A 71293-nucleotide genomic window follows, 5' to 3' on the forward strand; every position below is an offset into this window, starting at 1 on the left:
ACTCCCCCCCCCGACACAGACACACACACACACACACACACACAAACATGCACACACAAAAATTAAAGCTATTTGTTCCTTATAGCCCAAATAATTCCTTGTAATTATTTACTGCTCTCCACTGCCACCTACCTTTCTCACACACACACACACACACACAATTAGAAAAGCCAAAGCGTATTTTGTGTATTGTTTGTTAACCTAAATTCCTTGTATTATACTGCCTCCTCATGTATGATAATTAGGTGTCGATCAGAATTAAAATCTGAACAACTCTGTACTACAACACTTCAAACTAACCTTTATCAGATAATACTATAGTAGCCTACTATATGACCACATATTATGACAATATATGATAATTCTCAGCGCTTATTTTAACTTGCATGGAGCACCAGAGGGATGGGCTTTACAACCTAGAGATGTCAGATTGTTTCTGGTAAGTTGTCAATCACTGAGAAGTATGTTACATTGATTTATTATTATTATTATTTTTTTATTCAACAATAACAACATACACAACATAACATATTTAAAATACATAACAAAACCTGCAACATACTAAAAGGAAACGCCATAAAACTGGACAAAAAAAAAACATAATAAAAAAAAAAATAATAGGGTAAAATCAATTAATAATGGTAATGCAAATAATAATAAGACCCACTACATTGCTTTATTGATTGACTCTATGTTTAAATACTTCCCCCTGTCACTTCTGTGTGGTTGTCTAAATATTCTGGTGCTCAATACCCTGTTTGGAAAATGACTGACTGAATTGACTGACTGATTGATTGATTGATTGATTGATTGATTGACTGATTCATTCAGTCATTCAGTCATGCCTACAGTATATGTGTATACTATGTCACATCAAAACTTTATTTAGTCCAGTTTTCAAGTTTTTATTTCATTTTAAGGTTTTCATAATACCGTGTGTGTGTGTGTGTGGGTGTGTGTGCGTGTGAGTGTGGGTGTGTGGGTGTGTGTGTGTGGGGGGGGGGGGGGTGCGGGGGGTGGAGGTGTGTGTTTGTTGGCTGTGATTATATGCTAATTTTAGTTAGACATGAGCTTTAACCCCAAGGTGAAATCCAGGAAGACTCTCTTTCTGAGTAATGAGTCCCTCTGGATAACCACATTTGCACTTGGAGCGGAGAAATGAAAACAGGACTGAAACAAGACAGTGAACGTTAGACTGTGGGGGCAAAGAAAACCCACATTAGATAATTAGATATTTCTTCCAAGAGCACTCAGGAAGGATGAACTAGAAAAACTCTTGGGCACAGTGCTCAATACCTGTACGATGCACTTATTAACACTGACAGATTAATTCAAGAAAATGTGTTTCTGTTGGGGAGAAGTGTCAATCTAGCGGTTACCAGACTAATTTTTATTAATGCCTCAGATTAACAAAACATGCAAAGGAACTCCCAGACACTGTCTCTTGTTAGCAATTAAAAAAAAATATTGATATATTATAGATAAACATACGTATTGTAGACACAAATTATGTGAAGATTACAGTCCTTCACCATGAATTGGATTCTGTGACAATAACACAAATTGTACATGTCGTTTTCAACTGTTCGTCACGTGAAAACTAGCTAATGGTTAATTTTAGGCAAGTAAAACAACTTTGCTTAAGGTCAGGGTTAGATTTATGCAACTACAACTATTTGTTTAAGGTTAGGAAAAGGCTTTGGTTCAGTCAGAGAGACTTACGTCAAAGGAGTTCGGACCATTATAGCACTAATGGTTATACAGTTGTATTTGGCGGAAAAAGCTCTGCTCTTGAGGATGCTCCCCAATGAATCCAAGCAGCATGCCAGAGATTCTACAGGGAGCACAATAAACCCCCAAAGGCATGGTAGACATTTCATTAATAATATGAAACCAACATAAAACCAGATATAATTCAGAGGTACTTTGCACAAGAATCCTGGGAACAGATCATAACAGGAGGAGGTCGGGGTGGTGGAAGGAATTTGCAGATCCACTTGGGTCAGCAGCAGCAGTGGCATGAATGAACGGCAGTGTGAGCTGGCAGATTATACAGGCCGCCTCATTGACTTGTTTGAATGTGATTGGTGATGAGATTCAGCTCGGATTGGACAACTGACAGCCAATCAGCTGATAGCATGCACAACTTCAGTGTTCTGCCTGAACTAACGCGATGCTCCATTTAGCCAAAAATGTAAATCTTCTTGGTATGAAATGTTTACATCCATCCACATCCTTACACCGCGCCAGTTCAATGTCAGACTACATCCTGTTTCTAGTCGTGTCTCCTTCATGCAATCCTTTCATGGTGGAAAATCTATTTCTCTCACTTTTCGTGCAAGGACCACATATTCATTTTAAGACATTGCGCTCATTTCACAGGAGGTCAAGCTGACTAGCCACTACTTAATTAATAAGGCTAGCTTCTTCCAGATACATTGCAATTTAGAACAATGGGGTGATATTTTTACAAGACAGTGAATTAGCTGACCAGATACTATGGTTAGCTAGCTCAGTGGTTCTCAACCTTTTTCACATCAAGCACCCTAATTTAGTCCACATTAGGGCCACGGACCCCCATTTGATGAGATTTTGTCTCTCGGACCCAAATCTGAGAATATTTTTATTGTTAGATATGATTTTGTCCAGAATTCCATGACTATCTGTATTGTAGGTAAAGAGATAACAGAGAAACTATGATCAAAGGAGTCATTCTTCTACATTCTCTAACTTCTTATAAATTAAATAATGCTGAAGTTTAACAATTCTTCAGGTTGCTGGGGACCCCCTGGAACCCTCTCAAGGACCCCTGGTGGTCCCTGGACCCCACGTTGAGAACCACTGAGCTAGCTAACAAGATGACATTATCTAAACACAAAAAGTGTAGCCCATCAGTGGCAAAAAAGATCAGTTCCCAGTCAAAAAACAGCACAGAAATTAACCAAGTCTTTTCAATTATCTGAGAAGGCCAGCTGTACGTTTAGAAATACAGTCAGCTGTTCCTCCTCATGTACAATCAATCAATCAATCAATCAATCAATCAATCAATTACTCACAGCCACTGTTGCCCAAAAGCTAAGGCAAATACCTCCAATATGGCTGCCAGAGTGTGTTAGCCTATGTCACCTGAAAGCCCTTGATCGACATATTTCTTTTCAAGGCAGAATATCAATACTCTTTCATTTTATTTGAAAATAAATACATGCAATATCTCAGTATCTCAGTGTGAGTTGTGAGGTGTGAGTTGAGTCTGAAATATTGCAGTGTGAAGCCTGCAATATCTCAGAATTATTAATGTGAGTTCAGCTGAAGGCTATCAAGGTTCCCCAGGTGAGCTGCTGAAAACAGAACTGATAGCGGACTGTTACTGATCTGAATCAAAGTTACAATCCATACCACAGTGCATTTCTTTTCAGGTGTTATGTAAGGGACAAGGAAGAGTGTCTTTATTTCCTACATGCCTGAGGCACGGCTCGCACCTTCGCTGTGGGAAATTTAGCATAGAAAGGAGGAGGAGAGATAAACAGCAGAGGGACTAAAGTTTAGCGAAGAGGGTTTGTGAAAGCAAGGTTGCCAGATTAAATCCCCCAAAACCAGCTGGGAAAATCAGGGTGAGGGTGGTGATTGAAGAATACTCTCTTGCTCTTGAGGAGCCATAGAGCAAGGCAGCTGACCATGCTCTGCAAACCTTCCCTGGATAGATAAAGGTTAAAACAACAAGCAAATTGGAAAATATCATATGAAATCCCTAGAATATAGACACACTGTTTGTTAGGCTTTTTAACATTTTTATTCAAACAAAATGAAAGACGGCCGGTATGACTTGCATGAGAATGCTGGTCAGGTCTTGAGCTGAGGAACCAACCCCCCCAGGGAGAGAGAGCCCTTTCATTTGACCTGGATTAAATATTGATTCCTTGCGATAATAGAGGATAGAGCACAGATTTCTATGTCACGGCGGAGTGAGGGGGGTCAATCCTTTGTTAATGAACTTTAGGAGGGGAATTTATTTATCCTTTCTTTCCTGGCATCGAGACGGGTCGTAAAACGTCCATTTAGAAATGAAATGTTAATCAATTTTGATCCATCTGTTATTTTTTTCTCTTTCTTTCTCTCTCTCCCTCTTTCGCTCTCACCACTCTCACCATCATTAGTGGGGTTGTGAAAGCATGCGTAGGCTGCAGTTGCACTAAAAGTTAACCTTCAAAGCTAATTAAGAGTCAAGCAAGCACACGACAAGGAGCAAGCTCGCCCCTTGACTGATGTGGGAGTATCCAAGTTCTTTACAAAAAAAAAGCAATAAAGTATCAAATGAACCAATCATAATCAGCCACATTTATTCTGCATCCAGGCAGCTTGTCCAACTGAATATGACAGGATTTAAATGGCCGGACAATAAAGGGATTAATATCCATTTATGAATAAACTACAAGGAAATTAGGCTTTGATGAATTAGGTATATGCAAGTCAGGTGTTTTGGATGCTTTTCTGCTTGTTCACCAGCTGCCTTTGTTTTTGTTTTCTGGGTCTTTGTCACAGCATTGTATATTGTGAAGTGGCAGTTTAGAGAAACAGGCTTGTAACTGGAATGTTGCTGGATCAAATCCTCAGACCGGCTGAGAAAATCCAGCTGAGAGGATCCCTTTTAGCAATTCATCTGACATCAAGTTCCCCAGGTGTGAATGTTTGTAACTGTATGAATGGAAAGCAGAGTGATGCTTTGTGAAGTGATTACAAAAAAAGGTGCAGGATTACACTGACATCTGGTGGAAAACTCGTGTGCTTGCTGATTTTGGAATTGGCCCATGACACAGTACTGTATATCAATGTGCAAAGGCATTCAAGCCAAATTATCCCAAGCCAGGCTGCAGTAGATGCCTGTATGTACTAGTTAACAACAGTCTCAGTGGTTATGGTATTTCAAGAACTCCAATGCAAGGTTGCACCAATTGCTCATCTGCGTGGGTTAGCAGTGCCAGACTCTTCAAAGGAATGATATCGGATCAGAGAGAAATTGAGGCGACTGGTACTCTTCATTGTCACTTCTATGGTATTACCTCTCCATTATTCATACATCGCGCTCTCTTATTTGGTTCATCTCGGAGGTGACATTGTTCTGAGACTTGAACTCGTGTAAAACTTCTAATAGCCGACTCTGCGGCCGACCTTCAGTGGCTGTGATTGAAGCGGTGCTGTGTGGGCGTGTGACATGAAGCTGAAGGCCACGCAACACTGTGATGAGGTGGAAGGCCGATCTGAGTCTAATTGGTGGTCTTCCAGGTTGATTAAAGTCCGCGGACCTGAAACTCTGACTCAAAGAAGAAAGAAAACACACCAAGTATTGAGTTGAAGTTTCATTATATCTCATGGCATGTTTATGGTTTTGTACAAGGACATGAATAGGATGATATTAAATTATCCTACTTGACCATGCTATACTGTAATATCATACTACTTAATTTTTTCCTTCAAACAGATCTACTGTATATAATCTATAAACTTTGAGCAGTAATATCAACATTGAACTGTAGTGAAACAAAACAGATACTATCTCACATTAAAGGAAAAATCCACCCTTGGATACTCTTACTCTGTCAGATATGATCAATTTGTGATGTTCAGTGCACTCCAGGAGTTATTTTGTGATGAAGTGTAACTTTCTTTTTTGTTGTACCCACTTTCCCTCAACCTGCCTCGTCTACTTCTACTTCAGCTAGGGAATCTCTACGTTTCCCAGAATTCCTTTTGACAACCCCCACAGAAGGAGCGTGAATTTGTTGCATTCAGCATTGCATCATGGTCTATTGAGGTTACTCTCGGTGGAGAATGTTGATTTTTGATTCTGAGGGGTTGACACCAAAACACTCACCACTGATGTTTTAGATATCTGCTATCAAACTCCATTGTAGCTGTGCTGGAAATATCTAATATGACGTCGTATACATGAATATATGCCATCACATCGTCTACGTATGGTCGGTAATCTGTGTAAACAAGAAAAATACTGTATACTACCAAACAACAAAATGTTCCCAGAAATACAAGGCTGCACAGTTTTTTTGTTTTTTTTAACAATGTTAAAGTGTTTTAGGGTGGATTTTTCCTTTAAGCGACAAATCAGATGTAATTGCATATCTTTAACATGACATCATCCTTTCTCACAGACTGAAAACAATGTTAGGTGTCATATTTAATGTGTGCACTAACAGCTGTCAGAGCGTTGAAACAAAGGATACAGTATGCACAGTCACCGAGTCACAGCTGTGACAATGGAAGTGTCATTTTTCAGTCAGAAACACAGCTGCTGTACATGAACCACTGCCAACAAGCCTCTTACATATATTCTATTGTCCACATGAATCACAGTAAAGAGTCACGTCTTTCACTAGTTGGTCGCTGGATCAATGTATGAAAGACAATGGCGCCTCAGTCATCCTTCATTCATCTTCTTCTCACCGTCTTCATTACACCGTAAAACCCTTCTCCATCTTCTGTAACAGGGAGGATTACTTCCTCTCTTGTTGTTATCTTGGGGTTTCCTCTAACGGACCAGCCTCTTGAAACGCTCTGAACATCTACTCTCCTTCTACGTTGTGGTTCCTCGATCTGTGAGGAGATCGGCAATCTCCGACCATCCTCTCACAGTATATCATTTTACTGTCGTCGTGAATGAACGCCGACTGTTCACTGTTGCCAGGCCGTGTCTTGCTGCGCCGCGTTGCGTCTGTGGATCTCGTTGAGGACGACGTCGACGTTGGAACCACCGTCCGAGATGCCGCTGTCCCCAAACACAGAACCTGCACGGTGAGAAATTTAACAGATTATAGAAATTGCAGAAATTATCTCCGCGTCGAATATGTCAAGACTTGAAAATTTGCCACTCATGAATGTACCGCTGCTATTGGTGCCCTCGCTTATGACGGAGGAGCTTCGAGAGGCGGGGTTGAGTGCTGAGCTGGTTGCCGTGGTGACGGACAGCTTCTTCGGGTTCTGGGTCGCCGTCCGACTCCATTCTGCAGAGCAGTGCGTATGTCCAAGAGTATGTGAGTGTATAAATTGGAAAATACATCATTGACCAGATTAATCAATGGCTTTGCTCATATACATCAACTTGCTGATTTCTGTTCTCTGATTGACCTAATCTGTCCAATCATAATATCAGCGTGCGTGTAAGGAGAGAGTGCCCACCTGAGTTTTCAGCCAATCGCAGACGCCCACAGCAGAGGTAAGTTCTCCACTGCCTGCGGACGTTCTCCTTCACAGCACAGTGGAACACAAAGATGAAGAAACCTGGAGAAGGGAGACAAAGAGAAAACAATATAAAGGAAAGAAGTTGATATTAGTAGTTAATTTGCTTGCTGTCTTCATGCAGTATGTGGATTGGGTTTCGGCCAATATGCTGCCGATATCCAGTATTTTGTGCTGATATTCTGTATGTATAATTTGACCATTTTCATCTCCAACAGGATCCAGGTACAAGGTTTCAGTGTCTCCCAGAACTTTGTACTTTACAGGGTGGAAAAGCCTCTGAAACAGCCTTTAAAACAATGGTTCCCAAGCAGTCCCCAGCCTTTGGGACTGTACTGCTGGTTTTCTGTCCTACCAGCTAATTACATTCACTTGGCATCCCAGGTCTACAGTAAATCAATTCCTATTAGACGGTTAGAGTGAAAACCAGCAGTACCTGGGGTCCTGGGGACCGAAATTTAGAACCACTGATTAAAACCATGGGACACTAAAACTCTCAGTTGAAACCCATGCTAATGAAATTCTTTGGTTGGTTATGGTTGGTTAGCAGCTCCTTGTGGCAGAGTGAGACAGGTTTCATTTCAGATTTCATAGATTGACCAACAAGCTGGTTTAGTAAAATTATATCCTCACATCCATCATATTGGCAGGGGATGACATTGACACGCTGTTATCTGATTTCTAATAAAAGGCCAATATTGGCCTGATATACAGTATATTGGCCTAACACTCATAAGTATCAGTGTAAATGTATATATTTATACATGAGTATGTGAATAAACATACTGTATATATGAGAATTTCTATTTTCATTTGGGAAAAAAATACCTGAAGTTCATTATACAATCATATTAAAATGTAGAGGATTCTGACTGTAAAAGTGTTGCTATTTTGTAAACCAAGGACTTGAGTCGCTTAACATATATTTAAAAAGTATAATAAATTCTTCCTATTTTATGCTATCACAGTGAAGGAATCACATTTTCCAAAAGGCGGATATCTCATTTTGGAAAGAAACTCTTCACACACGCACTGTACACACGTCTGACCTTGCAGAGAGTTGAATATGGAGAAGAGGTAAATGAAGGGCAGGTAGAGCGGTCCCCAGGCGAACAGAGCGAAGCCCCAGGTGAGGCCCAGCAGGATGACGAGGCCAGCGATGCTGCGCAGGTCGGTCATCAGGCCCCTCTGTGGGGACTGGTTCTGCGGGTTCTGCCTCTTAATCCGGGCCAGCTGGACCAGGACCACGATGAAGACCAGCAGGGTCAGCGCAAAGATCAGGATGAAGTAGGCCACCACCCCGACGTAGAAGGCTATGTCATTACGCAGCCAGCAGCTGCAGGGTGACAGACATAGACACAGAGGCAGATACTGTCGTTTAATAATAATAAGGGTTTGAATAATACCAGTATTTTTGTATTTAAGCAGATATTTTGTGCTGATATTCAATAGCTTTAAATGTTCCATGTTCATGCCAAAAAATTACATAGTATTTTGTGTTTCCCCCCCAGAATTTTATTCTTAGAAGGGTGGAAAAGCCTCTGAAGCAGCACTTAGACCATCATGAGACTAAAACTCTCCATTGAAAACCAGACTGAAGAAATCATTTTAGGGTTGGCAGCTCTTTAAGGCAGAGTCACTCACCACACCTATTCAATCGTAGTGAAATGTAAATGTAATGTGCAAAGAAAATAAAATTTCATTGCAGCTTTTACAGAAATGTTCATGTAGCCTTGGAACCTCCGTATAGGCAGTGGACTACATGACTGGCCGATATCCGACATTTAATAAAAGATCAATATTGGCCCAATATATCACCAAACCAATATATCGGTCTAACCCTAATAATAACACTACTACATCCATTTTTAGGATGGGTGGCCCCAGTGGCCCCACTAACCCTGACTGTGGATCTGTGAACTGATCTTAGATATGTACAGATCTGGATAACAAACATTCAGCTATAAGGGAAAGGCTATCACACTACACTACAAGCTCCATTACAGCCTGCTTAGCGGAAGAGAAATAGCACAATGCAGTAAAAAAAACACAAAAAAAAAACAGCATTTACATACAAAGGTTATGATTGTAGAGCGCTGTAACTTACAAGTCATCTGAAGTGCCGTTTGTGTTCTTCCCATATGTTACCAGACCGTAGTTGTTTTTGTCCACTGATATTACAACAATCACCACGATGAGAGGAAGACCTGCAAACACCAGGATGTTCACCAGTGGAAGCATCACAGAAGAAAAAAAAGAGGTCTTTGAATATCAGTTTTAAAGATGTATCCATTTACAGCATGTAGATAGAAACTGAAGTTTTGGCCGTAGCAGTTCATTTAAGTCAGCGGTTCTTTTACAGAAATATACACAGCGTTCTGAAAAAAAAATCTTCAAGTAACATGAAAACTAACATTTTGGAGCTCAGTGTTAAGGCAAAACTGCAAAAACTTGTGAAGTTATTTTATCTTGTATCCAGACTTATCAAGCTTATTTTATGATTTTTGAAAATGAGTGAAATCATCTTACTGCACTGGCAGATAATTTTACCGGTTTCAACAAATTTGACTTTTTCTTCAGGATAATGCTACTTGTTTCAGGACATTTACTTGGTAAAAGTGAAATTCACTTAGAGAAAGTTTGTTGCTTCAAGATTTTCTTCATTGTTTTGTGATGATTTCTTGAAAGAATCATGTATCAAGTGAAATTCATTGAAACCAGCAAGATTGCTGCCAGTGCAGTGAGATAATTTGACTGAAACTATCCTGAAATAAGCTTGATAGGTCTGGAAACAAGATAAAATCACTGGACCGCTTTCCATTTTTTGCAGTGAAGGTACTCACCCCAGCCCAGCAGTGAGAACTTGAGCATGTATCGACTGAGGTAGGGGGTGAACACCCGCACGATGCTCAGGTACATGTGGAGCGCCTCGAGCCCCGCCCAGGTGAACGATGTCAACAGGAAGTAGTGCAGGAAGAAGGCGGTGCTAATGCACAGCCCGGTGGATGGGTAGAGCGCCAACCAGCCGTCCAGCAGGAACAGCAGGTTGAGGAGGAAGAGGGACAGGCAAAGCTGCACCAGGATCTTAGAGGGAATGTCCCGAAGCAATTTTCTGAAAAGAAAGAGTTTGTGAAATAACGGCTTGGTATATTATGTATTCATTTAATTGTTGAAGAGCTGCCAATCCAGCCTAAAAGAATGTCATTATTATGGGTTTCAGTGGAGAGTTTTGGTGTCCTGTGGTCTAAATGCTATGGGACTTCAGTTTAAAAATATCAGTCTCGGTATCGGCCCTCAAAAACCCATATCGGTTGAACCCTAGTGGAAATCATGAGGGGCTTATACATGATCACAATACTTGGGCTGTGATACATATACAATTATATCAAATTCAAGACCAAACATTCGCTTAAAGGTGCTACGTCTACCATTTTTAAACGCACACAAATTGAAGCGTCTTGGTATAATTATCATAAACAAATTAGACCATGGTCCAGACGATTGGGAGCCTCTATCTATCTATAAGACCACATTTCCCATAAACCCTGTTGTAAAGAAGATAGTTGGTATGAACCGCAGCCCTCTTCCTGTTTTATGCTGTGAAGCAATCTTCCTTTGTGCCATAAAGCAATCTGGCAGATTTCCCACAAAATCCGACTCGGTGGCACACAATGTAAAATGCAATGTAGAGCCAGTAGTAGGCTGCCAATCTTCTTGGCAGTAGTCGTGTTTGTTCCCCGTAGTCATACTTATGTCTCAACATTAAGGTGGTAATGATTTATTGATGTTTAAAATGCTACACATGGCACCTTTAAGGACCAATCTGTTGAGCGGAGGAGGTAGTTAAGAGCTTGGGTTAGCTGTTTCTTGAATAAAGCTTAAGGCAGCTTCTACTTAAGGAAGCTTGACTTGCTTTGATAATGAAAAAAGAGGGTGTTTGATCTTGCATTCAGCATAATATTCAAGGTAAATGTATCCACTTTAAAGGCTCCTCACTCCTTAGCATACATAAGGATTCTACATACAGTATGTCAGCTGCATATGGAGCTTTCTAAACTAACAGAAACACTAAGATAGATAGATAGATAGATAGATAGATAGATAGATAGATAGATAGATAGATAGATACTTACTGGAAGCAAATGTATGTGAATAAGGTGACGGCGAGAAAAATAGCAGAGATTCCACAGCCAATGTAGGTGATGAAGTTGAGGATGAGAGTGTGCTGAGGGTCGGTTCCTTCCCCTCTGGACACATCCTGGATTAATAGAAGGCAGGACACACACCCACACACACACACACACACACACACACGTACATTGTAAATACAAATAATGAATACATATTGTGAGTCCAATATGGTTTAGTTTAGTAGGCTTTAATCAGCTTTATCGTTTCTTGCTTAGACAAACTGCAGCTGTCTGTATTCCTGCCTCTAAATCTCCTCTCCCTTCTCCAATTTGCACAAAATGGGATTCTTACTGGAACAAAAAGACAAGATCATATCACCACAGTTTTAGCATCTTTACATTGGTTACCAGGACTGCTTTGGCAATGATGAAGTCAGCAGTGCATGACCCTCTTTATTCCAGCTTCTTTTGTTCCTTTTATTTTGTAACACTGTGTAGCTTTAAGAAAAGCACTGTGCAAATATAGATATTATTATGTTTATGTAATTTTTTTTATGAAAATATGGAGAAGTTGCACACTCCAGTATGATCCCATGATGTTGTTTTACACTATTCCTTTACCAACTGTCTTCAGCTTCTCCATGGTCAGGTTATGGTCATGGTCACACAACCTCTCTCTCACACACACACACACACACACGCACTGACCAGCAGTATTGCAAAGGAGGTGAGGTGGTTGCAGCTGCAGCTTGTATTTTCCTGTGTGGTGTTGAGAAGAAAGCAGCCAGCAGAGTTCCAGCCTCCTCCGCCACCTGAGCGTTAGAAACATGACAAACAGGAACATCAATACCTGCAGAGTTTGGCACTCATCCAGCTCAACTAGGCGTGTACGCACCATTCAGACTGAAGTCCCAAAACGCACAGGAGGCCACATAGTTTGCCTGTGGACAGCGGAGAAAGAGGAAGTGCAGGTGAGAAGAGGAAGTGTCACAGAGGAACTTTGCTACCACAGGGAGCTTTCAGGAAAAACTTTGCATGAATTTTCATGACTGAATCCAAGGTGTGCTATTCAGATTAAAATGATCATTTTCAGGTAAGCTTTTATTTTGAAAACTTGCTGCTATATGTCACAAATTTCACAAGTATTAGGGGAACCAATAAAAAATGCCCTTAACAATATTATTATTGTGGTTTTATTATGGCTTTACAATGGTATTATAGCTTTACAATGTAAGGCATCTATATATTTTTTAATACTGTATACTGACTGAAATGTTAACTTTTAAGTAGGCTAGTACACATAGGGTTTTTCTCAGTGTGTTCTTTTGTGTTCTGTTTTTCTTATCAGACAATCCCCTTTTCTGACACCACATCTCCCTATTTCTAGCCTGGTTATATGTTTAGTCATTATTTGTGCACAGCTATTTCCCAAATGGACCTCCATGATGGCTAGGAGAATTGAGATGCAACTGCAAAGGCTCTATAAAAGATGAGAGAAAAGAAGAACAATGGCTAACTAGCTGCCTGGTTATCACATAGTAACCAATAAAGCATGGCAGCTGGAATGTGTTTTTCACTAATAAGATTGCTGGCTACCCCTTGTGTAATTTGTATTGAGGAATATGCCATACATCTGTTGTGAGAAGTTGATATGATAAGCGTTCCTGACTTTTACATGTGCGCACACTCACAGGTAGAGGGTTGATGTTCTGGATGGTAAACTGAATGTTCTCCCTCAGGTTGCTAATTGACAGGTTCGCCACACTGGAGCCCAGGACTGGACTGACGATGGTTTGGTTATCTAACGCTGTGTCCTGCAAGAGTTTGAGCACACTCACTGATGTAAATAATACTTTATATGCATTAAATAAACCATTTTTTTAGTCAGGGTGAAGGGACATGCCTGTATGCCCCTCACTATATTTATGCTTGACTGTAAATGAAAGAAAATAAAAAAAAAAAAAGACAGATCAATGAGCATTCAACACCAGTACATCATTCTATATTGAGTGAAAAACCTGAAGGTGATGATAAATGTACATGCAGATGACGCTGAGCATCGTACCTGGAAGAGGGAGGTGGTGGTGTAGAAGGTGAACTGCACCCTGCTGGCCTGACGCTGCTCCTCAGGACTCAGGCCCTCAGTGAGAGAGGAGGGCAGGAACACAGAACCCAGAGAGGTCTGTGAGCTCCTGGACCGGGACCGGGACCGAGACCTGCCCAGGACATTCAGCTGGGACACACACACGCGACTGCTTAACGAGAGAACTTTTTGCACACATAAGGTAGCCATTCATGTTTACACAGCCCAGTGTTGATAATACAAATGACAGATGGATCAAAAACTAAAATGTTTCAAGTGAGAATTCACCATTTTCAAGGTTAGCTAACAGTTAAGTTAGCTAGTAAGTAATTGGCCTACAGCTTTTAGTTAAAGGTTAGGGTTAGGTTTAGCCAGATAAAATGCAGCTGAGGTTAGGCAACTAAAACAATTTGGTTAAGGTTCGGTTAAGGTTTTGGTCTTGGTTAAACAAGAAAAAATTTCGCTAAAAATTAAAACTTCACTCAGTATAAAACATATAAAACATAATATAAAACCATTCAATGTCAAACTCGCTGCTGCCTGTTTCTAGTCATGTCTCCTCCCAGTAATCCTTCCATGGTGTTGAAATGAATTTTGCGCACTTTCTGTGCACAGAGCATGTTATTTGAATTTTGGGACCAGGTCTGTTAGTCAGTGGTTGTTGAGTTCAGATTTTGATTTAATTTGGTTTCCATTGTCCAATCCAGCTGTTCCTTTGTCATCTTTATCATCTATCATTTCAGCCGTGCAGTTTGTATTTTGTTTATTTCCTTTTCTCTTTTTTGTGTATTGTATCTACACATAAACTAAATCTGGATCTGGGCTACCTGAAGGTCAGCAGTGTTGAAGATGTTGATGGAGGCTGCTGGGAAGTTGGTCCCATCCACTGTCCTGACTGCCAGAAGCAGTGAATTAGACGTCAGGACCTCGGTCTCATCCGCGACAACCAGCTTAAAGCCCAGGTCATCCACCGCTCGAATCAGCCTGTCAGCAGGAGGGAAGACAAAGACGTTACGGGAAAATCAAATGTATTTTGTTGGGTGTGTGTGTGTGTGTGTGTGTGTGTATGTGCTGTACCTATTAGCAGATGCAGTGAGAGCCAATGCATCACCCTCCATCAGATTGCTGATTACATTGATGGCCGTCTGTCCCACTGACTGAGAGACAGTAGGACCCTCTAGCAGCTTCTCCAACCTCCCCACCACCTGCTCCACCTAGAATATCCATAAAAATATAAATTAAGTTTCCTTCCAAAATGAGATATCTACCAGTCAAATGCGACAACTCTGTTAACACAATGGTTAATAGCATTACATTAAACAAATACTTTTTTTTAATGGACAGTACATAATCCATGTCCTTGGATGACAAAATGATACTACTTTTGCTGACAGCATTATTCAGATTTTAGAGAAAGTTAATGATGAACTTTCATGTTTTTTTTTTTTGCAAAATTGATGGTTAAGTTGAAAAATTGGAAGAATTGTCTTAGAATATGTTAAATGAAAAACTCAAGGGTTTGATTCCAACAACCTATATATCTAAGTTGATAAATAATTGTTACTTTCAACCTTTTGTAAATATAAGATTGATTTGATTTCATTCTGAAGTGTAGTTATTTTGACAGCAAAACAGGTCATAACTTCAATTAGCTTTCCAAAATGCTGTGCAAAATGCTTCAGTGAGCTTTCCCTCACTCTTCAAGAGCATAATTAAATAGATCAATAGCTTCACCTGGGAGGCGTTGAGCTGAGAAGCATCCTGCGTTTGATCCAGTAGTTCTGCTGCTGCTTCCTCCTCTTCCTCCTGGCTATTTTTGGTTGTCTCTTGGGCCACTGGGGAAGTATTATCAGTATTATATAATAGAAATTAAATAAGTGTATGCTGTACATGCTGTAGGAAGACGGGGTGAACTTGTTGGCAAGGATTACAGCAAGCCATCATGTCATCAGTGAGTCAGTTTTTCACGGAGGCTAGGCACATTATCAATAAAAAGGCAATAACCAAGGTTAAAGCTGCACTAGATCTAAATCGCAAATTGGGGCTGCGACAGAGAAGAGCATCCCATCCCCCATAATTAAGATGACGTATATTTGCTCTATGTGCCCACATGAAATTCTGGTGTTGAGTACAGTCTCTGGCGGGAAATCTTCTCACCATCTTAACCGCTACCAACCACTAAGAAGAAGAATAAATTTAGGTCCGAGGAGTGGGCAGTTAACTGCACTCACATCACGTTTCATGATTTCTTGATTATGAAGTAGACTTCAAACTTTCAAAACTTCAAACTTTTGGGCCACCAAAAGTGAAAAGTTACCTTGTGCAGCTTTAACCAAATAACTAAGAAAACTCTTGGATTCTCAACCATACATACCGGTTGTTGTTATTGTTGTGGTTTTGGTGGTGGGTGTGTCGGTTTGGAATGGTGCAGTTTCTCCAGCAGGCAAGAAAACCTCAGTAGTGGTGCTGTTGGTCTGACTGGTCTGGCCTGGAAGTGGACCAGGTGTGGTTGTAGTGTGTCTAGCTGTGGCGGTCATGGTTGAAGCTGCAGCTGTAGGCTCTAGAGAAGTGTTAGCTGGCACTGCTGTTGTTAAATTGAAGCCAGGTCCTTTGGTTGTTTGGTTGAAATCAGGGTTTACATTGGTAGCAGCTGAGTAGAGGAGGTCAGTTTCTGTAGTTGTGTTGCTGGAGACAGGAGTGACACTGTTTGCAGGGGTAGCTGTGGTTGAGTTGGTGTCATTTCGGGTAGTTGGTGTTGTGACGTGGTATGGCACGCTCACTGTGGTGTAATTTGTTGTCTGGTTGTTCCCTCGTATGTCACGTGGGGCTACTGTGGTTATATTAACAGTTGTGTTGCCTACAGTAGAAGTTGCATTGCCCAGAGTTGAGTTATCAGGTGATGTTGTGGCATTATATTGTGTTTCATTGCCTGGCGTAGCAGTAACAGTTGTGTTCTGTTTTCTTTGCCCAGTGGTTGCCGTGGTTACGTTGTCTGGCGTTGTGTTGTTTAGAGATAAGGTAGTTATGTGCAGTGTGGTGTTAGGTGGCGGAGTTGTAATGTTCAGGAGAGTTCGGTTACTGGCAGCAATGGTTACATTGTCTGACGTGTTGTTTAGAGATAATGTAGTTGTGTTCAGTGTTGTGTTAGGTGGAGGAGTTGTAATGTTCAGGAGAGTTCGGTTTTTGGCAGCAGTTACATTGTCTGCTGTTGTGTTGTTTAGAGATAATGTAGTTGCATTCAGTGTTGTGTTGGCTGGAGGAGTTGTAATGTTCAGGAGAGTTCGATTATTGGCAGCAGTGGTTATATTGTCTGACATGTTGTTTAGAGATAATGTAGTTGCGTTCAATGTTGTGTTAGGTGGAGGAGTTGTAATGTTCAGGAGAGTTCGATTATTGGCAGCAGTGGTTACATTGCCTGCTGTTGTGTTGTTTAGAGATAATGTAGTTATGTGCAGTGTGGTGTTAGGTGGCGGAGTTGTAATGTTCAGGAGAGTTTGGTTATTGGCAGCAGTGGTTATATTGCCTGCTGTTGTGTTGTTTAGAGATAATGTAGTTGTGTTCAGTGTTGTGTTGGCTGGAGGAGTTGTAATGTTCAGGAGAGTTCGGTTATTGGCAGCAGTGGTTATATTGCCTGCTGTTGTGTAGCTGGGAGATGTTGTAGTTGTGTTTATTGTTGCATTACTTGCTGTAACTGTGCGGTTCTGCAGTGTTCCATTGTTGGTGGCTGTGGTTTCATTGTACACAGTTGTGTAATTGGGAGTCAGTGTGGTTGTGTTTAGCGTTGAGTCACTTGGAGTAACCGTGGTGTTCTGTGATGTTCGGTTGTCGGCAGGAGGGAGGGAAGGAGTTGTTGTGTTGAACAGTGTTAAGTTGACAGGGTTTATCGTTGTAAATGGTGTTGTGTTATTAGTTGTATTGTGAAGTGCTGCACTATGGGTGGGTGTCGACAATGTTGGGATACCAGAGGCAGTTGTGTTGTGTGCCGTTGTACTGTCAGAGACAGTCACATTGGGGCGAAGTGTCGTTTTGCCCGTGAAATCTGTTGTGTTGTCTGTTGTTGGCACACTGGGAGAAACCGTTGAGACGAATGATGTTGTGTTATCAGATCTAGATGTTGTTTTCTGCGGTGTTGTAGCACTTGTGGTAGTTGTATTATAAACTGCTCCACTGTCAGCGGCTAATGTTGTGCTATGTTGTGTTGCATTCGGCTGTTCTGTATATACTGGCCATGCTGTAGTGTTGGGATGTGTTGAGTTCGATTCCCAGTTACTGTTAAGAGTGTCTGTGGTATTCAGTTGTGTTGTACTGGGTTGAATGGCCGTTGTGTTGTGCTGGGTTGTGTTCGTTCTTGCTGAGTTTGTTGTGTTTAATGGAACTGCTGTTGTGTATGCCTCTGCGGTGATATTGGGCAAAGTGGTATTCAGCCAGAAAGTAGGAAACAGTGTTGTATTTACAGTATTATTTGTCCTTGGTGATATTGTAGGTAATGTTGCGTTAAATGTGACATTGTAGTGAGTGGTATTTTGAGTCGTAGCTGTCGTATTGAAATACAATGTTGTAAGCAGTGGAGTTGCTGTAGTCGATACGTTTTGTGTGCTTGCTTGCAGGACAGGTGGTGCTGTTGAGGTTTGTGTACTATTGAGTTGAGCCGTTGCGTTAGGCTGAGCAACTGTTCCTTCCGATGCATTTTTCGGTTTAGTTGCTGCATTATTTTCAGCTGTTGTGTTATTCTGTTGAGTTGTGCTGGCTGGAGACGGAGGCGTGGTCTCAGACACTGTAGTGGTGTTGTTATTGGACAGAGGGGAGGGCTGCAGTGTGCTGGGATTGGTTGGGAGAGGCTCAGGCGGGTCCTGACAGCTGTCAGTCAGCAGCACAGCAAACGTCTCGTTGCCGTCACTAGGGAAAGAACAGAGAAATTGCAAAATATTGTAGGCTATTGTTCATATTATTTAGTATAAACAAAAACAGTACCTAGTGAACACCCAGAGCCTGTCCATATCACATCTAGATATCTAACTAAAGCTCCAAAATTAGATATCCACCATTTAAAAAAACCCCAAAAAAACAGAACGTGACTCAGATAAAATAGCCAATAGCAAAACATTTGGCAAGTTATGGTAACTTAAGTTCTTGGTTGATAAAATGATACCACTGTAACATACTGGATTATGTATATTTTACAGATATATATTGTTTAATTCATTAATACAGGGAACAGAAGAAGTAATTTTTTCTCCTACCCAGGTACAATCAGTGTGTGCTCCACACCACTAACCAGTTTTAACTCTAGAGATAAAAGTCTAACAAGCTATAGTAGTTTTGTTAATTTGTTTATTGGGAGTCCAATATGGTTTCTGAATTAAACCTGAATTACCTTAAAGGTAAAATCCACCCTTGAATACTCTTGCAGTGTTAGTTATCATCAATCTGTGATGCTCAATGTATTCTGGTCCATTGAGGCTGCCTCTTCTACAATGGATTTCTCTGTATGATTATTGGACTTTGGTGCAAAATAGTGAGTCTAGAAAGAAGCTGTTACTCTGATTTGTGAAGGACTGACACTAAAACCTGACGTTTACCGTTTATGCTTTAGATTGCTGAAAAATGTTCTGCTATCAAACTCCATTGTGGCTGCACTGGAAATATCTCGATGTGACACCATGGCATCTAAGTTTGGCCAGTTATCTGTGGGAATAAGAAAGAATACACCACCAAACAACAAAATGGGCCCAGAAATGCAAGGTATATCGCAAGTAGCTATTTTTAAAATTTTATAGGGTGGATTTAGATTTTAACAAGATATGTGTATTATGGATATTAATGGAGTCAGAAGTGCAAGTCGTCTTTTTATTATCCGCAATTGATTATATTTATTGGTTATTGGTTATGTTTTATTTTACAACACTTTGTAACTTGAAGGGGGCGTATTTTTTTCTGTTTTCCTACAATTTCAACAACATTATGTTTTCTGAAGTGAAAATCATTTATAAATATTTGTAGTAATTACCTCTCTAGTGCCCCTCTAACACCTTAATAGCTAGAGGCTGTTTTCTAGCAACCAGAAAGAGACAGTGCTCTGATTGGCTGACGGTACTAGAGGGCCCGCCCCTCCCCAAAAAAGTAAGATGATTGGACGTCTCCAGTAAGGTCAGCTTTATACGACACTACTCGACCAAGTGTTTTACTATTCTTACCACTTTAGTTTGTGATCAGGCTGGCAGATCTCAGAGTGTAACAGGTTACTGGCCACCCAGGTCAGGTTAGACGCCAACAGATCATTGGCAGGCAAACCAGGAGGACCACACACCACTGAGGACAGACAGCACAGTCAATGATAAACAGTATAAAGATCATATCTGTGTAAACATCACAGATATTACATAATAAGGAAAAAAGACAATAGCATCAGTCATAAACTCAAACACGCCAGACTAACCCATGCGAGTGAGTGGCTCATCGTTTGTGATGCCACTACTGTTGTCTATGTGTCGTTGTAGAAAGTTAGCAAGGGAGCAAACATCCACAGGTCCAGACATCTCCAGTATCACCATGCAGCTGTACAACCTGCAGGCCAGAGGCAGAGTAAAGGGCAGGGGTGAAGAAGATTAAAGGGAATATTCGCTTTCATATACTCCACACTGTTAGATATCATCAATCTGTGATGTTCGATGCATCCCACAGGAGTTACTTTGTGATAAAGTGTGTGTGGTAATTCACTTTTTTGGTGAACCCACTTTCCCTCAACCTGCTTCATCTCCTTCTACTTAAGTTAGTGATTTCCTTTCCTTTTCTCCCAGAAAGCCTTTCAACAACTCCAAGAGAAAGAGTGTGAACTTTTTTTGGTTATCCGTGTAGGTGAAGAGAGTGATAGCGATAGTGATAGCGTAGTAAGAGCAAGAGAGCGAGTTTTTCCAGTTGAGAAAAAGTAGAGAGTCGCGCCTCTTACTTAAAACGCTACATGTCGTGTGGCTGCATTGCATTCTGGTCTATTGAGGACACTGTCAGTTGAGAAATTGGTCTCCTCTTCTACGATGGATTTCTCCCTGTATGATTGTTGAGTTTTGATGCAAAATGGTGAGTCTAGAAAGAAGCCCTCGCTCTTTGATTCGGAGGGACTGACTGTTCATGTTTTAGATCGCTGCTATCAAACTCCAGTATAGCTGCATTGGAAAAATATCTCAATGTGACGTCACATTGTTTACACCAGTGGTTCTCAACGTGGGGTCCGGGGACCACCAGGGGTCCTTGAGGTAGTTCCAGGGGGTCTCCGCAGGAAATGTATGAATTGTTAAACTCATTTACAAGAAGCACAATTAGAGAATGTAGAACAAATATAGACTATTTTGATCATAGTTTCACTGTTATCTCTTTACCTACAATACAGATTGTCATGGGATTCTGGACAAAATCATATCTAACAATAAAAATCTTCTCAGATTTGGGTCCGAGAGACAAAATCTCATCAATCTGGGGGTCCATGGCCCTAATGTGGACTAAGTTAGGGGTCCTTGATATGGAAAAGGTTGAGAATCACTGGTCTACACCACCTACCAACAAAATGGACCCAGAAATGCAAGGTACATCACCAATAGTTGTTTTTTTTAACAGTGTTAAAGTGTTTTAGGGTGGTTTTTTCCTTTAAGCACATACTCAGACAGCAAAAATGTGTTTACCTCTGTTTGGTCCCATGACATTCCAGATGAGCGCCCTGGAGAGAGAAAATTTATTATGAAGGATGATTGACAGCTCTTGCCTGAGTTTTGAATTGTTCCATATCGGTCTAAATAAAATGGCATCAAGCAGTTCATCATAGGTTGGTGTGAGTTAACTTTTTACAAGGTACTGGGTTGGTACCAAACTGTGACCTGCAGTATGCATTACCTGGTAGCGCCTTGAAACCTCGACATAGTTTGTGCACAATGATCTGGAAAAAAATAATCAATAGCTGAAAATTATTACATGGCCTATCCAAAACACCTTCTTGTTTATTCTTTAGTAAGACTGTTCAATAACTCAATACAATAATTCTCATCACATCATCTCGTTTCAATCAATCAGAAGGAAGTCTACTTTCTTTTACACTCTTTGCAGGTGAAACACAGAAGCGAAGACTCCCACCACCAACATGAAACTCAGTAAAGTTTAGGTAGTTTGGCTTTGAGTCTCTCAGCTGCTCATTGGTTGTTTATTGTGAGTGTGGAGCTGATTAAACACACAGCACAGTGGTGACATCTACAGTTTCGACTGGAAACTGTAGTGAATCAGCATAGCAGAAGTAATGACAACAACTAGCAAACCCACAATATTTTTTAACAGTTGTATGTGTTGTGAGAGATTCAGTGTGGATGTAGACTTACTCTGACATGGTGTCACAAGCAGGGGCTACGCCAAGTTTGGACAGCTGTGAAATAGAGTCAGAAAGTCATTAATATCAATTATGTATAGCATAAATACATCAATAAGTATATTTACACCAAACTGTGCTGTACATACCATGTTTTCTATGAAGTTCACATCAACAGTAGGACTGCTGATATTGATGCTTAGGGCAAAAAACTGACCTGAAGAGGAAAAACAACAAAATGAGAGAGAGGAAGGTATGTTATAGTTTAAAGTGCACACTCACTCAATGTGCACATTTACCAGCTGTGTGGGAAATATGCACATATATCCACAAATGATTTATGATTGAGATTATAGGACAAACATTCAGAGAGTCAGACAAACAAAATGCTGTTTTCTTACGTGTATCTCTACAGAAAGCGGTGCAGTCACAAAAGCGAGGCTTCTCCCCTGAGGCACAGACAGATATGGTTACAGCAGCAGAGACTAAATTGAATCCTGGTGGATATTTGGGTGTCTGTGAACAGGATGTGTGTGTGTGGGTGTGTGTGTGTGTGTGTGTGTTCGGTACTCACAGCTGCAGGATTCTCTCTCAGGCTGTGGGAGTGGAGTGGATCCTGGCTCTATGAAGGAGCTATTGGACAGACATGGATAAGATACACAGAACACATACAAACACACACACACACACACATATAGGGTATACACACATACACACACACACACACACACACAAAGATGGTGCTCACCATGTGAGGCCGGAGTGTGTGTCTGACTGACAGATATCACCCAGTGAAGATGAGGATGTGCATCTTACAAAACCACCACTTGAGGGCTCCACATCCTCACACAGCTCTCGACCTATCAAATGATGTTGACAAAATCAATATGAGAAATACTCTGTGTGTGTGTGTGTGTGTTTGTGTGTGTGTGTGTGTGTATGCGTTTCACATTTTTGCATATGCATGTGGATGTGTGTGTGTGTGTGTAAAATACATGTAAATACATGTGTTTGTAATTGTGTGTAACTCTGCCTGCACGTGTACGTACACGTGTATGTGCGTGTGTTAATGTGTGTGTGCTCATATACATACATGAGTGTATCTGTGTGTGTGTGTGTATGCATGTGCACGCCTACACCTGTGTGTGCAAGTGCATGTGTGAGTGGGCATGGGCGTAATGGTGCGCATTTCTGTGTGTATGTGCATGTTTGCGTGTGTTTGCTTGCTCACATAAATGCATGTGTTTGTGTATGTGTGCACTCATATACATACCGTGCGTGTGTGTGTGTGTGTGTGTGTGTGTGTGTGTGTGTGTGTGTGTGTGTGGGTGTGTTTGTCTGCACACGTGTATGTGTGTCTGTGTGCAGCATGCATGTGTGAGTGTGTGTAGGTGTAGGTGTAATGGTGTGAATTTCCTTGTGTATCTGTGTGGGTGCTTTTTTGTTTTTGTTTTTTTGTTTGTGTGATAGATAGATAGATAGATAGATAGATGGATAGATGGATAGATAGATAGATAGATAGATAGATAGATAGATAGATAGATAGACAGATAGATAGATAGATAGATAGATCTACCCACCAACTCTCTCCACCTCTCCTATCAGTCTTGCTTGCAGCGGCTCGTCTCGAGCTCTCTGCAGTGCATGCTGGAGTTTACACACTGAGACAGCGTGGCTGAGCTGCAACAGCAGGCTGCAGTTTGCACGCCTAACATAACATATAAACAAAGTATTCACACCACTGAGAGGAAGTAGAGTGCGGAAAATACAACAATTAAACAAAGTAGGTATACTGACACACCTTATTTCCTTATTTGCATCACAGGACACCTCTAATATCTGGAGAGAGAGAGAGAGAGAGAGAGAGAAGGGAGTGTGGTTGTTGTTGTTTACCAGTATGATCAACCAGGTTTTCACAATCTTACATTTTACAGTATTTCAGACGGAAATTAATTTTATTGTGTTACGTGAAGGGATGATGCGTGTTTCTGAGAGACTGACCTGAAGCTTTCTGCCACCTTGACATAAATCCTTCATGTCTGCATCATGTGCAGCTGTTGTAGTTCTGACCGCCTCAGTGTCACAACTAAACACATTTGAAACCTGAGGGAGGGAGGGAGAGAGAAAGATGGGAGCTGATACATATGCACATGCACATACTGATACAAGAGGAAAAGGGATTTAATGTATAAATTCTGCATTGTTCTCATCTTTGATAGAAAAATAAAGCAAGTTAAATTGAATTAAGAATGGGGAGACAGAGAGAGAGAGAGAGAGAGAGAGAGAAGGTTGCTAGAGAGAGATTGATAAACATCTTAAACACAATGTAATGGCATTCCATTCAGGTTTCTTCACTTCTCCATCACAAAAAGCGATGTGTGATCATTTCCACCACTGACAGTCCCAGTCAAAACTAAGTTCAGGTGTAACCCAGGGTAGGAATGTACAGCTACCTCTTTCCATTTGGCAGGAATCAACTGATAATGCTATATTGACTCGCAAACCAATAATTTGCTTGCAAGACTTGTTTGTGAGGAGGTGACGTTAGAAATGAGTGTTGTCACGCTCACCCAGTCGTGGACATCTGTCTCAGTCCTATTGGTCCCTGTGGCTTTCACGCTTAGAAACATCCAATAGTAAGCATCTGTGGAAAAAAATGAAGTTGTAAGGAAGTCTTATACAAATACAAATATGTACACTACCATTCAAAAGTTTGGACACACCTGATTGAATGTACTATGTTTTTCATTATCTTAAAAGTCATTTTGCTCTAAAGGCTTATGCTTAAATGCTTCAAATTAGTTTTTCAGATATAAATAGTGAAGTTGATGCCTATGTATGAATTTCTTTCCAAAGCCTTTGTCTTTCCATCAAGGCAAAAGGCGGCTACTTTAAAGAATCTAAAATATAAGATAGTTTTGATTTGTTTAACACTTTTTGGTCACTGCATAATTCCATTTGTTCATAGTTTTGATGTCTTTACTATTATGCTAAAATGTAAAAAATGGTAAAAAATAAAGAAAAATGTGTGTGCCCAAACTTTTGGCTGGTAGTATAAATGAAATGCTGTGATTGGACAAAAGCTGAATATCACTTACGCTCATTGGAACAGAGCCGGGTGATATCACAGTTCACCAGAGGGGATCCTACAAGAAGAAAGAAAGCAGATGAAAGCAGGTGATGTGTTTCTGCTTCACATCAGTAGCACAGTACTACAGTAATAACAGGCCTATACTGCATCAGGACAAGTTATTATACCACACCCACACACACGTATGTATCAAAAATGTATGCGTCAGACTAACCTGTTGTGAGTGATTTTGGGGGCGTGGTTTGGTTGGCAGGCAGAGTTGTGATTGGAGACGTTTGGGTACTGGTTGGGATCTGATTGGTTGGACTGGCATCAGAGGGCGGAGCTGAACTTGCAGGATGAGACGTGGCGTCTGAAGTAGCTCGGTGATCACTGGTTACTGGTGAAACTGGACTGTGATCTGGATCTCTGTTAGCTGTCACTGTCGTAGCAGGCACAGTAGAGGATAACATGGCCACAGTGTAAGATGGCGTCCCGTCAGCGGCTGGTGAATCTGTGCTCCGGTTGACTGGGCTCAGCGTTGTGGGCGGGGTCGCATTTGTTGAGGTAGTCGTGGAAACGGATGAATTGAGTGACGGTGTGACTGAAGGATGCTCTGTTTGGCTGCTGATGCTTGCGGGATGATCAGTGGGTTGTTCAGTGGAACGGGTGCCACTGGCTTCGCTCACTGGTGAAACTGTAAATAGGAAATAAAGACAGCTGTCATGTTTTTAAGTTACAACATATTATATTCAGTTAGAATACTTGAAGTTATTATCCGCGGAATTTTCATATAAATAAATGTCAATTTTGCTACTATCTATCGCAAGTTTATCACAACAGTGATTCAACCTATACCCAGTTAATTAAAGCTTTTACATTTGCTACATTTACTGTCCTAAACACCTGGTGTAAAGTAGTCTTTCCAAGGAAAATCCTCTGGCACACAGGAAGTGATGCGCTTTACGTTTCCAGCAGCAGCAACAGAAATGTTTTTGGGATAAATAGAAGAAGAACTGGGTAGTTAGCATGAGCAGCGATAGCCACCATGGCTGAACAGACAAAGAAAAGAGAAACTCAAACTGCATCAACAGAAAATCCAAGCTCCACCCACACGGTTTGATTGACAGGTGATCTCTGGGAAGTGCAGTTCAGAAACACCACAGCAGTGAACGCTTAGCAGCAAAGATGTTGCCAAAATGCCATGAGGATATCAAAGTTTACTATTTTAACCTACTACTAACAAAACAGTAACGAACAGGCTCTTAAATAATTTAAAATGTTTTAAATGGAAATGTTTTGGCAGTCATGCAATGTAGCTTTTACAGTGTAACTTATGCAGTGTAAGTGATTTTATCGTTGACACTGTACCAGTTGTACCTTCATGCTCTATCCTCATGTTACCGTGGCAATAATGTCAGTGTTGCTGTCATCATCACTCACCTGTGACCTGTGATTGGCTGAGCGTGTGCTTGAGAGACGTTGCTATGACAGGACTTGAGGTAGTAGTAGTGCGAGATGCTGGTAAAGGAGAAAGTAGGAAGGGGGAAGTCAAGTGATAATCAGGAGGTAACACTGTAGTTCAGGAGATTGTAGATACTGTTTCATTAGTTATTATTTCTGATGTTAGAGTGAAAACAGAGTTTAAGTTTATTCTATTCTATTCTATTCTATTCTATTCTAAGTAATACTTACCAGTCGGTGGAGTTAAGTACAAGCGACCAGCTTGTCCAGTTAAAGATGCTGAAACAGTAAATGTGGTGATTAAGACTTTTCCTTGCTTAAAATAGTGTGATGTACCTCTCCACACAAACCTCTCACTCTTTCTCTCTCCCTCTTATTATCTATTACGTCTCTTTTTTCTCTGTCTCCTCTTCCTCTCTCTCTCATGCACACATACACACACACTTACAAAAACTTACGCACATACACCTAAGGACACAGACACATATACACACACGCATGAAATGTGTTAATAGACACAATAACACACCAAGAATCCATTCGATATATTTCCAAACTCTTGCCCCACGTCTCACCCATCTGTGTTCTACAAGAAGCACAAAACATGCAACATTCACCATCCAACATGCTCTAAACACATGCACAACTATCTACATAACCGTTACAGATGAAGGCACCATAGAAGTCCCACGTCTTAGTGCAATGTGCTGCATGTAACTCCACACTACCGCTCTATCACTGCTCCATCCCAAGAGGAATTATTTGGAAGATTTGCTCCGGGTCCACAATTTCCTAATACTTTCCTAGAAAGAAACTATTAATTTCTTAGGAAGTTTCCTGGAAAGAACCATTAAATTATGTAGTAGTTATATAGAAAATTAGAAATTAACTACAATTAATTAAGAATTCAACAAATAACTATATTATATAATTATATGAATAATGACTTCTGATAATTGACCTCTGCCTGTTATTTTTCCCATAAAAGATTTATAGTTTTACAGTTCTTTCCAGGAAATTCTTTTAGAAATTTACAGTATCTTATAGACTCCACCAGAATACTTACTTTTTCTATATAACTACTACATCATTTCATGGTTCTTTCCAGGAAACTTCCTAAGAAATTAACAGTTCCTTTCTAGGAAATTATTAGGAAATTGTGGACCTGGAAAATAAAGTGTTACCATAAATCCTTGTGTAATAATAAATATTGATTATTGAAGAAATACTGGACTGAGGCCCCTTGGCCTCTTCTTCATTTGTGAATTTATGCAGTATGTTTTCATCAGCACCTTATAAGCCAGCGCACTGCTTTGCACGGACTAACACAAACTTGATGGACTTGAGATACAAGTTTGATTTTGAAATAATCATTTATACTTTGTGAACTAATAGGCTGCGGTGACCACTGTAGCAATACAGGAAAGATGCATCAGGGGACTTCTATGCTGCCTACCTAATGCCATGCAGTATTTTAGTTAGCTATTATTGCTATATAGCTATTATTATTATGTTAGTCTATTACCTTGATGAAATCATGAAATCCATTTGAAAGGACATGAAAGATCACCCTGCATTATATTAGTGATGTAGTTAGTAATTAGTAATGTCATTCATGCACAATGGCCCAGAGTGATCAGAGAAATATAGAATATCTACAAGCGCTAAAACAAATATGAAATATCTACAAGAGATAAGATCAAGCTGTCTATGATTCAATGACGATTCAAACACGATTTATGCGTGTTTGTCTCACCACACGGAAGGTTAGGGTCTCTCTGTCTGGCCCTGGCTCTGGTCACGCCCCAAAACCGAGAGTCCCAGCTAATCACAGAGCCGTCCTCGCAGGCGGCATGGTCATCCAGGTCTGCCCACATGCGGAACAGGTATAGCTCCACCTCTGCCAGCGCGGCCCCCGGGGGTCGGTCTCTAGGTCGACAGCCCAGCCGCAGGGAGCCAGAGGGGGGGATGGCCTGAGCAATGACCGTCCTCTCAGCCACCACCTCCCCGTCAACCTGAAAAAATTATATACAGCATGTGTACGTTGCCTAGTGGATACAGAGAGACAGCATATCCACCAGGGTGTCCACTAGTGTGTTCTTGAGCGAGACACTGAAACCAAACCTGCTCAGCCATATTGTTAAAACCCCACGATTCCACCGGCGGGGCCGTCATTACAAACGCATGTCGCGCACCTGAGATTCACTCAAACCCACAGAACTTTATTTTAAATTCTAATCAAGATCCCAAGGTTTCCAAAGATACCAAATATGTCATGCTGAATTACAGGGAAACATGTATAAAATGATGCACAAACATTTAGATTTTTTCCATTTGATGTAATGGTACAGCCATAAAAACATGGCGTCTTGTATTTGAATATTTCACTCAATAAAAGCAGCTAGAACTTCAAGAAAGCGTTTAAGTTGCTCTGGATAAGAGTGTTACATTAGTACAATTGTTCAGTGTAATGCAGTGATACCTCCTATGGAAGGACATAAAGTAGTCAAGGAGTAGTGACCATTTTGCTGCAGCTGTGCAGTTGTTGTCGCTTGGACTTGAGAAATGCAACATTTATCATCGCATTCACACCAAGTATGTTTGGAGGAGTTTATTTAAACCTGATATCACACAAATATGTGAAATGAACACAACTTGTTAACACCAAATTATGTGTTGGTTGCCTAAATTTACTTGCCTAAATCCTGAATTTCCCCAAGGGATCAATAAAGTGCTATCTTATCTTATCTTAAACTTAATTAACGATTAGCCAACCTTTAGCTGAAAATGCTGTGTCCAATTTGTGTTATTGTCACAGAATTCAGTCTGTGGCAGAAGAACATAATTTGTGTCCACAGCATGTAAATCTGCGTGTCAGAGTTCGTGCTCATTTCACAACGTTTTATGTGAATTATTTGAACTTTTACTCCTTTAGTTCGGTTTGTTAGGGCAGGTGAGAACAATGGCGTTCAAACTTGGATTCGCACCAAATAACAACACCAAGACGCCTGAAAATGCCAGTGATGTATGTCAGTGTATAAAAGACGACTTTGGTCAAATAGCGATGAATAAACTTCATTAAAATATTATTACAGTGCTAAATGCTTTACAAACAACTTGGCCCATGCTACACCCTTCCACGAAGTTTCATGAAAATCGGGCCAGTAGTTTTTCCGTAATCCTAATCCTGCAAACAGACAAACAAACACAAACAAACAAACGGCACCGAAAACATAATGATAGTATGCACAGAAGTGGGAAGTATTGAAGTAAAAATACTAAGTCCTTTCGAGTTTCGGTTTTCTTTCACTTAAAATTTTTTTATTTTTTTTTATTTTTTTTTTATTTTCCGCATCAGACAGCTTCAATGCCGGAAGCAGCTGATCAAGACCCAAATGTGATTGTCTGCTTGTTCACCAAAGTGACACCAAAAAGGAGGGAAAGGGACAGAGAGAGAAGCAACACGAAGAAGAGAGCAGCAACAAGAGAGCAGATAATTAGCGTTAGTGAATTCACCTGTCCTAGAATTAACGTTACTGATTTGAGGTGCCGACTCTTTCTGATTCAGTGTAACAGAGAAACCCTGTAGAAATGCCTTTTTTAGGACTACTTTTACTGTTATACTTTAAGTAAATTTAAGACTTGAGTAAAGGATTTTAAACGGTACTTCAACTTCTACCAGAGCATATTTTTAGATGAGTATTTGCACTTTTACTTGAGTAAGGAATTTGTGTACTTCTACCACCTCTGAGTATGCATTACCTCTAGGCTGAAGGAGTTGCCCCGCACGTCCCTCCTCAGACACACCCTGTGCCAGTGTGTTGGGGACAGCTGGAGAGGAAATCGGTGTCGGACCCCCAGCAGCCACCCGTACAGCGCCCCGTCGTCTCCCTCCAGCCCCAGCTCAGGCCTGGGTGCGCGGGCAGAGCTGTAAGAGAAGGCCACCCAGGACCCCGGGACCACCACGCGGATGTGGATGCACACGGTCATCTGAAAGAGCAGAGGCATGGCCGCCCTGTCCTGCAGGATCCAGTGGTCCACACAGTCTCTTAATACTGCCTTACTCTCCCCCAGGAAATAACCAAGGACTGAGGAGAGGGAGGTGGAGAGAGAGGAAAGAAATGTAGAGGCAGAAATAATGTCATTGGTTGAGTTAGACCAGGCAGAGAAACATGTTAAGGTTAGGTTAACTTTAACGTTAGACTGAAGCCCAGTGAAAAAGGCAACTAAGGAGTATGAGAGGAGGTAAGCCTAGCAGTCTAACCATTCTAAGTAATCTACTTTAGCTAGTTAGCCTAGCTGACCCAAATTCAAACTAGCCATACTAGCCTAGCTATCTAGGTTTTTGATTACAGAGATGGAATTAATCATTTGGCTTGGCTATGCTAAAATATGATCATTCAAAACTTTGGGATTATATATTACAGACACAGTTGTCATAGTTTTTCTAATTGGCTCCTCTAACATTTAAATATAGCTCATAGACCCTTGAATGAAATATGGATGTACTGTAAACACTCACTCCAAAAAATTCAAATAACCCCACTGCGCATAGAGCCATGGGATACTTGACACTACCACTTGTCACAGCAGCCCCAATAAAATAACCTGCACTAATCTGGTCGCAGTTTATTATGAATGACATACTTGTTTTTTTGTTGTATGTGGTTTTCATCCTTGATGCTTACCCTACACTAACAGCTGGCTTTTGGGTAGCTAGAAGCCAGCAAGCCAACTTTGCAAAGCACCCAATGTCAGTGTAAACATGCAACTACTAGCTACCACTACTAGCTTTAGCATTTGCTCCAACTAGATTCGTTAGCTAGTGCCTAAATCAGATGAGTTTACAAGACAATAGTTAGCTGCTAACAAGCTGACGATCAGATGGGGAAATTATCAGTTCCCCATCAAAAACAACACAGAAATGAATGGGTCTTTTCAATTCTTTTGAAATGGCCAAGTTTAGAAACACAATTAGCTGTTCACAACCACTGTTGCCCAAGAGCTGAGGACCTCCAATATGGCTGCCAGAGGGTGTGTTACGCCACCTGAGAGCCCTTTACAGATGCAACAAATATATTATGTCCCTAGAACAATCATCAATCAGCAAATGTTTTCTTCTTTCTTCTTTCTGTGGGAATCACTCACTACCTGTGGGTGGAGCGGCCACCAGCACCCACAGCCAGATGACCGGGAGGAAATGCTGGCTCCGTCGCCGCTGTCCTTCAAGGCAACGGCCATGCATCCTCCTGGAAACACGAGGTGACATGGATTCAGAAAGATTTTATTTTAAGGCTTTTATTTTCCTACTACTACTCCATCCCCTATTTTCTGGCTGTCTTGAGTAGATCAGGGAATATTTAAATGTTCATTCATGCTGGTTTAGTGAGAATAATGACAGATTTGGGACTCATTCGACTCAATCTCTGCCCAGCACCTGTTCTGTTAACCGCGCGCGTGTGTGTGTGTATGTGTGTGGCTTTGTTTTCCTCCTTCCTCTTTCCATATATCTGATAATTATCTGTGTCTCTGTCTGTCTTGTACATAATTTTCATAACTCTTTGGCTGACAAAGAGCTGTCTGAAGTTAATCCAACATTGCGTGTCTAGCTGTGCATATGATCATGGTTTCTCACTATTTTCCCCTTCAGCTTCTGTTATGGGATCATATACATATTCTTTTTTACTCCTGGTAAAGTGAGACGAATATTTAATAGTATCTAAGGCTTTGTCTACGCTGGCTGACTGACTGCAGGGCAGGGATGGTCACGGCAGATCGGGTTACACCTCACTGCATTCACATCCTCATAAGTTACAGGTGGATGTTGTGTGCGTGTGTGTGTCTGTGTGTCTCTGTCTGTGTTTTGCTTACACCTTGGTGTATTATTGCAAAATTTGCACATGCCCATGTAATTAAGATCCAAACATATTGTATGTAAAGCTGGACATTCCTTGTAATGACACTGCGTTTCAGAAAGGAAAATTCAAAGCATCAGATCTAATCTCTTTTTCTTTTTTGCAAGCATCTGTTTCTATCTGACTGTGTTGCCTTTATTAATATCAGCTGAAATATGAAGAGTTTCCTTCCAGAATGAGATTTAGCACAAAAAAAAGTGTCTCCCACTCTCATGACAACACAACTGAGAACAATTTATGGTAATTTTAAAACAATACAGGGAAGCTTGGTTGATAAGATTTTTTTTCTAAAATGGATATATTTTATTTTGGAATCAAACTTTTCAAATAGACGATTACTGTCCTTAGCTGAAATTGAATCCCTAAGAAGGACCACAGACACACTGCAGCATGACCTTTAAGGAGGAAATTTGGTGAGGCTTTGTCTCAGTCACACTTTCTTCATAGCTACTAAGCCTTTTTTCCTTGTTGATCTCTTTGGAACAAGCAAATGTGTTTCCGAGTTTTGAGTCAGGATTCAAATCAAAGGCTTTACTGTATCATTTCAATAAGCGCTCTATCTCCAAAGTTGCTTATATAAAATTACATGTTCATTGGAGTCATGAGCAGGTGTGTTTTAGCACAAAAGTTTAAAAAAAGGAGCCTTTTTTCTGTTGTGGAAATGATGATGACTCATTGCCTCTTGTCTTTCATTGCAGGCCACTTGAGATGATTGTATTAGAATGAAGGGTTTCATCCCAAATACCATCTAATTTTATGTGGGAAAAAAAAGTTCCATGATGTTCAATATTAAAAACAGACTATGTGTCACATTTTTGGTTGGTGGACGTCTTTATGGAACAAAACTTTCCAAATGTTCACTTATTCTACTTATTCACTTGTTCTACTGCTTGTCTTGCTAAATCTGCTCTTGCCTACCTTGTGTTTTTCGCTATGCTTGTCCTACATCATTTTGTTCACCATTGATTGTGTTTAGTTAGATCTAGCTAGACACATTCTCTGTAAAGTCCTCTGAGACATGCTTGTGATAAAGGGCTATATAAATAAACTTGACTTGATTGCTCTTATTATAAGTCATCATGGGTAAAACCAACCAGCTAAATCACATGCATGTACATACAGTACAAGCCTATCTACAAATGACACTTCAGATATGACAGAGAAATTGGCTCAGAAATGATTTATGAGATGATATTGTCTTCTTTCACTGTACGTTTAAACATACTGTTCCTTTAGCATCTGATCTGGTCCTATTTTTAAACTTCACCTGAACCTTCACGTCAACCTCAACATAAATTAAAAGATGCAACCCAGGCTCTTTACTGCACCAAAAATAGCCTACATGAAAAAAACAAAAAAACATGCATGCACATGCTGGAGTGTTGTGATTGTGTTGTAATGGAGGGAGTGTCTGCACTCATCCAGAACCTGATTAAAAATGTTGAACTACAGGATTTGCAGGCTGAAGTATGTGGTATGACCTTTAACAGGTCACATTATATATGCGGTAAAATGTCATCTCTACTCATTTATATAAATGTAATGCATCTACTGTATGTTTGGTTTACAAGTCCACCAAAATTCGATCCACAAAATTTGGTCCACACTCACTGGAGTTCCCAGTCTTTACTTATCTGAAATCTATGATACCAGATGGATTAAAGCAGATTATTCAGGTGAACTTGTGCAGGAGACATAGCTTTGTCTGGGAGCTGCTTTAGATGAAAGCAGAGTTAAAAAAAAAAAAAAAAGTAGAGATAAAAAGTTATTTCCTTTGTCCCATAAGAAATATTAAAGGCATGACTGTATCACCGCTCCCATCTCTAAAGGGTAAAGGCTAGACATCTTACATAAAGTGCTGCTTCTATTTCTGGGTAACAAAATTCATAATATCTTAAAGGAGAAATAAGCCCCAAATCAACTTGAACCTGTTGGGATCATTGCTACATCACTGCTGATAATTCCAGTTTAAACCCGTTCAGAATTTAGCTTGATTTCCCAAAAAACGCTTAAACTTTTTCTAAGATGTAGGTGTATTCCCACTTTCTTATCTAAAGTAATGATCAACGAAAAGTTGTAATAATGCAAATCAAGCCAAAAATCTCTTATCTCATCTTGAAACTATATCAGTAGTCTCAGTAAGGGGGTAGTTTCAGAAAGAGATACAGTACCTGTTAAAACCTGGAGGCTATACACAACCCAGACTGCTATTGTCATGCAGATCCTGCTATCTTCCAACTCTGTTTACCAAAACCACGTCTACAAACCCCTCTGCTTCCCAGTGTTTTCATTTTTCAAAGCAAATTACATGTAGTGAAGATTCTTCAACTGATGTTCTCCCAATCAGATTCATTTTTGAGTTGGATTACAATTATGCAACCTTTTTGAATATGTGTCATCCACAACCTTTTATATAGATCTTATAGTTCACATATTCAAGTTATCATCAAGTCCTTGATTTGTTATGTCAGGTAATCAAACTGAGAAATTGCATTCATTGCATTCAAATGAGAAAGGACCCATTAAACAACAAAACAGTGTTTACAGTTTACAGGAAGCTTACCTGATGCTGTGGAGAAGCAACCGCAGTCTGTGTGTGTATGTATGTGTGTGTGTGTGTGTGTGTGTGTGTGTGTGTGTGTGTGTGTGTGTGTCCTATGGAGGAGGACTTGTCCCCTTCACTCTGGTCACACGCTGTCTGTGTCTCTCCATCATTCCCCTCTTCTCATTCATCTCTTCTTAATCTTCCAAAGATGTCACCATGAAAGTTTCTGTCACAACTTGTCTCAATATTATCTCTTCTCTTCTCTTCTCTTCTCTTCTCTTCTCTTCTCTTCTCTTCTCTTCTCTTCTCTTCTCTTCTCTTCTCTACTCTGTCCTTAGTTACTTTCTCTTTGCCTTGTTCTTCTACAAACCACCTGCCTCTTACACAAGAGCATCATCTGTACGTCAGACACGTGTGTGTCGAGGCGCATTCAGGAAATCAAAAATTCTGAAACGTGAAGCCTGCCTGAGGAGACAGAAGAGTGAATAATGACACACCCTACACTGGAAAAGAGAAGTGGAGGGAGAGAGAGAGAGAGAGAGAGAGAGAGAGAGAGAGAGAGAGATCAAAACAAACACACCTGAACACTGTTCTGCGCATACATTATCCAAAAATACTGTATGCTTATGGAGCTAAAGATAACATACCTGTTGATTTTTATTAGTAATGATAAGTGAAAGCCTGGAAAAGGAGATGAGTCTCTCTCTCTCTCTCTCTCTCTTTCTCTCTCTCCTTCTCTATGCCTGGAGGGCAGCAGCTGGTACCACAGGATGCAGAGCTAGACAGTTCCTGGACAGAGTATTAGCTTTTATCGAGTGTGTGTGTGTGTGTGTGTGTGTGTGTGTGTGTGTGTGTGTGTATCCATGGCAAAGTATGAGGGATAAGGAAAAATGCAGCAAATTGCAAAAACAGGCACGATCATAGCCCAAAGTATGAAATGTTAGATACAAGTTGGCAAACCGGTCAAACATCTAACCTCTCTGTCTTTCTCACACACACACACACACACACACACACACACACACACAGACACAGACACATACACACATTGATGTCTAGGCTGTGAATGTGAGGAATGGCTCTGACGTCAGAGGTGAAATTAATCCAAACAAGACAAGAGGAGCCTCAGGGCGCCACTACTCCGTATACAATTCTCAGTGTGCCTTTACTAGCCTCTACTGTGTGAGTGTGTGTGTGTGTGTGTGTGTGTGTGTGTGTGTGTTGGGGAAGAGGAATCTTAGACAATTAAATAGTTGACCATTGACCACAAGGGGGCAATAAAGACTACAAAGATTATTGCCACTGAAGCTCCAGTGTTGCTCTTTTTAAATTTTTACTGATGGATATCAAAACAGTAAAAAATCAGCAGAGCGAAGCAGTACTGCAGCACATTACTGCTCTTCTCCAGTGACACAGCAGTTTTGTGTGAGTTAGTTGCCTGTGTGTGTGAGAGAGTGTGTGTGTGTGTGTGTGTGTGTGTGAGATAGTGTGTGAGCACAGTTCAAGCTCCAGTGAATCAAAATCCTGAGGCAACTTCTGCCCCCGAACTCCCTCTTTGCTCTCCTCTTTTTTCTCTGCTACATTAAACCATACTAAATTCTCCTTCCCTCAAACACACACGGACATGCGCCTGTGTGTGTGTGTGTGTGTGTGTGTGTGTGTGTGAGTGTGTACTTGTGTGCAACCTCCCATGCTGGGCAGAGATGGCAAATTATTCAAACTGATAACTCATCACGGCTCGGCAGAAGTGGTCCAGTCCAATCTGGGGATGCGGTCTGAAATGGTATGTTCCAGTCCAGGGGGTTTTAGAGCATCTGGACTGCCTTGCCATATGTGCTTGTCTGAGTATGTTAGTGTGTGTGTGTGTGTGTGTGTGTGTGTGTGTGTGTGTGACAGGTAGGCTTGGGTAGCTCTGCCATATGCCACCACATTCACAGAGAGCGACTTGCTGCTGAATGTTTATTAATAAAAGTCTGTTTTTTTTTTGTTTTGTTTTTTTAAATAAATGTCTGTAGCAGCAGGGGGGCCCAGCAGTCAGAGAGACTGTCCCGCAACACAAAGGTCACGGCTTCAATTCCGTGGAAGTGTCCCTGAGCAAGACTCTGAACCCAGACCTGCTCATGCATTGTAAGTCACTCTGGATAAGAGGGTCAGGTTAAATGCCAAAAAGGTAAATGTGGAACAGAGTCTAAAGGCTAAGAAAAGAAAGAAAAGGAAAACAAAGATTCTTCCACTGATTTCAGCATGTAAGGTTTTTTGCTGGATCTTGGTGAAGGAATGAGGTGAAAGCTGAGGTCTGGAAAAGATGAATTCATTTCCAAAACGCTATCTATCCAAATTGTAAAAAAAACATACATACATTTATATAGATATATACCTTAAGTTCAGCATGCAACATCTCTAATATATAGAAGACCTGGTCCTTAATAGTGATTTAAAAGTAAGCTTTAGAAAGTCTTGCTTGCTACAGAAAATGTCAAAAGAGTTGCTGTGGATCTTTAAAGGGTTATGTCAAGCAAAGTAAGATTTCTCATATGCTATTCTTGGCCTAGAACAGTTTAAAGAACTAAATTAGTTTGATAAGTAGGATGAACTCCTATCTCTTGTGTCTGAAGGTCCGGGAATAATATAATTTAAGAGTTCTTTTCCAAAATGCCATATTTCTAATATCTATTAGGAGTTAAGGACTCAATTTACCTACTGTCCTTTAGAAAGTACAATAATTCCTTCAGATTTTGTGCTATCAACTATATATCTCATATTGGAACAAAATGCTTCAAATAATTGACGAGTCAGTAACTGAGGATCAAGGCACTGACTTTGAGATTTGCTGTACACAGCGTCGTGTTAAAAACATGGCTTTTGACAATACTGCTTTGAGATTTTTTTTTTTTTTCAGTAGATTGAATTCAACAGTGGGCGAGACTGCAAATATTTTGAGTATACCCAAAAGACCAAAAGGGAGAGAGTAGTCATTGTTTCTTTTGTAATAATAAAATCTTCAGTTTCTACATCCAGCAGGGCAGCATGCCTCGTGTCTAAGATCATATTTAAAAAGAACTGTAGTCACTATTGTAATTGTGTGAGTACGGAGCGTTGGATCACAGCCCATGTTTTACAAAGGCTCAAGAATCCTTTTATTCAGGCAAGTGTGAAGCAGGTTAAAAGAGAGCATGGATTAACAATAGCAAGCACTCCCACACACAGACCTTCAGCCAGGAACAGATGAATTGAGCGATTCAGGAGTAAAGGCAACGCTTACTTTCCCTTGTGGAGGGAGAATAGCATGAGGTTGAATACAAATAATACCTCCATTCAAGCTTAAAGATTCGCAGAAGGTCAGAAAGATAGGAGGAGGAACATAGTTTTAAATGTAGGTGTTGAAATCACTAACTATTCCCCGTGAATTAATTTATACTCAGAGCACTCTATATAGAAGTATAAATGATGCAGGCGGCACTTGAGCCAATCAGTAACAACATCGTCCCTCCAAGTTTCAGCAAAATCAGACTGGTGGTGTAGCAGTTATGGCCTTTCAAAGTTTTAAATTTTAACCTTAATTATAGCGCCCCCATTAGGCCAGTCAGTGTACTTTGTAAGGATACAATTGCTGTATTTGTGTGCCAAGTTTTGTGTCAGCCAGCCAGAGTTTGGGCCTTTCAAAGTGTGAAATTTTGACTTTTAATTATAGCGCCCAACTTGGCCAATCGGTGTAATTTTGGAAACACAGTGTGAGGATGCATCATCCCTCAAGTTTCCGCAAAATCAGTGGTGTCTGAGATTTCACCTGAGATATCACGTTCGCCGAGCCATAAACCACAAATATAAACCACCTGTTCACGTGTCAGCTGATAATCGAATCCAGAGTGACTTTACAATGAGCATGTAGGGGTTCAAGGCCACAGAAACATTGGAAACAACAGAAATCCATGTATTGGAAAATCTTCATACTTAATGTAAACAGTAAATAAAAATTGAATGATAGCATAAACTCTGGTAATAAGGAACAGGAAAGAAGATGACAAAGACCTCAAATGGTTGAAATGCTTGGGCAATTTGTTGATTTATGACTCTGATATTTTCAGTTTCAGACTCATTATGAATGTTGACGCTATTATATAAACAACCTTTCCATTTAAGATTGCGGTAAGTTTTCTTTGCCTCTTACCTTTCCCCAAATACCACAGTTTAAACAAACCTAGTATAACCTGCATCAAAGCCGAAAGCACTTATAAAGACCATGTTTTCTTAATTTGACCTTTATTTATCCAGCATTAAAGTAAAAAGACTCAGATCGTACAGATCATAGCCTCATTTCATTGTAGCTGTGGTTGTGCAACTTGATACTGGCAAAGAGATAGCAGTAGCCAAACAATGTGATCAGATCTAAAGCAAGTTTGGGGATGTGAAAGGTGCGGCACTTCTTCTGTGATAACGTCACTTCCAGGGACTGACCTCAGCTGATTCTCAACTCCTGATTGGCTGTTTGGAAAAGAGCTCATTAATATGCCACACAACACTAGCAACAAGCAGGTAACCATGGATACACTGCATTGGATATCCGTCTCTCTCTCCCTCTCTCTCTCTGTCTTTACTACCCTCCCACTCTCCCTCTGCTTGTTTAAATATGTTTCCCTCGATCTTCTCTTTCTCTCTCTCTCTCTCTCTCTCTCTCTCTTTGTCTGTCCCTCCCTCTCTCCCTCTCCCACTCTCTCTCTCTCTCTCTCTCTCTCTCTCTCTCTCTCTCTTTCTCCACAGGGATCGGTCTTCTTGTCTGCAGCATGCTCAGTGGCCGCTCAGACTGCAATGAACCAATCCCCGGCTGGCGGTGACCATAGCAACCGAGGGGCCATAACAACATCCCGTGCTCTATCAAACAGTGGTGATCTGATCGACCACTCGCGTGCTGTCGTTCATCTCCACGCACTCCACCTCCTGCCGGAGCCCCTCCCCTCCCGGCCGGTGGCCCCGGCCCTTGGAGGGGGGCAGGAAGGTGAGGAGGGTGGGCAGGAACGCCAGCGTGTGCAGGGCCGAGCAGCCGGCCGTGAGCGTGAGGCAGCGGAACAGTGTGTGTGTGAGGTTGGAGCGCACGCAGCCCACGGGCACCAGGGCGGCGCTGTAGCAGAGGAGCGTCTGTAGGGAGGGCACCCCGTGTCTCTCCAGCGCCACTCTCACCCAGCGAGTCCTGCTCTCGCCCCGGCCCGAGGCGAAGCCGCACAGCAGGGGGCCGCTGCAGTCCGCCGAGTGTCCCAGGGCCGAGATCAGGCACAGCACCGACATGCAGTCCAGCTCCACGCCCCACAGGGTCATGAAGCCAGCACGCCGAACTGGACGGAGAGCAGGGTGAGGCCCAGCCACACGGACACCAGCGGCTCCACCACGGCCAGGGAGGACAGGCCGAGCAGGAAGAGCACCGCCAGCAGGGAGTGTCTGAGCGGCGAGCTGACCGCCGCGGCGTAGCGGTCCAGGTAGACGAAGGAGGGGTTGAAGATGAGGAAGCGGACGCGCGAGGTGAGCGAGAGGCGCCGCAGCGTGTCCAGCAGCACTGACATCTCCTCGCGCTTGTTCTCCGTCGTCTTGGCGACCAGGAAGACGCGGGACGCCGCCACGTCGGGCTCCTCGCCCTGGCCGCGCTCGGCGAAGATGATGTCGTCGGAGAAGTGAGCGAACTGGGGCTCGCGGAGGAAGGAGTGGCGCAGCGTGCGGGTGAAGTTCTCCCGCGACTGGCTGGTGGACTGGTTGCGCTCTGATAGGTAGTTCAGGTAGGATTCCAGCCAGCTGATTCGCTGGAAGCCTTTGGCGTATTCCAGCAGGTCTCGCTGTACCGAGGCGTTCCAGTAGGGGGCGCTCTCATAGATGTAGAATCCAATGACAGGGGAGTAGGAGCTGAAGTAACGCTGCTGGGCACGGGCATACAATACTGTCGCTGTATCCATGGCAACCAGTGCACTGGGGTCTGAACCCTGGGTCACCTGTAGACAACAGAATCAGATTTGTTACGGATTAAAGGGTACGTGTGTGTGTGTGTGCTTGCTGTATGTGTGTGTACATGTGTCTGAGAGTGCATGTGAGTGTCTATTAGTCTGTGTGTGTGTGTGTGTGTGTGTGTGTGTGTATTTGTGTGTGTAGACAACGGATTCAAACTCACAATCACTGTAGATGTGCATGCATGTATGTGTGTATGCATAGACAACAGACACATTTGTTATGGATTAGAGGAGTTAGGTGTGTGTGTGTGTATGTGTATATGTGTGTGTGTGTGTGTGCGTGTGTGTGTGTGCCTCACCTGCAGGAAGCCCATCAAGCCAAAGGAGATGTAGACCAGATACAGCAGAACCACAAAGGGCTTGACGTAGGTGTTGGTGATCCAGTCTCCATAGCAATGCCGCACACACCCCAGCAACAGGTGAGAGTCCTGAGGATGCGGGTCCGGGCTGGCCGGGGCGTGCGTGAGAGGATGTGTGTGTGTGTGCGCGGGGTTAGGGCACGTGACTGTGCGCGTGGGCGGCGGGGTTGTTCGCGTGTGTGCGTGTGCGTGCGCGTGTGCGTGTACGTTGGCGTGCGTCAGGTTAGGGTTGGGCGTGTGCGTGTGACCGTGTCCGACCCCGTGCGGCGAGTTGGCCGGTTGCGAGTGCGTCTCCTCCTGGTAGCGCGTGTACATGAGGCACCGGTACCACGCCGGCTTGGAGTCCAGCCGGTCCGGTTTGGGGACCCGCCGGCAGAAGCAGCCGTGGCCTGTACCCGGTCTCCAGGTACCCGGTGAACACCAGGCAGGAGCTGTAGAAGGAGAGCGTGTAACGTAGCTGACGGTGACCGGCGAGGGCGGCGGTGCGGCAGAAGAGCCGCACGGCCTCCATGTTGGTGAGCGGCGAGGCGGCCAGGCCCAGGGTCATCAGGTGCAGCATGGTGGAGCCGGAGAAACGCAGCATGACGTCCTCGAAGACGCCCGCCACGCGCTCCTTCACGTGCTGGTCCTCCCGCGTCGTCTCCATGACGACAGTATCTCGAAGGAGGCCGAACAGCCCGTGACCTGGGGCGGAGAGGAACATGTGTGAAACATTAATAATATAATCAAAGAAAAATATGATAATAGTCTTTATTATCTTTTATAGCACTTTCAAAAACAGAGTTTACAAAGCTGCTTTACAGATAAAAGAAATAATAAAGCAATAGAAATAGGAATAAGAAAAGGAAAGAGAATAAAATCAAGCAGGAGGAGATAAAACAATTCTGAGCATCAATAAATGAATTCATTAAAACTGAATATAAATAAAACATTATATATAAAGAAAGAAGACGTTTAAGAAGTGATCTAAAAGAGGCTAATAAAGGGAGCTAGCCTGAGAAGCTCAGGTAAGCTATTAGTTGAATGAAACTGTAAAGTCTTTTCTAGGGCTGGGCGATATGGTTGGAATCAGTATCACGATAATCATAAGGATTTTTTTCAATATCGATATATATGACGATATGGCTCACATAAGCAAAATCACGTTAAATAATCAAATTAATGTTCATCATATTGAACCGAATGGTAATGTTTGGTGTGATGTCAAACTAAACTGAAATTTTCACATAATATTCCTACCATACTTAATTTTGTCTGAGTTTCTAAATAAAATTTGCTTGTTCTCATCAGTTCAGACAGCAGAATTGTGCATCTCGATATCCCAAAATCATCATATCATCACAATATAATCCCACTGAAAGACGATAAACGATAATATTGAATTATCGTCCAGCCCTAGTCTTTTCTGTAAACTTTTTCACTTTGTTAGCTAATGGTTACTTCATGGCGTAACAGTAGGTGTACTTAAAAATTCCAACCAATAATACCATCACAGATTTGTGAGATCATATAAAACCTAAGATTTCACAACATCAAAGTGCTACGAGTGGCCAGATACTGCAGTGCATTTTTGGGTGTTGACCCCCTGGAAACCCTGTTTCTTTATCCTAAAAAACCATGGTTGCATCCTGCTGTGGAATTTATTCATTTTGAAGTATCTAGAATTTGTGAAGCTTGATTATATGTACAACACGTAATCTTTCTGAATGTTTGTTATGGTCCAACCCAACTGCAAATCCTGTTTCAATACAATGAAATACGACGTACTACGGTAAGTAAGACACCATCAAAATGCCATTTCCTTGTAGTTGATCCCTGTGGAGAAATCAGGTCACTGCAGCAGCAGGGAGAAGCATATAGATAAGAATAGAACATATGCACAGTGCTGAAGATTATACAGCAAGACATTACAACAAAAGAACTCGAGAATAATCGATCGAATAATCCATGGGACACATAAAGATAAAGCCTAAAAACAGGTTTATAGGTGAGAAGCAGATGACATCAGCGAGATAATGGAAAGAAAAAGGTTTTAATGACTGTTGTCATCTTCAATATTTTGATTTGAGTACAGCACATGTACGACTGCGTGCATGTCATGTGCATGCACATACGTGTACATATGGTTGTTCATGTGCAGCAGATGGTTTTCACCTCCGTGGTTGCCATGGCACCCGTGACTCACCAGTGACATAAATACCCTCCCTCTCTCCATCCAGTGACCTCACCACGCCAAAACACTTTACACCTTGGCAGTGGCGTAACGTACTAACACCAGGTTCGGGTGCAAGACTGAGGAAGTCTGTGTGTGTGTGTGTGTGTTTGTGTGCGTGTGTGTGTGTGTGTGTGTGTGCGTGTGTGTGTATTTGAGAGAGAGGGAATTAGATAAAGAATGAGAGTGAAAGGGGCGGGGGTTAATGTAACAGAGAGAGGAGGAGAGCAAAGAGAGAGGTTGGGGGCAGCAGTCGCCCAAGGATTTTGATTTTCACCGGAGCTTGACACAGGCGTGACTGTGCACACACACACACACACACACAGACAGACACAGACACACACACACACACACACACACACACAGACAGACACACACACACACAGACACACAGACACTCCACAAACTGAGCGAGACACATGGGAAAATATTAGGTGAGAGAGATGGGTACTTTGCCAGCCCATTCCAGCCTCTGGGTTTTACTATACTTTCATAAAAATGGATTCAGACACTGTGGAGACTCTGTATTCACTGAACTGCGGGTTAAGTCGGGGCAAGAGAGCCTACATACACACACACACACACACACACACACACACACACACAGACACACAAACACACACAAACACAATGCATATCGCACTACGATTTCACCAATCCTTATAATGGATGTATTAACTAAGGGAAGGTACAGATGAAATACATTAAAATACTGGGCCAAAGCTACATGAAACATGCATGTATTAACAATGTATCAAGACACACCCCCCGCAACACACACACACACACACACACCCCTCTACAGACTGATTTCCTATTGAAATATGTTAATCACATATATATCATCACAGAAAATCCGGACATTATGCATGGCTAATAGCACAGCTTACTCTTTTTCCCTATCATCACATTCATTTGTTCAGTTCATTATGCCAGTTGTGTGAGTTCAGGAGTGTGAAGCAGGGATTAGATGAGGCTGTGTCGTACTGCGATGCGGTGCTGAGGGTTTCTCCGGGAAACGGATCGCTATACGGTCTGATGCTGAAGAGAGAGCAAGACGCAAAATGTTCCTCTGCTGTCACTACCTCCTGTTCTCAAAGCATTAAACAAAGATATATATATATATATATCTTTGTCTCTTGCTATCATTCTGTGCCCTAGAGCCCCATCTCTCCTTTCTCTCCCCCTCACTCTTTTCCTGTCTGCCCACTTACATCCTGAGAAACCCTGCCTTCTTCCCTTCTATCTACAGTTTTTTTCTGTTTAGGATATTCTTCTCTCAGCCCCCATTTGGACTGATATTTCATAGAAACTCCCCCCTCTCTCTTTCTTGCTCTCTCTTGCTCTCTCTCGCTCTCTCCAGTTATTTTAAGCCTAACAGCAGCCTTTCCTCCTCCACATTACAGAGTAATTATGGTATGGGACACGCATGTGCATGAGTGATTACATACATCCTACAGCATCCAATATGTATGTACTACTAGTCCTCTCTGAACTGCCTCCATGCCTCTACACACATGTGAAGCATTCAAACTTGATAGTGATTCTTTGCTTTGTTTCTTTTGTTGTTTTTTTTCCTTGTATTTTATCACTTCCCCTCATTTTATCGCTGTCCAAACAAATAAGAAAACTACGTAGCAGTTGAGTAAGGCATACCTAAATGTATAAAGTTTTTATAGCATCTATTCCACATGCAAATGACTGCATAATTAAGAGTGCAGAGGTAACCATAGTGAACTGCTGCAGCAATCACTGTGAGTACAACAGCAAAAAGTGCTGCTTGATCTATATAGAAAAAAAAGCCTGCTGGTAGATTTCTCAATATACTGTATAGTACTGGGAAACAAACACAATTAAAAGGCAGTAAGTAGACCTTTGGCTGATACTGCTTGGCAGCAAAATATGAAGAGTTAATTCCCAAAACACTATATATCCATTTTGGAATAAAAAATAATTGCCTTAAGTTTCACCATCACCATTGTAAGTTCATTAATAGTTCCAAAACACAGAGAGTCCAATCTGTATAAGTGTTATTTTCTTATCCAAGTACTTAAGTTGCCAACAATCCAGTAAAGCAATACTGTGATTTGATTTAATTGTGTGCTATTGTTCATTTTGTAACAGTAGGCGACTAGCGCAGATCTCAATTTTGAAACACGCAAATGTAAAATGGAATGAAACCTTTCATTTAGTTCCAGGAATTTTTGGCCTTTAGTCAGGAAATGTATCGCTAGTCCCTCCCTCCTCTCCCCACCGGTTGGTCAAGTTCACGCCCCAGCACTTGTCACTCATCTTGACAGGCTGTCTATTTTTAAATGGCATCTAGCCTGAGGCTGGCATCTGTAAAAGCCATCACAGGCGTTGAAGAGGCAGATGGCGAGCACAGGCAGTCTGCAATGCCGTGTTCGCCCGTGGTTCTGAGCGGGTCATGTCTGCCGCACGTTAAGCTTTGCTGTTCTTTCATTTCTTACTGCTTTCTGCCGTTGCTGTTTTTGCAATGACTTCCCTGCGCTCGTTAGCCACAACCCAGCCCACAGCAAACAGTGTACGCCCCAAAACATCCCAAACATCCGGGGGGTGGGTGGGGGTGGGTGGGGGGTTGAGACATGCACACACAGGGTCACAGATAGACACAGACTGATATGGTATAACATACAGTACTGTGCAAATGTCTTAGGCACGTGTACAAAAAATCCATAAAGCGAAGATGCTTTAAAAAATAATGAAATGAAAAGTTTCTAAATATCTATATTCTAAATACTATAAAGAGCAGTCTACTGACACACTAATGCAGAAAACAAATAAATAAACATCTAAGACAAAATTTATTAAAAAAAATCAAGGGTGCCTAAGACTTTTACGCAGTACTGTATATATATCTAATGTCAAAAATGTTGCATATTGTATGTCTGTGTAGATTCATTTCAGTCATCCAGGTAGTAAGATGTCCAAAAGATACAAACAAAAAACAAAATCTAGGGCTGGGTATCGGCACTGATCTTCCGATTCGATTCAATATCGATTCAGTTAGGGTTACTTCAGTTGCAATACCAACAATGTTCAGACATGAAAGAAATTCTCTGAGAATAAATGCTGCGAACTGCACAGGGAGCCCTCTAATAATATGGTGCATTGCTAAAAAGGTTAATGTTTAACATTGACAACTGGAGGAGGGGAGGCCCGTTACAAATAACGCTTTGCATAAATCTACACACAAGGCATAGAGTAAAAGAACAATCTCTGGATTTTAAGAATCGATATCGGATTGTCCAAATGAAAATAGCAATTACTTGGAAAATCGATATTTTTACCCGGCCCTAACAAAATCCACTGGACTTAAAGTGAAGAGTTAAAGATGTTTCACCAGTCATCCGATGATGAAGCCTCTCGAAAGTCTTCCACTCTTCATTTTAAGTGCAGTGGATTTTTGTTGTTATATTTTTCGGACGTTGACATATTGCAGCTCTAAACCTACCGAGCATGATGAAGGGGATTCCCAGGTATGTGGAGTTGTAGGTGGCCCCGGTCAGGTTGAGGATCCCGGCGGCGGTCAGGCCGGACAGAGTGATGGACAGCAGAGCCAGCAGGCCCAGCCAGGGCTTCGACCTCACGCAGTCCCTCATGGAGCAGCAGAGCACGGCCAGCACGCTGCACACCCCCAGGCTGGCCAGCAGGGGGCGGCGTGCCAGCACAGAGGAGAACTGGAAGTCTGTCCTCAGAGAAGAAGAGGTGGAGGGGTACAGGCCGAGTTTAGGGTGCAACGCCGCAAAGTGCTGCAACTCGTCGCAAAAGGCCTTTTCCCATTGGCCGGCCACCCTGTCCATCAGGCCGCCGCGGGCTTGGAGGTAGTAGGTCAGCTGCAGCGCCCGGGCCGAACGCACCCCCTCCCCCCTGGCCCCCGTCCCGGGACCCCGCACCGCCCCGCCGGGACCCCAGCCCTGCACCCCGCCCAGCTGGTGGCCGATGTACGCCTGGCGCCCGTCGGCCAGCCGCGTGATCGGGTACCGCAGGACCGGGGCGGAGCGGTTGGAGGCGCGGGCCGACTGGATCTCCTCCATGGCGCGGATGATGTCATCGATGATGCAGATGTTCTTGTCGTCGGGGAGACAGAGGTAGGAGAAGGAGTAGTTGAAGCTGTTCAAGCCGGTGGCCGGGACCGTCACCTGCATCTGGTAGATCCGCCTGTGGAGCTGCACGCGCGCACACACACACACACACACACACACACACACACACACACACACACACGCACACGCACGCGCACGCACACACACACACACACACACACACACACACACACACAAGTATAGGGGGGCTTTCAGAAGTCAGTTAGCTTCCCATTGGCCCAATTTTGCCAGGATAAACTGTGGCAAAAACACAAAAGTTCTGTCAAAGTTTTCATAGCTGCGCAGTACAGCAGCAGTGTGTGTGTGTGTGTGTGTGTGTGTGTGTGTGTGTGTGTGTGTGTGTGTGTGTGTGTGTGTGTGTGTGGGCACGCCTTCTGTGGGTGCCTGCTTTGTGTGTGTTTGTTTGTGTGAATAAGAGAGAGGGGGGGTGCGTGCGTATGTGTGCGTGTGTGTGTGTGTGCTATAATGTTGTGTCACTCGTCAGAGTAACAATGGGGGCCTCAGAATCATCCTCTGTTTCTATGGCGAGAGGACAACAGTGCCAGCATCCACAGTTCTGGTTACTAAGCAACAGCCCTGATGCCAGTCTCTGCCACAGCATAAATAGGCAGAGCTGTCTCCCACCTCAGAATGCTGCATTGACCCGAGTGTGTGTGCGCACGAGCGTGTGTGTGTGTGCATGTGTGCGCGCGTGTGTGTGTGTGTGTGTGTGTGTGTGCTGATGGGAATGTGTCTAGGAAATCGATTTGTTTTTTTAGGTTCCCTCCTTGTAACCTCTATTTGTGAGATTTACTTGTAAAAGGCACTTATGAAATTCTTTATTTCATTTTGTAATTTTTACTGGTATAAAACACCAATCTGTTATTATCATTGTTTTTATTATTGGGAAGATTTCAAGAATGGCCATTACTGTAAATCACTAGTGCCTCAGCTCACTTATTTAACTTTAACTTGTTGTTTTAATCCTGATCTTCAGATTCATGATTTCGTTGGCCACCCTAAAACACTTTAACACCTTTAAAAAAAACAGCTATTGGTGATGTACTTTGCATTTGGAAGTGTATTTTTCTTATTCCCATGGATAACTGGCCAAATGCAGATGACATGATGTCATGTCAAGATATTTCCATCGCAGCTACAATGGACTTTAATAGGAGAACATCTTTCATCAACGGTAAACGTCAGGTTTTGGTGTCAGTCCCTCAGAATCAAAAAGCAAGACCTTCTTTCTAGATTCACCATTTTGCACCGATGTTCAACAATCATAGAGGGAGAAATCCATCGCAGAAGAGGCAGAGAGACCAATTTCTCCACTGGCAGCAGCCTCAATAGACCAGAATGCAATGCAGCCACGAGAGGTGTTGCGTTTGGTTTAAGCGGCGCGACTCTCACTTTCTCTCAAATGGAAAAACTGCACTTGCTCTTGCTATCGTTAACACTATTACTATCACTTGTCTCCACCTACACATACTGAATGCAACAAGTTCAGGCACATTCTCTGGGAGGGTTGTCGAAAGACATTCTGGGAAATATAGGAAATCACAAACTGAAGTAGAAGCAGCAGACAAAGCAGGATGAGAGAAAGTGGGTACAAACACGCACAAACCCCCCCCCCCCAAAATTGCGACACGTCATGACAAAATAACTCCTGGAACACACCGAACGCCACAGATTGATGATATGAAACAGTGTAAGAGTATCAGCGGATGGATTTTTCCTTTAATAGCAGCCTCCCTTATGCATCGGCGCACCAACCTGTTTCTCCCTCGCAGCCTGTTGGCAGCATCTGACGCCGAGTCCTAAGCTAGCCTGTCTAACTGTGGCAGTCCTCAGTGGACCCACAGTGTTTTCTGGGTAGGTAAAGTGGGTCACAATAACCATCCCTGACACACACAGAAACATACTGGTATGCACAGGCACGTACACACACACACACACACACACACTAGTACACAATGGGGCTATCTTGGGCCTCTATAGTCTGGAAGCTCTGATTACAACCTCATCACTTCATGAAATCATTTCGCTAATTGCTCCAGGGGCGTCAGACTAATATTCATAAAACCATTTAGACGCGCCGACGTGGAGAGAGGCCTCCAATCCTGACTAAGACCAGCTCATAATTAAAACGCTCCGCTTCATAATTATAACGCGGTCGTCAGGGTTATTTGAAACGGGACAGTGTTGTTCTCTTAAACAATCATTCATTTTTCAGAATCTTTATGTATTGTATGCTGGCTCTCGGAAACTGACCTGTACCTATGTGTGTGTGTGTGTGTGTGTGTGTGTGTGTGTGTGTGTGTGTGTGTGTGTGTGTGCGTGTGTTCATGTGTGTCTGAATGTGTCTAGACATTGATTTGTTTGTTTGTTTGTTTAAAGTTCTATTCTGGAAATGCAATGTTCCCTGTTCCTTTTGTGATATTTACTTATCAAAGGCAGAAGCTGAATTCTTTATTTCATTTTATTAGAATTTGTACTGGCATAAAGTACTGTTATGCAATCTGTTATTGCTTTTGTTTGTGAGCATTTCCCTATTCTCTCTCAACAAGGGCCCTTAAATCACTGATTTTGTGTGTGTGTGTGTGTGTGTGTGTCTGCCTGAGTGAGCTTGAGTGCATGTGTGCACCTCTCAAAGCACACTTGTACAGGAAAGCTTTTTAATAATATTCATTTTTGTGTCCTGTTTCATTGCTGTTGTAAATTTTCTCCTTTTTTTTTTAAATTTTATTCTTATTTGTCTTTGTTTCCTTATTTTCTACACTTTAACTGTATTTATTTATTAATCTTATTTGCTTTGTAAAGCACTTTGCAGTCTTTGGGAAAGTGCTATATAAATAAAGTTTATTTGTCGTAGTAGTAGTATCATGTGCGTGTGCGCGCGTGCACGTGCGTGTCACCTTCAGTATGGTGTCCAGATGAAGCTGGTCCAGCACGCTGCCCTTGCGCGTGGTGACGATGACGCGTCCGTAGCGGCCCGGTGTCTGCAGGTCGGAGTAGAGCGCGTGCTTGGAGCGGTTCACGGGGAACAGGCTGTCCACCAGGTTGCCCTCTATCTTGGCCAGGCTGTGCTTGGGCGCGAGCAGGTACTCCACGTTCTCCTCCACGCGGTACCGGCTGAAGCTGGCGCCCAGCAGGATGGAGAGGAGCACCGGCGCCGAGGCGAAAAACACCGGGTGGCTCGCCACGAACCGGCCCAGCGCGTGGAAGGAGCTCCTCAGGCCCGCGTGCAACACCTGGCGCAGCATCCTAGCGCGCGGCCGCGGCTCGAGCCTCTCCCACCGACCGGAATGCCCCGGAACACCGCCGACCATCAGGAACTGCCGGACGCATCGGGGGCTCCGTCACTCTCCGCCCGGGGAGGGGAGCGGAGGGGGGGCGGTGGTCGGAGGGTTTGTCCCCCGGAGCAGGAGGTCACCAGGCGGGGGAGAATCCAACCCTCCCCCGGTCACAGCGGCGCCTCTTTCCCCGGGTTTCACTCATCAGCTGGAAGAATAGCGCAGCGGACAGAAATGTGCCAAATGAGCCAGCAATCCTCTGCTCTGCGGTTACAAAGCATGGACACATTGAACACTACACAGACCCTGCTGTGTGCAACACCAGACCTGCTGCATGCTGGCTCTGCGCGCAGTAGGAAAATCACTTTCATTTGCCTATAAGGACTTACAAGTGTCTGTGCGGCTATAGTGACCTTTATGGAATTAGTATTACTAAAGAGACTTATAGTATTTGCATAGTAGTCTACCCTTCTAAAATTCATAATAGGATTACAATAGTCCTTTTTCGTATGGGTATTCACACACTCAGACAGGTTGCAGGGAAGATACTGTAGTGACTCTATAGTGAAGGTATACATACCTATAGAGGGGAAAGGGGGGAGCCGACCCGGTGATAACGGTGATCATCCAAACCGAGATGTTATCCTCCCGGCTGTCCCTGCGTCCAGCTCCACCCTACATCACCAAGTCATCACGGAGCCGGGGATTGCTAATTAACCCGGTGAAACGGCAGGATGGTGACGGTGTGGAGGCGCACACCGGGGCCGGCGGAGATGTTAATCCGATGTTACAGCCTAATCTTCGTTTCCTCTGCGGCAGAAGGCTCGGTCGTCCTCTCCTCATTTCCCCCCGGTGGGTTGTCGGAGCCCCCTGCTGCTCATTCACCACCGGGCTCTCCCCAACGACTGCTCTCGGTGCTGGGGAACACACGTCACTAATTACCGGCTTTCAAACCGGGGACCGTATTTTTTTTTCCTTTTTTTTTTTTTCTTTTTTCTTTTTTTTTTTTTGCACCGCCCTCACGCCCCGCCCCTCGCCGTGCAGCGCCGCGTGCAATGCAGAGAAACAAACACAGTCATTCCATACTGACTGACTGGGAGCGTGCGTGTGCGTGTGCGTGTGTGTGTGTGTGTGTGTGTGTGTGTGTGTGTGAGAGAGAGAGAGAGAGAGAGACAGAGAAAGAGAGAGAGAGAGAGAGAGAGAGAGAGACCGACCTTATAGTAGGCCTACTTTATGATATTTTTATCTATGGTGTCACTATGATATTTCTATAGGTTCCTATAATATTCCTATAGTGTCTGGTGCTCTACAGTGTGTTTATAGTGACATTATAGTAGTACTTAATGATATTTTCATCCTCTAAGGTATCATATATTCCTATAATATTACTATAGGGATTGTAGTGCATTTTTGATGCTCAATAGTGATTGGGACATTGTTCTATATGGTACCGCTATGATAATCAACCATAGACACATCATAACTCCCTATATGGTTATTATAGAACCATATAGGGAGTTATGATGCGTCTATGGTTCCCAATACTGTCCCAAATTAATTCAGGAGAAAACAATTTTACTTGCTGCCAGATGTTTAATCTCAGGGATGATAATTGTCTAGGATGCACTGGATATGAATGCAAGTATTGTATAGCATTGCATATAATTTATCATATGAACAAAAAAAAAAGGAGTTTGTCTAATTACTGAATTTGCCTCTCCTTTATTGTACCATATTCATTATATTCAGTAGCTCATTTTGTCCTGTACTATTGTAATATGCCTTGGCAACACTCACCTGATTCATGCCAATAAAGCTTTCTCTGAATATGAATCTAGTGTCTGTAGTGACCTTATGGTACTCTATGGCATTTTTATCCTCCATGATATTCCTTTAATATTCTTGTAGTTTTTTCTGTGATGTCTGTATAGTATCCTTCAATAACGTGTCATAGGATTACTAGATATGTTTCTTAAGGGAGTGTGTAAAAACCTGTTGATAGGAATGATGAGACAAAATGTTTCTCTCTCTTTCTTGATATTCTCATTCTGTCACACAGGACCGGTGCCACAAAATAATTTAGCCTACATTTTATTCAGTGTCTTTAGTCTTGCTGCACATGCATGAAACATTCCCTACGTTTGCTGTTGTGTAGCCTGTTGCCATAGAAACCAGACAAATTACTTTTTTTTTTACAAGCCTTGGTTCCCATGGTGATGGTGATGCCACCCATCCCCCAAAACACACACACTAGTGCGCCCACACACACGAGTGCGCATACACAGATGTACACACACCCACACACGCACGCGCACACACACACACACACACACACCTGCTGTCTCCCAATCTGGTTATGGGGTGGAGGTGTCTGATACACTGATAGGCATTAAAAGCAAAGGAGAGAGCAGAGTGGAGGAGATGTGGAGGAGATAATGAGTGCAGACAGACCAACATCACACTCTTCCTGTCTGTCCGTCTGCCTGTCTGTCTTTCTATTCTGTCTCATGGAATCAAATAACCAGCCAGCAGTCAGTATGTCTGCATGGGATCACTAATGTCTCCCTCCTCCCCCCAAATATCATAAATTATGGTTGTTGGACGAAAACCAGCAACAAAACACTTTGTAGAATAATGACCAAAAAAAAGGTATGTTCTGATTAATGCATTGTATGATCAAATATGTTTGTAGACATTGTTAAAATTTTATTTTGCTTGCTTTGGTTAAGCTTTAAAAGTTGTTGCATTTTCAAAAACGGCACTGCCTGTGAGGACTAAAACCTGCTTTCACATGCTATCAGACATATTGTAAAAACAAATTTCCCACTTGAATGCCATTCAAAGTCAGATGATGGAGTTGGAAAGTGAGAGAAAAAATTTTGATGCGAGTGACAGTTGATGAGTTGTGACACAATGATAACCTTTAACCTTCCCAACATGGCGGAAAAATCAAGTTTTGTGTTACTCAATGGTAAGAAAACACTTATATAAACATGCACCTGTATTACACATTTGCAGTTAGCCAGACTAACATTATAACTAACATTTATTTTAAAAAAGTTCATTAGAATAGCTTGTTAAGCTGCAGGACGTCTGCGTTTGTCTATCGTTTGACTTCCAGGTTTGATTTTCTGACAAAATAGCATGTGAATGCAATGCTGTTTAGCAGCCCACTTGGAAATCCCGCTGTTGGACCTTCCCTCCAGCACATACACACACAAATAGTCTTCAAATTCATTCAATAAATACATTTTTAACTAAATAAGTGGAAAAACATTACAAAGAACATTACTGACAGTCCAAGCCATAGTATCTTTGAAAGTGAAATCATGAAAAATTAATAATTTGGGAGCTTAAACGGATGTCATGAAATTGTCATGAAATTCACTCAGCACACCAAAGACCACATCAACTTTTAATTCATGGACTAGAAAAATCTAAAAAAAATCTGAGCACAGAAAGTAAACGAGTCAGGCCTCCCTTTACTATTACTGTCAAGGTGCCCCTGAGCAAGGCAGTCAACCCCCAGTTGCTCCAACAAGCTGTGAATGTGCCCATGATGTAACTGTATGAATGTGAGGCAGCGGATCGCTGAAAAAAATATGCTCAGCAAAACTCTTCCCTGGATAAAGTTAGACTAAAAACAAAAAAAACAACACTATCCAGGTTGTTTCGGTACCCATGTGCATGTGCTTTGGGGCGCGCGCATGCATGTTATAATCCATTATTCAATTAAACCGCAATTAGCCTTTAATCCCTATTACCAGTCCAGTGGGAGAAGAGCAGTGAAGGAATGAATAAGTAAGTGTTTCCCCAGGGAGAAAGGAAGAGCAGAATAGAGAATGAAAGACTGGAGAGATATAGGGGGCTCGGGGCAGTTTCTGATAACAAAAGTACTAATTAGTCTCGCTAAATGATTTATAGAAATCAGAATAGAGTGTGTATGTGTGTGTGTGTGTGACAGTGTGTGTGTGTGTGTGCGGGAGAGAGAGAGAGAGAGAGGGAGGGGGAGAGAATGAATGAGAGAGTATGTAATGGAGTCTTTTGAAAGCTTGCCATTTTTGTCATGCTATTTTCTGCACCTACAGAGAAGAGGGAGGGAGAGAGGGGGAGAATCCTCCAGGGATTTGCAGGCCGATGAAATCTGTGGCCAACTCACACACACACACACTCACACACACACACACATGATGGACAGATGAGGGAAAAGGTATAGGCAGCACAGAGGAGAGCACCTCTTATGACTTTACTGTCAACAGGCTGTCGGTCTATTTGTGTGTGTGTGTGTGTGTGTGTGTGTGTGTGTGTGCATACACACGTGTTTGGGCCACACATTTCAATTGCACTCTTGTTTGCCCATCTGTGTGACATATTCTCTACATTATTAAAGAGAGTTTTATGGACGTTGAGTTGGTTGAGGGCAGTTATTCATAAATAAGGTTTCTCTCTCATCCGCCGTCCCACAACCACGCCCCCCCCCACCCCCCCCATCCCCCAATCCATCTGTTTTGGTGGAGCCCATCCATTAATAAAGAGTCTGTCCTTTCATTTCTATTTCCCCTCCTTCTGTATTATTTATTTATCCATCTATCCCTGGTTATGGCGAGCAGCTGGGTTACCAGATTGGGGTGCAGAATATCCCCCCCCTCCTCCCTCCCCCTCGGATGAAAATCGAGAAAGAAGAGAGACGCTCAAAACTTTACCCAAACAGAAATAAACTTATATCCATCTAAATCCATTCCAAGTTCCATTCCAGCGCTGGAAAAAATATCACCAGTAGAAGTCCATAATATATCCATATATCGAGGGGTGAGAACCAGAGGGGCGTAAGTGACATTTTGGGCGAAAATGAGTTTTATATATATATATATCATCATATCATCTTTTCATATACAGTATCTTAAGACCTGTTCATTTTTCAAAAATTTCTAATTATATTCGATACACTTGTTTTCCCAGTAGTAGATCATTTTGCAACTACACTCTTCATTTATTGCCAGGGATTAAATTTTCATGATGCTTGCTTTCAAATACACAATGGCTTGGGATGAGAATAATGTTCCTCATGCTGAGTGGAGGCTTTCCAGTTCCAATGCTGCAATAGCAGGAATAGAACAGCAATAGTTCAGAGAGTCAATCAAGTCCAGTTGTGATGCGTTGAGTCTGAAACTGCTTGTAAAAAAGTATGGATTATTGAAAATGCAATAACTTTAAATGTAACCACTTAAATAAAATGTATTTTTAAAAATGTCCACATTAAACTTATTTGATCATATGCATATAAATAGAGGGGGAAAAAATTGTATAATAGGGCCCCTTTAAGTTCAGATCCCTAAATACCCCAGCTTTCATATAGAAGTATTTTGTTAAACCTAATCACAGGTGACTAAAGTAGCGTGTCCTGTCCCGCTGCTCAGTTCAGTTGTGCAGAAACCTTGTAAATGGTCCAAAAGTAAACTTTTTAGGAATTGAGAAAAAATGGTTTTGTCATTGAGACTCATGCATTTTTGACATCTTGCGATGCATTATCAATGGTTTCCCTTTCCCCCAGAGTCATGAGGCATTAGAGGTGGAAGACAATGTCACCTGTTAAATACACTTGAAAAAAGTGGAGATATGGACTTTCTGCAGGACTACATTCTGTTTTTTAATTCAGAAAATTCAATCCTCAAAATTGCATTGTCCTCTCAGGGAAATGTTAGTTGGCAGACAATAAATACACATATTTTATTTTGTTTTTATTTTGTTGCATACTGTACCACATAATTTTGCTTTGTGACTGACTGTTGATCAGTTAGCTCTAGGTTTGCTCGCTCTCTGTGAAGTCCTTTGAGACTCGCCGTGTGATGAAGGGCTATAGAAATAAACTTGACTCGACTAGTCGTGCCTGACTCACGCCACTACATCTGAGCGCTCAGGTCCGCTAAGTTCACACAAAGTTGGAGCGTGTCCTCAACTCCACCCGTTCCATTTTCTGCAACTCCATCTCTCTCTATCTATCTGTCCATCTATCTATCTTTATCTGCCCCTGTGCTATTCCTGTCTATCTGTTCTCCACATCTTCTCCCTGGTCAGCAGCATTCATAATTTCTAAATGTCATTTGGACGATAGCTTATGAGGCCAGGAAGGATGCTGTAAGTGGCTCAGGGGGGGAGGGAGAGGGGTTGTGTGTGTGTGTGTGTGTGTGTGTGTGTAGGGGGGAGAAGGGGGGGGGGGCATATGGAAGGGACATGGATGGAGAAAGACAGTAAAGCCATCCTCATGGCCTCTCAGAGACTCACAGATTTGATTACAGTTCCAGGCCAGAAACAGAGAGGATGCATGCAGACAAATGCAGATAAACAACCCATCACATGCTCTCTCTCTCTGTCTCTGTCTCTTTCTCTCACACAGTCGCAGGAGGAGGAGGAGGAGGAGGAGGAGGAGGCAGACGAAGATAAAGGGAGAGGCGTCTGAGCGGCGATAAAGCGCTGATAAAGAAAACTGGGAGAAGCCAAATGACTTCAGCAGTGCCTGGGGAAACCCTGATTTGCTGAAAGGTCAGAGTGTGATATCTGAGAAGAGCCATCTTCACCCCTCAGATAGCTAAATTCAATCTCTCTGGCTACTGTGCCCATCTGTAATCTGTACGCAGTCTCAAAAAGGCCCTTTAGGCACGTTAGCCCCCCCCAGCTAGGGCACACTGCCCTCTATTGGGAAGAAACACAACTGCATGAATGGAGCAACACCTGTCACACCTAGAGGGGCAGGAAGATGTTTTTTTTTCTTTTTTACCCCATGAAATGGCATCTTTACTTCCCTGATTTGATGCATTTCCTGTTGAAACAGGACGTTGGGGCGGGATATAAAGCAGTGAGGGATCAATCAAAGGTCTAAACCAATGGAATATGAGTCAGGGAGAGAGAGGCAGTTTTATTTGATGGGAGGGGTGCGGAGGGGCGGGATTGTTCAAAAATCTGATGGTTTTATTGGTTGTGCAGCATGAGGTCACCATGAAAGATACTGTTTTTTTGGCAGTAGAGAGACACAGGAAAGATCAGGAGAGAGGGGGGCGGGGGGGTGACATGTGCCAAAGGTCCTAGGACATCTCAGTTTGACGGCAAGTCTTGATGGAGGGGGGAAATGTTGGAGCAGTGGTCAAATCAAATAAAAAAAAGCACAAATCTGTGACTTAATCATTGCGGTTGTCAAATTTTAAAATTTGCTGCAGTATGTAGATTTGGACTTTTGCAATTAAACCTGCAATAAGCAAGACCAGACCTTATAACCAATCCTGAAACTAATGTGTGCTATGTGGAGATTTCATTGTTTCATAATGATATAAACCAACATCCACACAGCAGCAGCTGTGTTGCTGTTTTCACCTCTTTTCTAAAGCTTGTTGTCAAATTCCGCTCCTGAACGAAGCTCCTCCCGTTCCATTCAGTAGCTTTTCATTTTATTAAAAACTAGCTTGGCTCCTCCCTCACTGTTTAAAAGCGGCGCTCACCCCCTCCCATTCCTGAAAATTCTGTTGTAATCGACAAAGCGAGCGAGTAAACTTGCGACCTACCTCTTCACTTGTCATTGTGTGTCATTGTCTTCAGCAGGAGAAACATCTGTCAAAGTGAGACTGGTAACCGGCGACACTTCTCCATAGATACAGTTAGCTTAGCTATTAGACTTTACGCTTGGTGCTTTGCGATGTTTGTCCTTAGTGGGCTTCCGTAGTGCAGTGGCTTTGCAGTGCTTTATTTACAAATGTGTTGTGGTTTCTGTCGCCCTCTAGTGGTCAGAAAATTTAGCTTAATGCAGCTTTAAATAACCTAATGGTTCAAAAACAGTAGCCTATAATTCACTGTTGTGCCACCATCTTGCGTAAGGGCAGCTCTCGTGTTAATACATCACTCTTGATTGGCAGACCTGACTGCAGGCTCTTGACTGAAAATAGCCAAAATCCCACAGATGTGACAGGAACACGCCGCAGTGGCACAGCAGTTTGGAGCACGATGAAAATTAGCGATGAGAGCTGGCTTCAGCTTCAGGCTGCGCTTCAGGACCGAACAACAGATGGCTGCGTCTCTGTCTTTTGTACATCAGTGGTCAATCCTGCCACTGAGAATGAATGAGTGGAGGAACGGCTGCCAGCGGTTTGATGCATGGCACGCGTTGCTTACACATGTAGTATGAGGAGATCTCGCCTCATCATCATCCATCTCACTTTGTCCCTCTCTTTGTCTGTTAATCATTCTGCTGCTCTCTCTCTCTTGCTCTTTCGCTCTCTACTCCCCCCATTAACAGACTGGGGGATAGTGGCTGTTGTTCTAATTGGTGTGTATTGATGAGACTGCCGCTGGTGTTGCCACAGATTCAAGTCATTAATGTTACCCCCCGCCTGCCCCTCTAAGACAAACTGAAAGACACACACACACACACACACACACACTGACACACACACACTGACACACACACACATAAAGTGTCAGGTTCAAGTGTCTCCTGTAAGAACACAGAATAAGTTGCCATGGGAACTGCAGACATAAATGAATGAGATGTTCAAGAAGTTTCTCTTCAACTAAGAGATGTGATGTGATGTGTGTGTGTGTGTGTGTGTGTGTGTGTGTGTGTGTGTGTGTGTGTGTGTGTGTGTGTGCGTGCGTGTGTGTAATGGCTCGTCCTGAGGAAAATCAATAAGGGGACATGCTTTCAGATGCAATCCCAATCTCTTTACGTCTTTTGTCCTCCATCCATCACCACCCTCCATCCATCCTCTGTCTGCTGTCTCTTTCACCATCCCTCTCTCTCTCTCTCTCTCTCTCTATCTCTCACACTCTCTCACTCCCTCTCTCTCTCTCACACACACTCTCTCTCTCACTCTCTTTCCAACTCGCCGTCTCAGCGGTTATCAATTGCAGTAAAGCTATACCAACAGCCTGTCAAGGCACAATTTAATGTCTCAAAGTTTTATTACTACCTGACAGGAACAAACACACCAAACAGAGCAACACAGTGAACCACGATCACAGCGCACACTAATACAAAGATTTACTATAACAGATGACAAACTTATGGCTATAATTCTTCCCATTAAGTTAAACCAAAAAAAAAGTTATGTCGAGGAATATTAAAATGTAAATAGAGAACATGAAGGAATATCATTCTAATGTACAGTGGTTGCAGTTTAATCAGTTGCACTGTGGCAGCATAAGAAGGCATTCATTTAATTCCATAATTCAACACATCCATACCCTGATGTTTATTATTCAATATTTCAAAAGTAAACCTCATTAGGTCATTAAATATGTTACTATTTTGTATGCAAAATCCAAAAGATATCGAAGAACTTCAATAATAACCCATATACAGTTACAAATTAATGCTAGCAATCATTTTGTATGGGTCAGTTTAACGTTTTTCAGTCTCATTTTGGTATGAAAGTTACAAAAAAATCTGAAAAAAATCTGATTTCTTTCATACAGTATCTATTTTTCACATAAATTCCCTTACTCACACTGCACATAGATGTGAGTGCCGCCCTCTACCACACACCAGGACTCAGACCAGTTCAGGAGAGTCCAAGACCAAACAAGACTGGGATTCATCAAGACTGGGTTTCATCAGCTGAATCAAGTCCATGGCAAAAGTGGGTTTGAGTTCATTTCAAGAGCAGGAAAGGGTTAAACTGAGTCTTATTCCAGAGTAATGCCAAAATACTGGATAAAAAATGACATGTTAGTGCATCTCAGTAGTGGAGCTGAGTAATACAGACAGGAAGAAGAATGGAGCGAGTGCATCCTGTGGTTTGAGTGTAATTCTTTGAGATCATTTGCCTCAGGCAGAACTGCAGGCAGAATGAATATAAATGTCTGACACAAGACCAAGATTGAGACGAATTAGGACAGAAACCGAGACAGGACCAGACTTTCAAAAGGAGATTTTGAGACCGGACTCGTGACCAAGACCTGACTCGAGTGCCACAGCCAGCCCTCACACACACACACACACACACACACACTACAAAACATGACTGTAACAAGTTTTGATCTTGTATTAAGTCTTAAAATCGTTTCTTTTTTCTTAAAGCAAGAAAAAAATTTCAATTTACTTGTACAGTCTTACTGGATTTTTTTTCCACAATTTCACATGATTTTAAGACTTAATATGAGATGAAACTATTTATTTAATTGAAGTTTCTAATTCACATTTTTTTTGGCATTCTATTTTGCATTTTTTGATCATATAAACACACACGTTAACACTTAAACACTTGTTTTGGAGGAATTTGATGGCGAGGCTGGTGGTGAATAAAATGAGACACTGAGCTGGACGTTTTGACATGATATATGCTTTCCACAGTTACCGTAACATATAGACTATATGCTCCTGTAAAAAAAATGGCTCTGGTCATTATACCTTTACAATAATATATAGACTGTACAGTGTATTCCCATAAGAAAGGCTCCAGCTATTTCAATTTCTCCAGTCTTATTGTCACATGTAGTCTCTGTGTTCCTGTAATAAAAGCTCCAGTTATTACATTACTGTAATCTACAGACTAAATGGTCCTGAAAGAATGGCTTCAGTTAAAATTTTTGCACTTACTGCAACATATGGACTAAATGTACCAGTAAGAAAGGTCCAACAGTTACATTTATCCACTGTTGCCATAGTACAATATACATACACACACAATACAGCCCCTTAAAAATGGCTTCAGTCTATATGTTTCTGTAAGAAAGACTCCATTTCATTTTTCCATTGTTCCCGTAACATACAGACTATATGGTCCAGCGTTATCAGCCCTTCATGGTAGTGTTTCAGCAGAAGTCCTGCTGACAGCTGTGGCCTGGCTGGGGTCAAGCTGAGGTCACAGGTCACCACACCCGGCAAGACTCCGCCCCCCGGCTCATAGGTGATGAATCAGGACAGCTGAACACTTTGCGAAACTCTTCATAGTTACTCATCGCCCCGACAACCCTGCAGGGCAACAGTAAGGGCAAAGGTCAGGTAGCAGGAGCTCTGTGTGTATGCGGATCTGTGTGTGTGCGTGTGTGTGTGTGTGTGTGTGTGTGTTCACCTGTATTTCGGTGGACTGTGGGCTCCACTCTGAATCTGGTCCCTGGCTGCTTCTGGTCTGTATGCGTTACATCTCACCTGTAGAGTACAATTGCTTATCGTGTATCGTGTATACAGTGAATGTGCAGGTGCAGTCAGTTTTGCTGCTTTAAACAAATTTCATCAGTATAGGTTTCAGTGGAGAGTTTTAATGTCCCATGATCTAAATGCTGTTTCAGAGGCTTTTCCACTCTGCCAAGAATAAAACTCTGGGGGAAACGTATGTTTACGGCACTTTATGGATTTTGCCAAGTTACTAGTGGCCTCAACTCAGTATTAGCATTATAGGCTGAAAGTAGGAAAATGGCAACACACTCGGTGATTAAAGTAATCTACAGAAACACTCTGATTGGTTGCTCCAGCACGGCATAAACCAATACGAGTGTGTGTGTGTGTCCTTACATGTGCGTAGCTCAGGAAGAACAGTTGGTTGTTGTTCAGTCCAACTCCAGGGAGCAGAGGTTCCTCCACCCCGCCCCTGCTTTCAGCTACCCACCGCCTGTAGGCCTACACACACACACACACACACACACACATATGCAAATACAAAGTGAGAGAACGTGTTCTCATCTGGACTTCTTTCCATGGCAACCTGAAAAATTATCCACTCAAAGATGGCGAATAATTTACAATTTAAGTATGCAAAATCAAGAATTTGAATAATTTTTTTTAACCACCCAAAGATGAGAGAGAAGTAGAGACACACAGACAGACAGACAGAAAGAGAGATAAACACTCCAAAAGAGTGAGAGAGAAACAGAAAACAGGAAACAGATCGTACCCTAAAAGCTTCTCTTATTCCTCCATTGTCTGCAATGTTTTCTGACAGAGTCCTCTTCCCTCGCACCTGCAGAATAACATCCACAATACAGATCACCTTTTATTTGATAATAATAAGTTGATATATATTTCACCATATTTGCACACTGCCAATTGTCCAATGGACCTCCATGATGGCACCAGATGTGGCTGCTAATGTAGGAGATTTCACAACTGCAAAGCCTCTATTGGGGATCTGGGAATTTAAGCTGACTCTACTGTTGCGGTCCTTGTAAGTAAGTTCTGTCCATTCAGACTCTGTGGTTCTTACATTTAGCCCCGCCTCCTCCCAGCGGTAGCCATTGTACTGGTTGATCATGCACTGGGTCTTCTCATTGAAGGCCGCTATGGACGAGTTGCTCCACCACTGGTCGAGGTTGCCATTCTTGTCGTACTTGCGTCCTGCTCACACAAACAGAAACATCACACAGTCCAGCGGAGAACATGTTGGAAATGTCGTACATTATCAGAAATCTTAGCTGAGTTCATTGTTGGCCTTTGAGATTTACCATTATTGTCAAAGCCGTGCGTTAGCTCATGTCCAACTATAACCCCGATGGCACCATAACTCAGAGACCTGGAAACAAACACCAAGGTGATAAGGTTTGGTTAAGTGACGGCTTTTCTAAGTACCATGAGTTAGTCCAGTCATGCAATCCATTTCTATGACACAAGCAATTTACAAATACAAACAAGCTCTATTTTAGGTATTTTGATACTATTTGTTGTTATATTGATTGTATTAATACCAGCAAAATGTACAGAAGGTGTCACAAAGCATTTTGTTCCAAAATGAAATCTCCATTTGAAAAGACCTGTACAAAATGTTACGAAAATGATGGTACTTTATAGAGGATAGTGACTAACTGAAGTCTTTGCTTGACAAAATTATAATACTTTCTTCTACATTTCAGAAATAGACCTTTCCCCTCAAGTTAAATGTATCAGCATTTTGAATTCCTCAGTTTCTCAAGTGCTTGAGGCATATAGTGACTCCTGAGGATTACAACAAAAAGCTATTTTGTAAGTTATGATTGCAGCCTTTTGCTTAGATCTTCAATCTTTTGAAATATTCATGTTGGAGTGTTAGTAATGCCATGTTATACCATGTGATGGTGTGTCTATCTTATTGGTCATGCTAGGTGCTGTTTTGCTGTATTAGCATTCTAAGATTGGAAAGGATCCACTTCCCACAGTTTAATTTACTCAAGATAATTATAGACTTCATAACATGTCTAACATTGTATATTTCATACAAGTTGACACGTGTATTTGTGAGAACAGCGCTATAGCTTGCAGGGAGTTTTTAAAGTGACAGTTTTGCAGCAATCAGCAGTATAAGCAGATATGAAGTTAACCTAATTCCAAAATGAGCCTTACAAAATAATTGCTGGCATGAAAGCAAAACTCAGTATATAATATTATTGAAGTTACTAGCTATCTTTTATAATATAGTAACACTTTTTGAGGATTGGATCATCTGTATTTGTGAAATATTTAGTCATGGGTTTCAGACAACATGAATTTCAGACTTTTTCTTTTTAAACATTTACTTATTATTGGTCATTGGTCATAACCTATTCATGAACTGTGGAGTGTGAGGCCATCCAGAAGCCTCACCACTGCTATCTACTCACTTACAGCTCTTCTCTGTGGTTTACTTTTAGTGGGTTCATGTTTACTTCAGAGCTCCACCTTCCTCTTGACTAAAGCATGAGGTGATGTTTTCTGGCCTGTTAGTTATATTTCTTTAATCTCACCTTGGATACTCCCTTCCCCAAAAGAAGGGCTTTTGAAGCTCTCCAGCAGGGAATCCTGAATGGGGAGATCAAAAACAGTTAGGCCTACAACCTTGTTTTTTGTGTCTACTGCCCTGTGGAGACAGGATTCATTTTACAGGAGAAAGTCGGGTAATGCAGTTTTCATTATTTAATTTCGTGATTTCAGTTACGTTATTTGTGATTATCACAGACTGTGTGTCCCTGGGGGAGCAAAACAGATAACAAATTACCTGTTTTTCAGATAACTCCCACCTCCTCAAGTAATTTTTATTTCAGTCTGTTTTTGATGTAAATTACCAATAGTTTGTGCATTGTGTCTTTTAATACCTCCCATTTCAACTCTCAGTGTGGATTTGGAAGGAAAGCAATCAAATGTTTTTTTCCGCATCACAAATTTGTAGATGGAAGTAGTGTGTAACTAGTGTGCAGTATATGTTTGAAAATGAAATGCCTCCATGGTCATTTTGGGGAATATAACAGATTTATCCTGAGCAGATTGTCCATTGAAATCACTGATGTGTGATGTAAAGGATTACAGTCCTGTAATATTCACTCTGCCTGGACAGGCTTTAGAGCTCAGTAACATCTTAATGATGTCGCTGAACTGATGCCATGAACGGGCGTCTCAGCGATCAATCATACAGTATATCTTACTGATTTGATTGGTGGAGGAACTGTAGAAGGCGTTGACTGTCGTGGGGTTTGTGAACCACCTGGAACACACACACACACACACACACACACACACACACAGTATGGCATGACTATGAAGAAGTGAAACACATGACATGAAGTAACTTAAGGTAACAGATTTTGGTCCAGCCACTCACTCTGTACGCAGGACGCTCTTTCTGAGCCATGCGATATCAGATTGGGCGATGAACTGTAGCGTCTGCATCACATTCCCGAAGTAGTCCTTCTCACTGAACGATATCTAAAACATACACATACGTGCACGCACACACAAACACACACGCACACACACAATGTCATATACTGTACTTTTCAATGAGTAACCCAACACCTATTTTATGCAACTATCTTCATCTGGGTGAGACATTAACTTCTGCTTCAGAGGTCAACTAAATGTGATCTCTGTCCCCAACCAGTTTTCTGTATTATTTTCTGTTGACACAGAGGTTTGTGTGGGATTGCTATTTTCTTCTACTGCTGACTGCGTGATAGCAACCTTTTCGGTCACATTTTATTTGGATTTTATTTTATTTGGATATGCTGATACTCACTGTCACCCTATCAAGAGACTATAATGTGTCACTAAAAAGTCTACTGAGGTTTAAGTGATACTCATAACCGATACTCATAAACTCATTCCAGACAACTATCTTACAACAGTGCTATACAAACCTGTTGTAAGTCTTCATTGAGATAGGTGTCATTCAGAATGAACTCTGGGTAGCCCACTTTAGCCAGGACTGCATGAGCCTGAAGAGAGAGAGAGATAGCGCAGAGTAAAGGATGAGTAGAGATTTTCAGTTGCAACAGTAGAATGAGATAGATAAGACAACAAATACCTGTGTCCTTAGATTGGTTATGTATGATAGAGAAGTGTTAGATAAAGAAATAAGAGCCAGGTAAGAACAATGTGCTGATGTTGCTAAGAGACTGTAGGATTTTTATTTGGTCCTTGTTGCACTGTGCATGTCTAAAATGCCAATGAGGTATAGGTCGCTTTGCTTTTTTGGTTCTCTGTGTTCACCATACACATATCATATGATATTACTAAACTGGAGTGCAGAAAACATGAATCATGGCTGGTAGCAAGGCTGGTGGATGAGGAGGAAACTACTGTCTTTTAAGTTGTGATTATCTTTGGAGAGGTAAGGCACACTTAATCCTATACTGGTTGACAGTGTCACCAGTGTGAGAGTGACTACTCAATACCAAGAAGTAATGCCGCTTGATTCTGTGTTTCCTTTAGGGGGTAAAAATATCTTTCTATTTTACTTGATTTGATTCTTTTCATTTTGCTTGTTCTTTTATATTAATTTTATCTTTTTCACTTTGTCTCGATGCTTTTAATGTTTTCTGTAAAGCACTTTGAATTGCCTTGTTGCTGAAATGTGCTATATAAATAAACTTGCCTTGCCTTGCCTTACTGCACTTCTTGATGTAATGAATGAGGAACATTTCAAACGTCAACTGTCTACCACGCGCAAAAACATGAAAGCTTGCCTCCAGCTTTCTGTTAACATGAAGGACCGCACAGCACTGCTGCGTCAAAGTTAAAACAACTTCATCAAAAATACATGAGATCAAAATGAGATCAAGCCCAGTCCGCAGACATCAAAGACGAGGGCTTTTCACAATGAGTTGGACAGTATTCTGCTTGTGCCAATCCTACAGACGTTATACTGAAGGAACTGCAGTGTGAACAAAGAAGGAACTGAGACTCCCATCGGAGCTGAAGTGGACTAGAAACAGACTCCTCTTTCAAGTGACATGACAGTGTGAATTCAAAGAGAACCGAGTCCCTCTTCAGCTGGCCCATTTTTTTGGTCCATTTAAAGAAGACAGAGTTCGGTTTTAGATTGGGTAGGTTTGTTGGACTTCTTTCTAAACGGGGTAGATCTTCTGTTAAGGCTGCAACGTTACTGCACAGACAAGAAGTAAATACATGTGAGAAAATACAATTCAATAGTCAAAAATAAACATTGCGCTCAACCAGGCTCCTCTTGTCTGACTTCTCTTAGTAGGGTGTGTGTGTGTGACCAATAGGAAGAATTCTTCCAAGTTTGGTCTTCTTTTTTATTGTGAAAAGCACAGGGAAGGGAAAAAGATGGCACAAACGTTTCAGCCCAACAACTATCAGTTACAGCCAGTTGTTTTTTAAAGCCTACCACTAATGGATCTCAAATCACAACCAGGTGTGTAATTTGGAGATGGCAGTTCTTGAATCAACCTTAATTAATAGCCTGTCTCATCAGTATCAAAGAAATAAGGATTAGCCACAAAGAATAAAAATAAAACAACAAACAGGCATTAAAGAAATCTTCCATTTTAAAAAATATAATATTTAAAAACCCATTGCTGACTGTATCATTAGACATAGGACTGCAACTCTCAATATAAACCATCTTTTAAGCTAAATTTCTGCTTAGGCTTAAGACAAAGCTGAATTGATTGTAAGAGACAAAAAAAGGTGGAAATGTAAAGTTCCATCTGTGTTCAGAGTAGTTAAGCTTCAAGGTTCTCTCATCCTATAGCAGATTGCAAAACTAATATAACCATCTGTATCAAACTTCAGCAATATGTTAAGACCTGTTTGTTTTAGGGCTGCATTACTGTATATGAATAAATTAATTTTTGACTAAAATGTTAAATGGAACGTTATAATTCCAAGGTCATGGTGTGACACCAGGATGAGATAAATGTAGAGTAACATAGTAGCTCCACTTCCATTTCTGAGTTTGATCATTTAGCAGAGAGAGAAGAAAATGCCTTATTTTTAACAGCATTCAAAAAGCAAAAGTACACAAGCAACTGAACAACTGTAAAAACAATTATACATCCAACATAGCTTATATATTTCTCTACCATTGTCTCTATCCAAAAATATAACTATACAGGCAGTACATTATGTTGATATCATTGCTGATATCGTTTATTGAATGAAAATAGAAGGCAAAGGGTATGGGGGAATTTGATGTGTGTGTAGGTGTGTGAGCACAGATGAAAAGGTGCTCAGTTCCTTCGCTTGAAGAAGCTGAGAAATTTGCCAGAGTTCTGGTTGGAGGAGGTCTCCACCTTCTCCTTCTTCTGCTTCTCCTTCTTCTCTTTCTTCTGCTTCTCCTTCTTCTGCTTCTCCGTCTTTTGCTTCACCGTCTTTTGCTTCTCCTTACGAGCCGGAGTCAGGGCGTCGGCGATCCGTCGCAGCCAGCTGCGCTTCTTTGCCTTTTTTTGTGCAATCTCAGCCATTCCCCTCTCCAGGTCAGCAAGCTTGGCCATCATGCTTTGCTCTGTCGCGGCCCACGCTTGCTCCCTCTCCTCCAGGAGCTGCTGGGTCTCGTTTTGGGCCCTGAGGAGGCTGGTCTTCTCCTCCTCCCACTTGAGGAGGCAGCTTTGCAGCTGCTGCTCAGCCAGCTTGAGGGAGGCCATGGTCTCATCGTTTTTGGAGCTTCCCTCCTTGTCCTGAGCCTGCTGGGAGGCCTTTTCTTTCTCCATTAGAACAGTCTGCTGCTGTACTTCATTCTGAGCTTCCTGCAGCTCATCTTGGAGCTCTGGGATTGTTTCCAGCTTATCGCTGTTGGTCTTGAGGGCCGACACCTGCTCAGCAAGCTTGAGGGAGTCCATGATCTCATCTTTTTTGGAGCTTCCCTCCTTCTCCTGAGCCAGCTGGGAGGCCTTCTCTTCCTCCTGTCGGGGAGTCTGCTGCTGTACCTCATTTTGACTTTCCTGCAGCTCAACCTGGAGCTGTGGGATAGTTTCCAGCTCATCGCCGTTGGTCTTGACAGCTCGCTGCTCCAGCATCTTCTTACGGGCCCTCTGCAGCTGAAGGTTTTTCTCCTGGGCTTGGGCTCGGGCCCCGGCTCGGGCACGGGCAATCGCCACGGTCTCTGCGCCCACCTGGAACTGCCAGGCCCGGTGACGGCGAACCGTCGCGAGACGTTCCTCCTCCTCCAGGTCCATGTGAAGTCCCTGGCAGCAGAATATCTCCTTCACGACCCCATCCTGCCTCTCCACAGGGGCTTCCAGGAAAGCTGTGTTCCCTGTTGTACTGTGGCATACATTGGTATAATCCATCATTGTCTTCTTCCGGAAATCTCTCTCACTTTTCCACTCGCCTCTTTGGCTCCTATGCATGTGTGTTGCTTCCATTGCACAAAGAAATGAAATGTTTCTGTGGGATGCTGCACTCACTTCTACCTTGGAATTGTGACACGACTCTGCCTCACTGTGACAGCACACTGTGGAGCTCATGAGATTCCAAGTTCCCTTTGACTGACAGGGCCCTCTGTGTTTTAGATTTTAACACTGGTAAAATAAAAAAAATAAAAAGTATATTTTATGGGTTTAATTAATCTGCACAAGAAGAGTAATGTGATTAAAGATAATACCAGTTAGTAGAAACTGTTTGGAAAAAGTATTTTGATTATTTTGTAATTGTGTGAGTGTGGGAATGTGGGGAGGGTCACAAAATCATAAAAAAGAAAAATCAACAAGTATTATTAAAAGAATTTCAAATATACAAATGTTTATGGTTTTTGTAATAAATGCCTTTCCTTTTTTCCTCAACATGCCTAGTTTCTAGAAAGATCAATCTGTTTTTTTTTTTGGAAAGAAAAAAGGAATGAGAGGAAAAGGGACATCGCTTGGCTACATAATTTTTCACAAAGAAAGATGAGTTTACAGTGTATCTACTAGGCACTGTTAAGCGTATGTTAGCAGTAACATTAGCTGTTAAGTTGTAGAAGTGAGTTATTATTGGTGATTTGAATTTATTACATTATTTGTGAAGACGCTCACAGTTGGCAAGTAAGTCACTTGTCATTTTCAGTGCAAGTTGAAGACAAAGATATGGGAGCAGGGAATACAATTTAGAGGGGAGAGGAAGGCAAGGGGGGAAGAGAAGGTGTTTGAAATGAGTTTTCAGGTTATGACAGCAGCTCGGGACTCTGTACTGTCCTGACGGGCTGGACAGAGGAAATATAAACACTACTTTTAATGGAGAAAAAGTGACGTGACAGATAAAGAATGGATGTTCTTGCCTTCTCTGTGGCTCTCTTCTTCGTTGGTTCATCCATCCAGTCATTCTCTTTCTCCAGCATGTCAATGAATGCCCAGCGAACCCCCTTGATCAACTCCTCCATCTGACGAACACACACACACACACACACACACACACACAAGATTAAGCGTGTGATGTAATTTACAGGGGAAACACACACATTTTGATAAAACTAAAGTGTGTAATGTAAAATGTAACATAAACACACACACCCACACATATACAGTACATTTACAAAAATGTGTACATTATGCAGTGAGACAGTTGACAAAACATTAAGTGGGTGACATCATTCCCAGGTGACACACACACACTCAAAATACACACAATACTCGCACACACCCACATGCACGCCTAAACAGATACTGAGATAACAGATAAAAAATTGCACATGATGCAATGAAACACTTCACCAAAGTTTAAGTATGTGATGTAATTTCAAGAACACACACACACACACAGAAACACACACACACACACACACACACAGAAACACACGCACCATATGTTTCTTGTCCTCCTGGAAGTGTGTGTTGACAAAGAGGCGCCCGACAGCATAAATAAGCGTGTTCTCTACGTAGTTAACACACTTATCCCAGCGCGGGGTCAGAGAGGTCGTTCCCGTGGTTACCTGGTGGGGGTGAGAGAGAGAGAGGGAGAGACGCAAGGTGACATTACCTGTCTCCTCCTCCTCCGAGTGTGTGTGTGTGTGTGTTTGTGATGAAGTGTGGACTTGTATGACTAGAGTGTGTGCTACTATTACTACTTTCTATTATGTTAATACAACTTAAATAACTGTATGGTGAGGGATGAGGGGAGTTTTGGGACTTGGATTTGAAGATATTTTGGCTGGTCCACATTTTAAAATGGGCCGATTTTGGTATTAGTAGTTAAGTTTAGGGTTAGCTTTAAGGTTTGGTTAAAGATAAATGTGTATTAATGAGGTTTAGAGTTAGATTTAAGGTTTAGTTGAAGACAATTTGTGCATTAATGAGGTTTGCATTATATTTAGGGTTAGGTTAAAGTTGATCATTTATTGGTGAGGGTTAAGGTTAGAGTTAGGGAATTAATCTAAGTTGCTATGGTCTTAACA

At 42.1% G+C, this 71293-nt stretch overlaps 4 protein-coding genes and 1 long non-coding RNA gene across 5 annotated transcripts in view; all 5 read right to left on the reverse strand.

Annotated features, from left to right (window-relative positions):
* Nucleotides 1-5369: 5369 nt before the first annotated feature.
* adgrg2a (adhesion G protein-coupled receptor G2a) lies at nt 5370-21379 on the reverse strand. The gene is made up of 19 exons (XM_071531340.1): nt 21343-21379; nt 21135-21169; nt 19898-20025; nt 19656-19770; nt 15836-18357; nt 15196-15296; nt 14539-14675; nt 14289-14445; nt 13444-13611; nt 13070-13192; nt 12274-12319; nt 12087-12190; nt 11382-11506; nt 10092-10360; nt 9356-9455; nt 8298-8584; nt 7189-7290; nt 6894-7013; nt 5370-6797 (listed from the first exon to the last, which is right to left on the reverse strand). The coding sequence occupies exons 3-19, from the start codon at nt 20010-20012 to the stop codon at nt 6685-6687; spliced, it is 4704 nt and encodes a 1567-aa protein (XP_071387441.1). The 5' UTR covers nt 20013-20025; nt 21135-21169; nt 21343-21379; the 3' UTR covers nt 5370-6684.
* A 435-nt stretch (nt 21380-21814) lies between these two features.
* LOC139654240 (mucin-5AC-like) lies at nt 21815-30218 on the reverse strand. The gene is made up of 15 exons (XM_071531321.1): nt 30102-30218; nt 28096-28354; nt 26571-26618; nt 26319-26396; nt 25111-25572; nt 24904-24951; nt 24376-24449; nt 23807-23908; nt 23607-23644; nt 23386-23513; nt 22554-22665; nt 22380-22438; nt 22207-22254; nt 21955-22022; nt 21815-21862 (listed from the first exon to the last, which is right to left on the reverse strand). The coding sequence occupies exons 2-15, from the start codon at nt 28214-28216 to the stop codon at nt 21815-21817; spliced, it is 1434 nt and encodes a 477-aa protein (XP_071387422.1). The 5' UTR covers nt 28217-28354; nt 30102-30218.
* An 89-nt stretch (nt 30219-30307) lies between these two features.
* LOC139654253 (uncharacterized) lies at nt 30308-35033 on the reverse strand. The gene is made up of 3 exons (XR_011696019.1): nt 34818-35033; nt 31491-31588; nt 30308-30427 (listed from the first exon to the last, which is right to left on the reverse strand). It is a non-coding gene; the product is annotated as an uncharacterized lncRNA (long non-coding RNA).
* Nucleotides 35034-39671: 4638 nt separating this feature from the next.
* Nucleotides 39672-50795, reverse strand: ptchd1 (patched domain containing 1). Its single transcript, XM_071531342.1, is given in 7 exon segments — nt 39672-40117; nt 40120-40771; nt 41086-41214; nt 41404-41532; nt 41534-41829; nt 46833-47547; nt 50382-50795. Coding segments are annotated over 7 exon segments (2781 nt in total).
* An 8903-nt stretch (nt 50796-59698) lies between these two features.
* phex (phosphate regulating endopeptidase homolog, X-linked) overlaps nt 59699-71293 on the reverse strand; it is a 23151-nt gene continuing 11556 nt past the window's right edge. Inside the window, exons 11-22 of the mRNA XM_071531330.1 lie at nt 70703-70831; nt 70181-70282; nt 65820-65897; nt 65285-65388; nt 65109-65167; nt 64434-64488; nt 63183-63250; nt 62945-63075; nt 62636-62701; nt 62257-62361; nt 61817-61893; nt 59699-61716 (exon numbers count right to left, since the gene is read on the reverse strand). Coding sequence (XP_071387431.1) covers nt 61614-61716; nt 61817-61893; nt 62257-62361; nt 62636-62701; nt 62945-63075; nt 63183-63250; nt 64434-64488; nt 65109-65167; nt 65285-65388; nt 65820-65897; nt 70181-70282; nt 70703-70831 — 1077 coding nt within the window. The 3' untranslated portion in view covers nt 59699-61613. The remainder of the gene's footprint in view (nt 61717-61816; nt 61894-62256; nt 62362-62635; nt 62702-62944; nt 63076-63182; nt 63251-64433; nt 64489-65108; nt 65168-65284; nt 65389-65819; nt 65898-70180; nt 70283-70702; nt 70832-71293) is intronic.

This window comes from Centroberyx affinis, unplaced genomic scaffold (genome assembly GCF_046629955.1).
Source record: "Centroberyx affinis isolate AG114_WGS23_722 - 3 ecotype Tasmania unplaced genomic scaffold, CSIRO-AGI_Caff_v1 ptg002065l_1, whole genome shotgun sequence".
Classification (NCBI taxonomy): Eukaryota; Metazoa; Chordata; class Actinopteri; order Beryciformes; family Berycidae; genus Centroberyx; species Centroberyx affinis.

Excerpts from the sequence above, each read along its gene's own strand:
- LOC139654240 (XM_071531321.1), bottom strand. The coding sequence starts at position 28,216 with ATGTGGGCAGACCTGGATGACCATGCCGCCTGCGAGGACGGCTCTGTG. Across the intron at positions 25,573-26,318 it reads CAGCCAATCACAGGTCACAG|TTTCACCAGTGAGCGAAGCC; the intron begins GTGAGTGATGAT and ends TCCTATTTACAG. Across the intron at positions 22,255-22,379 it reads TGAGAGAGAATCCTGCAGCT|GGGAGAAGCCTCGCTTTTGT; the intron begins GTGAGTACCGAA and ends TCTGTGCCTCAG.
- adgrg2a (XM_071531340.1), bottom strand. The coding sequence starts at position 20,012 with ATGGTGATACTGGAGATGTCTGGACCTGTGGATGTTTGCTCCCTTGCT. Across the intron at positions 14,676-15,195 it reads CTCAGCTCAACGCCTCCCAG|GTGGAGCAGGTGGTGGGGAG; the intron begins GTGAAGCTATTG and ends TGGATATTCTAG. Across the intron at positions 8,585-9,355 it reads AACGGCACTTCAGATGACTT|CTGCTGGCTGCGTAATGACA; the intron begins GTAAGTTACAGC and ends GTCACCCTGCAG.